At 39.4% G+C, this 72,089-nt stretch overlaps 1 protein-coding gene and 1 non-coding gene across 2 annotated transcripts; one reads left to right on the top strand and one right to left on the bottom strand.

The window, feature by feature from the left end:
• Positions 1-12,412: 12,412 nt before the first annotated feature.
• Positions 12,413-12,516, top strand: LOC148568167 (small nucleolar RNA R71). Its single transcript, XR_015882798.1, has one exon. It is a non-coding gene; the product is annotated as a small nucleolar RNA R71 (small nucleolar RNA).
• A 25,164-nt stretch (positions 12,517-37,680) lies between these two features.
• HINT3 (histidine triad nucleotide-binding 3) lies at positions 37,681-46,396 on the bottom strand. The gene is given in 8 exon segments (XM_016342819.3): positions 37,681-37,958; positions 37,960-38,043; positions 39,317-39,370; positions 39,489-39,544; positions 42,815-42,881; positions 43,204-43,261; positions 43,927-43,982; positions 45,995-46,396. Coding segments are annotated over 8 exon segments (636 nt in total). The 5' UTR covers positions 46,211-46,396; the 3' UTR covers positions 37,681-37,913.
• Positions 46,397-72,089: the final 25,693 nt, after the last annotated feature.

Below are 72,089 nucleotides of genomic sequence, written 5' to 3'. Positions count from 1 at the left end.
TTCTTAAGCCACGCTTTTCTTATTTTCTTCTTTCTTCACCTACAATTAATCAAAACAACCAATCAAAGTATCACCAAATTCACAAGGTTTATAAATCGTTAAAAATCAATTAAATTTAGCTTAAACCTCATGATTTAGCATCAATTACATGGTGGTTGTTTGATTCAAAGAAGTCATGCATTTTTAATCCAAATTACTTACTTAGAATGTAAGAAAGTGCATAAAACCTAATAAAAATAAAGAAAAAGGCTAGTGAAACTAGGCTAAGATGACTTGTCATCAGGCCCTTTGGATCTTGAGTTTGAAGCAGTTATACTCTTCAGTGGGCTTAGCTTTACTTGCGGAGAGAAAGTGTGAAGTAGGCAGGGTGTTTAGCTCAGGACGTTAGTGGCGTTAACGTTAAGTGAGAGTGTGGGTTCGAGAATGTTAGTGACAATCACCTTTTTCACTAACGTTCCTCACCCAGGGATGATCCACGTTAACTTCAACGTTAGTGGCACTAACGTGACCACTAACGTTGCCTCTTGGTCCTTCGCACACGTTATTGGGACTCACCTTTCCCAATAACGTTGAGAGTCTTCCCTTCCCCCTACGTTAGAGTCCACGTTAACTACGTTAACGTGTCTCTTAACGTAAGCTTGCCAATCCTTCGAGAATGTTAGTGACACTTACCTTTGTCACTAACGTTCCAATGTGCCCCTACTTCCCACGTTAGAGTCCACGTTAACTAGGTTAACGTGGCTTCTAACGTAGCAATGATAGCCATTTCCAACGTTAGTGACAAAGGTGAGTGTCACTAATGTTGGCTCATTATTCCCTTATCCACGTTAGCTTCCACGTTAACTAAGTTAACGTGGGAGTTAACGTTGCTCACATTGGCTCATTCCAACGTTAGTGACAAAGGTGAGTGTCACTAACGTTGGCGATTCTTGCTCCCTCCACGTTAGCTTCCACGTTAACTAAGTTAACGTGGGAGTTAACGTGGCTCATTGTGGCTTAGCTCAACGTTAGTGACAAAGGTAAGTGTCACTAATGTTGGCTTCTCTTTTGCTTCTCAACGTTAAAGTCCACGTTAACTAAGTTAACGTGGCTCTTAACGTGGCCAATTGTGAGCTTGGTCCAACGTTAGTGACAAAGGTAAGTGTCACTAACGTTGGCTTCATTTCTTTCTTCCACGTTAGAGTTCACGTTAACTTAGTTAACGTGACTCTTAACGTGGGCTATTATGGCTTCGAGGGCGTTATTGGCGATTACTTTTCTCATTAACTTTGCAAGTTAGCTCCCATTCCACGTTAGAGGTCACGTTAGTTAGACTAACGTGGCTGCTAACGTGGTTCTTCCTTGCTTCCTTTGTCCTGAAATCAAGCAATAAAGTGCATCAAAGCTCTAGTCCAAGTCATGGGAAATGCATCATCCAATTTGTCATTCAATTCATGCAAAATCCTCATGAAATCATGTAAAGTGCACAATGTATGCTTGAATCAAGATGTAAGTGAAATTCTACCCAAAACTTGCTTATTCCCTAGGAAAATGCATGAAACTACCCTAAAAACAATAAAGAAAAGGTCAGTGAAACTGGCCAAATTGCCCTGGCATCACAACACCAAACTTAAAGCTTGCTTGTCCCTAAGCAAGTACTGGAACAAGAGAATGATGAATGGAATGCCAAGAGAAATGAGTCATTATTGTGGAAGTCATGTCCTTGGTTTTATGGTGGTTTCATGTATAGCAACTTAGGTTCATTTCTTCACTGGCTTTCAGATCTTTATCATGTCCTAGAAATCTCACTTGATTGCATCCCATGAGACTTTTATTCATTGATCCTTTTTGTTATTTCAGGGCTTGTTTGTGTTCTTAGACTAGGTGCTCTGTGAGGGGGCGACTCTTTAAGAAAAGCTTTCAGCCAGCACTCCCGAACCAGTTGGTTCAAGGTGCTAGGTGTTGAGACACCCCTAAGGACTTACTCCCTCAAGTCTCTTTCCCCCATACATACACACCACAGGCACATGGTTTGTTTATTTTCTTTCTTGAGACCTTGGTGTCCAGCACCTCTTTGGGTTACTAAATGTTCTGTAGCAAGGTTGCTCTTGATAGTGGATTTTCAGTTGATAATCCCGGGTTAGTTAACCCAAGTTACCAAGTGATGAAGCACTCCTATGAACTTATTCATCCAAGCAGAACCTTGGTACAGGAGCACCACAGACACATCTCTTCAAGTTTCAAACCTTTGGTGCCTAGCCTTATTCTTTATTAACTTTTCTTTCTTTTTCAACTCTTATTGTTCTTTTCCCCTTTTTCTTATTAGGATCTTGTTATTTAGCTAGTCTCATGGGGTGTGTTTCAAGCATATGATTCAGGCCAGATAGTTATCTTCCCACCTTGTGGTTGAACCAACTTAGCTAACTTATGACCACATCTCAAACTAAGGAATTTACTCCACAATATGAACTCCACTCTGGTCTTTGATAACACACATTCTCTTTTTATTTGATTAGAAAGGACAAGCATACAAGTAAGCAAAGTAAGGATGCCGTGACATCTAGACAGCACACATATGACCTAAGCAGTGAAAAACTTAAAGACAGAATTGAAAATTTCTAACAATCATGGAAGCATGTTCTATTTCATACATGATCTTCCTTATTTAAAGCATTAAAACAGATGGAACAAGGAGGGAACTCCACCACCTTTTACTCATGGGATTGCCCATGCTCTTCCTCTTGCTTGTCCTCTTTGTGTCTACTTGTGCTTCCTTGCATCCGTGCTAGTCTGCCTCTTTTCCAGTCTTCAAGTGCCTTCTTTACTGATTCATGACTCTTCTCCACCCTTACTCTTTCTTCTCGTGCTAACTCATCCTTCACTTCATCATATTTTGTGATTCCCGGATGTACATTAGGTAGCTGTCCAACTAAGTATCCAAGCCTTGCTAGCATGTTTACATGATTTCCACTTTCACTCATGTAAACCCCTTCAGAGAATGCCCTATGCTCGTCAAAGAGTTCTGCTTGTTCTATTTGTTTTCGGTGCATCTCATGTATGTGTGCACCTTGATGTGCTTAGATGTTGACTAGCTTCTGGAGAGATTCTTGTTGTTCAATTTGCCTTTGTTCTATCCTGTGGAAAGATTCACCCCATTGTTTTCCTTGTTCCAATTGCCGCTCCATCCTTTGCTTCTCCCACTCCCCTTGTTGATTCGTCCATCTAGCAAATGATTCTTCTTGGCGGTTCATCATTTGTAGCTGGAGCTCCTTCTGTGCCTCTTGATTTGCCCAATATTGCTTAGATAAGCCATCAATGGCTTCTTGTAATTGGTGCATGTTCAAGGTGGCTGGGGCTTGCTCTTCTAGGTCTTGTCCTTCTACTACTTGATGGGCTGGCCTCTTCCTTGGCTTTCGTTGAGGTAAGGGGGATGCAACAGCATTCATCCTTCGGACTGTAATAGGAATACCCTCTTTGATCGACTCGGAGTCTTCATCTTCAAACACCACCCCAGCCTTGTCACAGAGTCTGAAAATAGTGCTGGGGTAGCCTAACTTTCCTCTAGAATCGCTATTCTCGGCCCTCTTCCTAATGCCTTGGGCTATGAGTTCATGAACCTTGATCTCTCCTCCTTTGAGTATACAGTGTACTATTGTGGCTCTTTTGAGATTCACCTCTGAGTTGTTTGATGCGCATAAACGTGTTATGCTACGATTTAGGAAATTGCACGATCGGCAAAATTCCTTCCGGCAAGTGCACCGGTTATCGTCGTCAAGTAAAAACTCACAATAGAGTGAGGTCGAATCCCACAAGGATTGGTTGAGTGAGCAATTCGGATTAGAAGTGTGTTCTAGTTGAGCGGAATCAAGATTTGAGATGAGAATTGCGGAATGTAAAATTGGCGGGAAAAGTAAATGACAAGAAAATTAAATGGCTGAATCTTAAATTGCATGAATTAAAGAGCAGAATGTAAATTGCTGAAATTAAAAGGGAATGGGGATGATTGCAAGAATTGAATTGCAGAATGTAAAGAGAAAGTGGAAATCAGAAATGGGGAATTCATTGGGTTTAGGAGATATTGAAATCTCCGAATCAAAACATGTAAATCTCTTCCTCAACCAATGCATTCATTGAATTTTGCTTGGCAATCTTATATGATTGGATCCCAATTCCTTGGCTCACCAATGCTCTCTAAAAACAAACAAATTCCCAATCCCTTGGTTTAAATGTTCATAAGAAGAGATGATGCTTGATCACTGATTATACCACACAATTTCATGAACCACAATTTGGTAGGATTACATGTCACAATATCCATCCAAACCCCAATCCAATCCACTGTGAGAAAACTTCTCTAGCATGAATCCTCCATTCCTTTCCCAAGGCTCCGAAGGATTCCAAGTATGAGTAGTCTCTTTCCCAAGACAACTACTCAATGGAATTAGATCGAGAAGCTTTCTAACAAAATTCAAGAGAAAAGATTGAAGAAGAAGATACACTATTATTGATTCATTGAATTACAATAGAGCTCCCTAACCCAATGAAAGGGGGTTTAGTGAATCATAGCTCTGAATTCAATTACAAAGAAAAAGAAACTAGCTAAAAATCAAAGTAAAAGTCCTCTTCTAACTTAACTTCTATCCTATTTATACACTTTCTATATTGAGCTTCAGTTGTGCTTCTTGGGCTTTGAGGCCTCTCCTTGCTTTCCTTTTGTCTTGGGTTTATGATCCATAATCTTGATGAGGTTGTTGATCCAAATCCTGTAACATTTATTGAGCCAACTTAGTGATAATCAAATAATGGCACATGACTCAATAAATGAGATTTCAAACTCATCAATCCCTCAGGCCCAATCCCATAAACCATGATATTCAATTGGGTTTCATACCAAAGTAAGTTTAAGTTAATAATTGTGCTCAAAGACTAACTTAAATCACAATATTTTTGGCCCAGAAACCTTTTTTCAAGAGTGGCGTTTAAGTTGTAGTTTAAGCTTAAACTGCAACTTAAACGCCAGACACTTCCAGTGATGCCATTTGTAGAAGCACGTTTAAGCTTCAGTTAAGGTTAAACTGAAGCTTAAACGTGGAAATGGAAGAAGGTAGCCCTGGAGAGTCATGTAGTCGAACACGTTTAAGCTTCAGTTTAAGGTTAAACTGAAGCTTAAACGTGGAGATAGGAAGGGCAGCCCTGGAGGTCGAACACGTTTAACCTCCAGTTTGAGGTCAAACTGGAGGTTAAACGTGGAAAAGGGTGGAGGCATACTGGAGGTCGAACACGTTTAACCTCCAGTTTGAGGTCAAACTGGAGGTTAAACGTGGAAGCTTGGAATGGTGGCCCTGGAGGTGTCGAACACGTTTAACCTCCAGTTTGGGGTCAAACTGGAGGTTAAACGTGGAGATGGAGAGAGCAACCCTGGAGTGAAAAAACTATCGAACACGTTTAAGCTCCAGTTTGAGTCAAACTGGAGCTTAAACGTGGAATGGCCCCTGGTACTCTTCCTGGTTCTGGCGTTTAACCTCCAGTTTGAGGTCAAACTGGAGGTTAAACGTGGAACTCCTCCCTGGGTGGCATACTCATTCTGGCGTTTAACCTCCAGTTTGAGGTCAAACTGGAGGTTAAACGTGGAATGCTCCTTAAGTGAGGCTTTTCATTCTGGCGTTTAACCTCCAGTTTGAGGTCAAACTGGAGGTTAAACTTCAATCCCAGCATTTCTTATCCTTCATGATTTTGGCGTTTAAGCTCCAGTTTAGGCTTAAACTGGAACTTAAACTCCACATGTGATATTCAAGCTTCCTTTATTGATTTTGTTGCTTCCTTGCTTAGCCTCTTCTTCCCTGAAATCATCCAAACAATTGCATCAAAGTCTTGCAAAACTTCATGAGAAATCTTTCATTCATAGCATTTAAGTAATATAACTAAAACTCATGGAATTTGCATCGAAATCATATTGTTTGGATGGTTCATTACTTTGTTCTTCATTTAACCATTTTTGGTTACTTTAAGCTCAAGAAAATGCATAAAACAACTAAAACTAACAGAAAAATGCTAGTGAAACTAGCCTATGATGCCTTGGCATCACAACACCAAACTTAATACTTGCTTGTCCCTAAGCAAGTCCTGAGTTATTTGAGAAGACAGTATGAACAGAAAGTAATTACATTGGCTATATTAGCAAGCATTTGAAGTTCATCAGAAGGGTTCTATGCAGAAAGTTGCAGCATCACTTTTTCATACTTATCAGGTAGGATTATCACTTTTTCATTGCATCCATCAAAAATTGCTATGGCCTCCTGTTATTCTTATGTCTTTGGCACTTTTCTTTTGTTTTTTTCTTTTCTTTTTCTTAGAGCTTCTTTTGCTCCTTGTTTGCTTAGTGTCATGTGTTGCACAAGCCTTTGGCCTTTTCTTTTTCTTATCAGTGCACTACACATATCCACTTTAGGCATTTTAGTTCACATTCCTTCTTGAGACATTGGTGCCCAGCACCTCTTTGTGTGACTAAATGTTTTGTATTGAGGTTGCTCTTGATAATGGACTTTTGGTTGATAATCCCGGGTTAGTTAACCCAAGTTACCAAGTGTTGAAACACTCCTCAGAACCTAGTCATCCAAGCATATCCTTAATACATAAACACCACAGGCATTTGTCTCAGAAGTTCAAACCATTGGTGCCTAGCTTATTTTCTCAATTTTTTTTGCTTTTTGGTTGCCTTTTTCCGTGGCTTTTTCTTTTCCTTTTTCTTTCTTTTTCATGGCCAAAGACATTTATTCATCAAGATCCATAGACAATTTTTACTTCTACATAAAAAATGATAATTCTACACTCTAATTTTAGTGATGTGACTAAACAATCAAGCATGCATACCACCACTTAATTCTACTTGATTTGTCACTAATTTAGCCAAGTTACTTTTGTTCAAGCTTTTCTTTTATTTTTGGAAACAGAACAAGCATGGCAGGCACTTGTTTAAGAAGGTGAAGTTATATCCAAACATCTAAGCATTCACTTTATTCAAAGCAATTAACAAAAAAAAAACTACACATTCCAGAAAGAGTCAACATTTACAGTTTAAACCAGAACACGCATGCTTTTGTTTAACCTTTTTAAAGAATTATCAAGGAATAATACCACCTTGTGAAATTCCTTGTTTTCTCTTTGTTGTCAGGAAACACTTTGATTTCTCCTTCTTCTTCCTAAATGTTGCTTCATGCTTTAAGGTTCTTGTTTCCTTTCCTGCAAAGAGTAATGAAGTTGCTTGCTCCTCAAGCACTTAAGTGGTTAGCTCAACTATGTGTGGGTAAGTATCGGATTCTTAAGTTGGTGTGTGAACATCAAACTTAGTCTCCCACTTACTTCTCTGTGTTCTTTGAATCCTTGAGTTATCTTGGAATGATGTTGCTACTAAGGGTTTTAAGCATTTCTGTGACTGCTTAGAATAGTTGTTCCTTTCACATAATTCAAAGGTTGTTGTATTCAGTTGATCTTTATGGTGGAACACCAAACTTAGAGTCACACATTCCCCTTTGACTTATGGATCCATGAATTCATTGTTTGGTGTGAAACACCAAACTTAATTCTTTGCAATGCACAGAAACTACTTTACCCCTTTTATTGAAACAAATAAAAGAAACAGCAAAAAGGTATTACCTCAGGTTGGGTTGCCTCCCAACAAGCGCTTGTTTAACGTCATTAGCTTGACGGTCAGCTTCCTCAGTTGAGGTGATATTTAACTTTGTCCTTCTCCTCCACATCTCCCAAGTAATGTTTGAGTCTTTGACCGTTAACAATGAAGGTTCGTTGCGACTTTTCTTCCATGATTTCTACTTGTCCATAGTTGGAGACCTTGGTGACAAGGAATGGTCCAGACCACCTTGATTTTAACTTTCCTGGAAATAGCTTTAGCCTAGAATTGTAGAGCAATACTTTTTGCCCTTCTTTAAATTTCCTTGGGGCTATGTTGCTGTCATGCTTCTTCTTTGCTCTTTCTTTGTAAATTTTGGCATTCTCATAAGCTTCCGCTCTGAATTCTTCCAATTCTTGAATTTGCAACATCCTTCTTTCTCCAGCGGCTTTATTGTCCAAGTTCAGAAGTTTCAAGGCCCAGTATGCCTTGTGCTCCAACTCCAGTGGCAGATGGCAAGCTTTTCCATATACTAGTTGGTAAGGAGACATTCCAATTGGTGTTTTGAAAGCTGTCCTATATGCCCAAAGAGCATCATCTAGCTTAATCGACCAGTCCTTTCTTGAAGTTCCCACAGTTTTTTCCAGGATTCTTTTGAGTTCTCTGTTAGATATTTCGGCTTGCCCACTTGTCTGTGGATGGTATGGTGTGGCTACCCTGTGTTTGACTCCATATTTTAGGAGCAATGCCTCTAATGGTTTGTTGCAAAAGTGGCTTCCTCCATCACTGATGATTGCTCTTGGAACCCCAAAACGGCAAAAAATGTGTTTTCTGAGGAAGTTCATGACTACCTTATTATCATTGGTTGGAGTTGCTATTGCTTCAACCCATTTGGAGACATAATCTACTGCCACAAGAATGTAATTATTCGAGTATGAGGAGGGAAATGGTCCCATGAAATCTATCCCCCATACATCAAACAATTCTAGTTCCAGAATGAATTGTTGTGGCATTTCATTTCTTCTTGGCAGGTTCCCAGCTTTCTGGCATTCAGGGCAGTGCTTCACTAATTCTTTTGCATCTTTGAAAATAGTAGGCCAATAAAAACCACACTGCAACACCTTAGCTGCTGTTCTTTCCCCTGCAAAGTGCCCTCCATAAGTGGAGCCATGGCAGTCCCATAAAACTTCCCTTCCTTCTTCCTCAGATATGCATCTTCTGAGTATGCCATCGGAACATTTTTTGAACAAGTATGGTTCGTCCCAGATGAAGTATTTGGCATCATTTACCAATTTCTTCTTTTGATGTTTGTTAAATTCCAAAGGTAAACTCCCAGTGGCCTTGAAGTTTGCTATGTCTGCAAACCAGGGTGCTTTGTGAATTAGCATGAGTTGTTCATCAGGAAAGCACTCATTTACATGTGTGCTTTGTGTGCTTCCTTCTTCACATGGTATCCTTGATAAATGATCTGCCACCTTGTTCTCTACACCCTTCTTGTCTTTGATTTCAATGTCAAATTCCTGCAACAAAAGAACCCATCTAATAAGTCTCGGTTTAGATTCTTGTTTGGCAAGTAAATATTTTAACGCTGAATGATCAGTGAAAACAATGACTTTAGATCCAATGAGATAAGTTCTAAATTTTTCAAATGCAAAGACTATTGCCAAGAGTTCTTTTTCAGTGGTTGTGTAATTCCTTTGGTTAGCATTCAAGACTTTACTGGCATAATAAATCACATGTACCAAATTGTCTTTCCTTTGTCCTAACACTGCCCCAATAGCAAGGTCTGATGCATCACACATCAGTTCAAACGGTAAGTTCCAATCAGGTGGGGCAATGATAGGTGCAGAGGAAAGTTTTTGCTTCAAAAGTTCAAAGGCTAGCATGCAATTTCCATCAAATACAAAGGGTGTATCAGAGACAAGCAAGTTACTCAAAGGTTTGGCTATTTTAGAAAAGTCTCTAATAAACCTTCTGTAAAAACCAGCGTGGCCCAAAAAGCTCCTAACTGCCTTGACATTACTTGGTGGAGGTAGTTTTTCAATGATTTCCACCTTAGCTCTGTCCACCTCCATGCCTCTATTAGAGATTTTGTGGCCAAGGACTATTCCTTCTGTGACCATGAAATGACACTTTTCCCAGTTTAATACTAGATTAGTCTCTTGGCACCTCTTAAGCACCAAGGCAAGGTGGTGTAGGCAGCTGGGAAAAGAATCCCCAAACACAGAAAAATCGTCCATGAAGACCTCAATAAATTTTTCAATCATGTCCGAAAAGATGGACAGCATGCATCTTTGGAAAGTGGCAGGTGCATTGCACAATCCAAAGGGCATGCGTCTATAAGCAAAAACTCCATATGGACAAACAAATGATGTTTTCTCTTGATCACTAGGATCAACTACTATTTGGTTGTAGCCTGAATATCCATCCAAGAAACAATAGTAAGCATGTCCGGCAAGCCTTTCAAGCATCTGATCCATGAATGGGAGTGGGAAATGATCTTTTCTGGTGGCTTCATTGAGCTTCCTGTAGTCTATGCACATCCTCCACCCAGTAACGGTTCTTGTGGGTATGAGTTCGTTCTTCTCATTTGGCACCACCGTTATGCCACCTTTCTTGGGAACTACATGGATGGGACTAACCCATGGGCTATCAGAAATGGGGTAGATTACCCCTGCCTGCCATAACTTCCTCACTTCCTTTTGTACCACTTCTTTCATGACGGGATTCAATCTTCTTTGAGCTTGAATGGAGGGTCTAGCATCTTTTTCTAACAAGATTTTATGCATGCATATGGATGAACTTATCCCCTTCAAATCAGCTAGAGTCCATCCAATGGCATCTTGATGAGTTTGCAGCACCTTGATCAATTCTTCTTCTTGTTCTTGGCTCAAGGCCGAGCTAATGATAACAGGGTGACTCTCATCACTACCCAAGTATGCATACTTGAGATTAGGGGGCAATGCTTTGAGCTCAGGTTTTGGTGCTTCCTTTTCTTCTTTCACTTTCTCTGGCCTGCTTAGCATAGTTGTGTCATCATCCTTGATATCACTAACTTCAATATCCTTGGTGAACTCCTCCTCTGCCACTTCCTTTATTGTTTCCTCAAAAGTTTCTTGTACTGCAATGTCCACTACATCAACCCTCATGCATTCCCTTAGTGATTCTGATGGATAGCTCATTGCCTTGAATACATTAAACACCAATTTCTCATCATGGAGTCTAAGAGTGAGTTCACCCTTTTGTACATCTATGATGGCTCCAGCAGTAGCTAGGAAGGGTCTTCCCAGAATTATTGAAGCTTTGGCTTCTTCCTCCATATCTAACACCACAAAATCAGCAGGAAATATAAATTCTCCCACCTTCACCAACAAATCCTCAACTATCCCATGAGGGAATTTAAAAGTTCGATCTGCCAATTGGAGGGCCATTCTTGTTGGTTTGGCCTCTTCAATCTTCATTCTTTTCATCATTGTTAGCGACATCAAATTGATGCTGGCCCCTAAATCACACAAGGCCTTCTCCACCATGACTTCTCCTATAATACAGGGGATTTGGAAACTGCCTGGGTCCTTCAATTTTTGAGGCAATTTGTGCTGAATGATGGCACTGCATTCTTCAGTTAACAACACAGTTTCCTCATTTCTCCAGCTCCTCTTCTTGGTCATCAATTCTTTTAAGAATTTTGCATAGAGTGGCATTTGCTCTATTGCTTCAGCAAAGGGAATGTTGATTTGAAGCTTCTTGAAAATCTCCAAGAACCTGGAGAATTGGCCATCCTTTTCACTTTTCATCAAACGTTGAGGATAAGGTGCTTTAGGTGTGTAAGGCTTCAAGACCTCTTTTTCTTTTTCTTTTGTTGCAAACGGTGTAACAGATTGTCCTTGTTCTTTGTCTTTCACATTTTCCTTTACTTCATCCTCTGTGGTTTCCTTTGAAATCTCCTTTAGATTCTTTCCACTTCTGAGGGTTATGGCCTTACATTCCTCCCTTGCAATAGCCTTAACAGTATGAGAACTGCTTGTCCCAGGGGCTTGCTTAGTCAAATACAAAATTTGATTTTCTAGCTTCTGGATGGCAGCTCCTTGGTTTTGCAAGTTAGAATTTACTTCTTCCTTAAAAGCCTTCAATTCAATTATGTCTTGGCTCATGGTTGCAAGCATTCCTTCCATCCGGTTTAATTGATCTTGAAATTGTTGGTTCGGATTAGGTTGGGTATGTTGATTATTTTGGCCATGATATGATGATTGGGGGTAAGTGTTTTGTGTGGCTTGGTATGATCTTTGGTTGGAGTTTTGGTATGTGGAATTGTTTTGTTGGTTGTGGTTGTAAGGTTTGTGGTTTTGTGGTTGGGTTTGTTGGTTTCCCCACCCAAAGTTTGGGTGGTTTCTCCAGCCTGGGTTGTAAGTGTTGGAGTGTGGATCATATGATTGCCTTTGTTGGTTTCCCACATAGTTAACCTCATCCCAATCACCTCCTTCAATGCCTACTTCCTCTTGATCTTGTGTGTGTATTGCAGCCACTTGCTTTGTTTCTAATTGCCTGGTAAGCTCTGCTAGTTGCTTGGCAAACACCTTGTTTTGGGCTAGAATTGTATCGACATGGTTCAGCTCCATGACTCCCTTAGTGTTGTGCCTTTCTGATGCATAGTAGTACTCATTCTCAGCCACTGTCTCGATCACTTCAATGGCTTCTTCCACGGTCTTTTTCTTGTTCAATGAACCTCCTGATGAATGGTCTACAGCCTTCCTTGATTCATAAGAGAGCCCATCATAGAAGATGTGCAATTGCACCCAATCATGGAACATGTTTGGTGGGCATTTCCTTGTCAAGTCCTTGAATCTCTCCCATGCCTCGTAGAGAGTTTCACCATCTTGTTGTCTAAAAGTCTGGACCTCAGATCGAAGCCTATTGACCTTTTGTGGAGGGTAGAAACGTGCCAGAAACTTGCCTTCCACCTCATCCCATGTGGTTAGACTCCCCCTTGGGAATGATTCCAGCCACTTAGCTGCCTTGTCCCTAAGTGAAAATGGGAACAAGAGCAGTTTATAGGCATCTTCCTGGACTCCATTGGACTTCACAGTGTCACAAATTCTCAGGAATTTTGTGAGATGTTGGTTTGGGTCTTCATTAGCACTTCCTCCAAAGGAACAATGATTTTTCACCAATGATATTAGCTGTGGCTTGAGCTCAAAATTGTTGGCCTGAATGGGTGGTTTCTGGATGCTACTACCACAATTCCCAGAGGTTGGGTTTATGTATGAACTAAGAACCCTCCTCTCAGGAATGGCATTGTTTCCATCAGCTCTCTCATGGTTGTGAACTTCTCTATCCATGTTGAGATCTAGAGCTTCCTCAAAATTGTCCTCAGATTCTCCTTCAGATTCCTCTTCTCCCACTACTCTCTTCCCTCTTGCTTCCCTTCTAAGTCTATGAAGGGTCCTTTCCGGTTCGGTATATGGAGGAGTTGATGTCTCTCCTCTCCTACCTGTCATACAAGAACACAGCTCAAACACAAACAGGTAAAATACTCTTGGTTAATGGAAGAGTATGGTCAGCTCAATTGAGGAATTAATTCAAACAGTTAGTGAGTCAGTGAGTTAGTTGCATGAATTTAAAGGCATAAAGAAGGAAAGCATGTAACCAAGTGCAGAAATTAAAATTCAACAAGTATTTAGAACAGAATTAACAAAGCAAGAGAAAATTGCTCAATCTAGTTAGCTTCCAATTTGAGAATTGTCAATCGAAAACCAATCCCCGGCAACGGCGCCATAAACTTGATGCGCATAAACGTGTTATGCTACGATTTAGGAAATTGCACGATCGGCAAAATTCCTTCCGGCAAGTGCACCGGTTATCGTCGTCAAGTAAAAACTCACAATAGAGTGAGGTCGAATCCCACAAGGATTGGTTGAGTGAGCAATTCGGATTAGAAGTGTGTTCTAGTTGAGCGGAATCAAGATTTGAGATGAGAATTGCGGAATGTAAAATTGGCGGGAAAAGTAAATGACAAGAAAATTAAATGGCTGAATCTTAAATTGCATGAATTAAAGAGCAGAATGTAAATTGCTGAAATTAAAAGGGAATGGGGATGATTGCAAGAATTGAATTGCAGAATGTAAAGAGAAAGTGGAAATCAGAAATGGGGAATTCATTGGGTTTAGGAGATATTGAAATCTCCGAATCAAAACATGTAAATCTCTTCCTCAACCAATGCATTCATTGAATTTTGCTTGGCAATCTTATATGATTGGATCCCAATTCCTTGGCTCACCAATGCTCTCTAAAAACAAACAAATTCCCAATCCCTTGGTTTAAATGTTCATAAGAAGAGATGATGCTTGATCACTGATTATACCACACAATTTCATGAACCACAATTTGGTAGGATTACATGTCACAATATCCATCCAAACCCCAATCCAATCCACTGTGAGAAAACTTCTCTAGCATGAATCCTCCATTCCTTTCCCAAGGCTCCGAAGGATTCCAAGTATGAGTAGTCTCTTTCCCAAGACAACTACTCAATGGAATTAGATCGAGAAGCTTTCTAACAAAATTCAAGAGAAAAGATTGAAGAAGAAGATACACTATTATTGATTCATTGAATTACAATAGAGCTCCCTAACCCAATGAAAGGGGGTTTAGTGAATCATAGCTCTGAATTCAATTACAAAGAAAAAGAAACTAGCTAAAAATCAAAGTAAAAGTCCTCTTCTAACTTAACTTCTATCCTATTTATACACTTTCTATATTGAGCTTCAGTTGTGCTTCTTGGGCTTTGAGGCCTCTCCTTGCTTTCCTTTTGTCTTGGGTTTATGATCCATAATCTTGATGAGGTTGTTGATCCAAATCCTGTAACATTTATTGAGCCAACTTAGTGATAATCAAATAATGGCACATGACTCAATAAATGAGATTTCAAACTCATCAATCCCTCAGGCCCAATCCCATAAACCATGATATTCAATTGGGTTTCATACCAAAGTAAGTTTAAGTTAATAATTGTGCTCAAAGACTAACTTAAATCACAATATTTTTGGCCCAGAAACCTTTTTTCAAGAGTGGCGTTTAAGTTGTAGTTTAAGCTTAAACTGCAACTTAAACGCCAGACACTTCCAGTGATGCCATTTGTAGAAGCACGTTTAAGCTTCAGTTAAGGTTAAACTGAAGCTTAAACGTGGAAATGGAAGAAGGTAGCCCTGGAGAGTCATGTAGTCGAACACGTTTAAGCTTCAGTTTAAGGTTAAACTGAAGCTTAAACGTGGAGATAGGAAGGGCAGCCCTGGAGGTCGAACACGTTTAACCTCCAGTTTGAGGTCAAACTGGAGGTTAAACGTGGAAAAGGGTGGAGGCATACTGGAGGTCGAACACGTTTAACCTCCAGTTTGAGGTCAAACTGGAGGTTAAACGTGGAAGCTTGGAATGGTGGCCCTGGAGGTGTCGAACACGTTTAACCTCCAGTTTGGGGTCAAACTGGAGGTTAAACGTGGAGATGGAGAGAGCAACCCTGGAGTGAAAAAACTATCGAACACGTTTAAGCTCCAGTTTGAGTCAAACTGGAGCTTAAACGTGGAATGGCCCCTGGTACTCTTCCTGGTTCTGGCGTTTAACCTCCAGTTTGAGGTCAAACTGGAGGTTAAACGTGGAACTCCTCCCTGGGTGGCATACTCATTCTGGCGTTTAACCTCCAGTTTGAGGTCAAACTGGAGGTTAAACGTGGAATGCTCCTTAAGTGAGGCTTTTCATTCTGGCGTTTAACCTCCAGTTTGAGGTCAAACTGGAGGTTAAACTTCAATCCCAGCATTTCTTATCCTTCATGATTTTGGCGTTTAAGCTCCAGTTTAGGCTTAAACTGGAACTTAAACTCCACATGTGATATTCAAGCTTCCTTTATTGATTTTGTTGCTTCCTTGCTTAGCCTCTTCTTCCCTGAAATCATCCAAACAATTGCATCAAAGTCTTGCAAAACTTCATGAGAAATCTTTCATTCATAGCATTTAAGTAATATAACTAAAACTCATGGAATTTGCATCGAAATCATATTGTTTGGATGGTTCATTACTTTGTTCTTCATTTAACCATTTTTGGTTACTTTAAGCTCAAGAAAATGCATAAAACAACTAAAACTAACAGAAAAATGCTAGTGAAACTAGCCTATGATGCCTTGGCATCATTGTTCCCTGCGGGGAGGATGGATCTCCTTACAATTTCAAACCACCCCTTTGCTTCAGGAGTGAGGTCCCCTCTCTTAATGAACTTGGGTTTCCGTTTGGAATCTCGCACCCAGTCAGCACCTGGTACACATATATCTTGCACAATCTGGTCATAATTGGGGTTGTTATCAATTCTTGAATGATAGATCTCCTCCTCAAATGGTATAGACCGTAATTTTAATGCTCTCATGACACTCATGGGACTGAAATCTATGGTCTTTCCTCTTACGAAACTTGTATAAGACTCATCTGCCTTATCATACCGAACAGCATTTGCATAAAATTTTCTTACAAGATTTGTGTTTACTCTAGTGACCGGATCAGTGAGGAGCTCTCATCTTCTCTTTTCCACCTTCTTTGTGATTTCGGGACACTCAGTCTTTCTGACTTGAAAGCCCAGCTCGTAGACAATCTCCTTATCAGCCATCCATCCATACTGTAATGCATGATAATAAGTTCTAAACTTCTTTTCATCAAAAGGACATTGCTCCATAGGCTCCTTTCCCTTTCTTCTTTTAGAGCTTGATGATGCCATGAGTGACTTTTGAAAAGAAAGGGTGTGGAGAATGGGCTTCAGTTGATTAGGATTCGGTGGAATGAAGGGAGTTAGTGAGAGTGTTTGTAACGGGTAGGAAATGCTTGGTTCCGAAAAAGAGAAGTGTGAAGAGTGGGAGTGAAATGTGAAGGTGGGGTACGGAATAAGGGTTACTTATATAGAAAGGTGGTGAGTGAATAGAAGGTGTGGATTGATGGAGTTGTTGTGTGATGGACGGATGGGGTTTATCAATGGAAGAGGACAAGGATCATCAACTTTGTGAAGAGGATTGGTTCGGTCTCCAAGAATATCCCCCTTCCAATGTTGCATGGCCACATTTTCCAATGTATGCCTTTTGAAGACAAATGTGTATTCTCCCTTCATGAAGTGGCCGAATCTTTCTTTCAATTGTTCATCCATAATCCTACAAAACAAAAGAAAAAGTGGTTAAAATTAATCTTGTAGAAAGTGGCGGCAACAATAAAAATGCTTACTACCTTTTTAAAGTTTTTGTTTTATCTAACTAAGTGCCGTTCATTAGTGCAAACCAACTGACTAACTCAACATCCATGTGTGCAACATTTGCAACACCAAACTTAGTTTAGTGCCGTGTGGTGTAAAAAAATTTGTTCAAGGCCCCTAAGAGTGACATGATATGGGTTTCATTGATGTTCTCTTAGTGCGCCTTGAACACCAAACTTGTTCTTCACTATATCTTGCACACAATGATTCATTCAAGTCCATGTCAAGTTGATTTGAAATCCCTGAACCTTGCATTATTAACTACTTTTAAAAGCATGTAAAACATGGGTTGCCTCCCATGAAGCGCTTCTTTAGCGTCACTAGCTTGACGTTTTGCCTTTGTCATGGTGGTTGGTAATGCTTCAGATCTTCCCCTCTTGCAGTAGACCTATATCCATTGGCTTCATCAAGGATCTCTACATGTTCTAAGGAAAGAACTCTGTTGATGGTGAAGACCTTAGGTAACTGAGATGGGATAGTGGGGAGATCGGGGGGAATAGCTGGGAAGTAGGCTGAGATTACTTTATCCCCTGGAGAGAAGTCCTCTGTAGGGATCTTCATGTTCCTCCACCCCCTTGGTGCCTTCTTCTTTGTCCCATTTGATGTTGCCTTGCTCTTTGTGACCTCTTCTTCTAAGGAAATTTTGTTACTGGTCTCATATGACTCTGGTGGTTTAGGTTCCTCCTTATTTTCCTTGAGCTGTGGCAGCTGCTGATTGCCTTGTTCATCAACTAAAGGGTTTCCCAGAGGTGTTGGTTGTGCTTCAGTGCTTGCTTCCTCTTTCTGTATCTCATTATAATCTTTGCTTGGTTTCTTGTTCTCTTGGTCTATTTCTTGTGAGAGTTTGAAGACATTGAAGCTGAGTTGTTCATTATGGATCCTCAAAATTAGCTCCCCTCACTCCACATCTATGAGTGCTCTGGCTGTTGCTAGGAATGGTCTTTCCAATATGATTGGGTGAGTGTGACTCTCTTCCATGTCTAAGATGACAAAGTCTGTGGGAAGAAAGTATTTCCCAACCTTTATTAACACGTTTTCCACCACTCCTATTGCTTGTTTTTGAGTTTTATCAGCTAGCCTGATGACTACATCTGTGGGCATTATCTCATTGATCTGCAGCCTCTTCATAAGGGATAAAGGCATTAAGTTGATGCTTGCTCCCAAATCGTAGAGTGCTTTATCAAATATTGTTTCTCCTATGGCACAGGGGATGTGAAAACTCCCTGGGTCCTTCCTTTTTATAGGCAACTCTGGTTGAATGAGAGCACTGCATTCCTTATTCATCACTATTGTTTGCCCTCCCTTGAGTGAGCTTTTCCTGGTCAGCATCTCCTTCATATACTTGATGTATGAGGGCATTTGTTGGAGGGCCTTGATGAATGGTATGTTTACATGGAGGGATGTAAACAGGTCAAGAAACCTTGAGTATATTCTCTTCTCTACAGCACTATTGAGTAATTAGGGAAAAGGTGCATAGAGTTTCAGCAGCTCCTTCTGTGTCAGCTCCTTTTGTGAAGTTTTGGGTTCTTGGCAATCTTTTTCCTGTTTCTCTGCTGATGTCTCTCCAAGTTGCTCTAATGTCTTGTTTTGCTTTTCCTCAGTCTCCTTATTACTTGTAGTAACCATCTTGCAATCTTCCCATCTGACTTTCTTTGCTTCACCTCTCGGATTTTTCTGTGTCACTTGGAAAGCTATCAGTAGGTTTGGAAATCTTTTCAGATAAGTATCCCACTTGAAATTCCAGCCTCTTGATGGTGTCTCCCTGGTTCTTGATGCTAGCTCGCACCTCCTCTTTGAATACCTTATTATCTTGAATCTCTTTGCATATGCCCTCAAGCATAGTCTCAATTTTGGAGAGTCTATCTTCAGATGAGGGTGAGTTGAGAGTGGAGGGGTGAGTTGGGTTATTCTGGTTTTGGTATGGATGTGGAGAGGTGTTGTTAGGGTGGTGTTGATATGATCTTTGTGTGGAATATTGGTGAGCTGCATGGTTGTTGGGGTTGTGACGTCTCTGATCTTAGTTTTGATCTTGTTGATTTCCCCACCCAAAGTTTGGGTGATTCCTCCATCCAGGGTTGTAGGTTTTGGAGTATGGATCATGGGTTTGTCTGGGTGAGTTTCCAATGTAGTTGGCTTGTTCTTGCTCCTCCTCTGCCTCAGCATTCACTCCCTCTTGGGTTGCTGATGAGGTGGTGATTGCTGCCACTTGGTTCCTCTCCATCTTCTTGGTGAGGTCAGCCAGCTGCTTGGTAATAAGCTTGTTTTGGGCCAGCAGTGCATCCACATTGTTCAGCTCCATCACTCCTCTAGTGTTGCCTCTTTCTGAAGCATAGAAGTAGTCATTCTCAGCTACAGTTTCAATGACATCTATGGCTTCTTCAATGGTCTTCTTCTTGTTCAGAGATCCCCCGGATGAATGGTCTACTGCCTTCTTTGATTCATAAGAAAGGCCTTCATAGAAAATATGTAGCTGCACCCATTCATTGAACATATCTGGTAGACACCTTCTTGTCAGGTCCTTAAACCTCTCCCATGCTTCATATAGAGTCTCACTATCTTGCTGCCTGAGTGTTTGCACCTCAGCTCTCAGCCTGTTAATCTGTTGAGGAGGATAGAATCTTGCCAAGAATTTATTTACCACATCTTCTCAGGTTGCTAAACTCTCCTTTGGGAAGGATTCCAGCCATTTAGATGCCTTGTCCTTGAGTGAGAAAGGGAACAGAAGTAGTCTATAGGTGTCAGGATGAACACCATTAGACTTCACAGTATCACATATCCTCAGGAAGGTGGTTAGATGTTGATTGGGGTCTTCTTGGACACTCCCTCCGAATGAACAGTTGTTCTGAACAAGGGTGATGAGCTGTGGCTTTAGTTCAAAGTTGTTGGCATGTATGGTTGGCCTTTGGATGCTACTCCCACAGTTTCCTGGGTTTGGGTTGATGTAAGAACCCAGAACTCTTCTCTCTTGCCCAGCATGATTTGCTAGACCCTCTCTGCCCTGGTTGTGAGCCTCTTCTTCATGATGGTTCTCAATGTTTTCATCCATGTCTGGTTCAAAATACTCTTCCTCTTCCTCAGCACCAACTACTCTCTTTCCTCTTGCTTCCCTCCTTAATCTAAGGAAGTTGAAGCCCCGCTTCTTCTCCCTGTCATACAGCCAACAAGGCACAAGCAAGGAACTATAGGCAGAGACTATTCTTGTTAGAAATGCTGTTAGTGTGAGTGATGCAATATATCAAACAGTTAGTGGGTTAGTGGACTGAATCGTAAACAACTAAGAAAATAGGTAGTGGGAAGGGAAGAAAATAACTGAACAGAAAGTAAATTACTCAAATGAACTTAAATCAAACAAAAGAAAAATGCTCAATCTAGTTATCCTCCAATTTAATCATTGTTGATACAAAATCAATCCCCGACAACGGCGCCATAAACTTGATGCACACGGAAACTTGTCTCTCAACAAATCTCTCTCGGCAAGTGTACCGAATTATCGTCAAGTAAAAACTCACAATAGAGTGAGGTCGAATCCCACAGGGATTGATTGGTCAAGCAACTTTAATTAGAGGAATGTTCTAGTTGAGCGTAGCAGAATTTGATTTGAGTGTTGCAGGAAATTAAATGGCGGGAAAGTAAATAGCAGAAAATCTAAATGCAGAAAGTAAAGAGCTCAAAGTAAATGACAGAAAGTAAATTGCAAAATTGTAAATGGGAATGGGGAAGATGCTCATAAAAGTAAATTGCAGAAATTAAAGAGAATGGGTAAGATCAGAAATGGGGATTCATTGGGCATAGGAGATGTTGCATTCTCCGGATCAAGTTCATTTCCATCTCTTCCTCAATCAATGCATTCATTGATCTCCTTGGCAATCTTAAGTGATCGAATTCCAATTCCTTGGCAATTCAATCTCTCAAATCTTGATCAATAGCCAATTCCTTGGTCAATTGCTCATGAGAAGAGATGAAGTATGGTCACTGATTATACCACATGCATTCCCAAATCAAGTGTTGGTAGGATTATAGTCACCATATCCAACCAAACCCAATTTGGTCCAATATGAGAAAGCATTTCTAGCATGATCTCTTCATTCCTCTTCCAAGGTTCAGAAGAGATCCAAGTATGAATAGCTTCTTTTCCAAGATAACTACCCAATTGGATGAAGATCGAAAGCTTTCTAGTAAAATCAAGAGAAAAGATAGAAGAAGAGTAATGAAAACTAGTATTGATCCATCAAATTACAACAGAGCTCCCTAACCCAATGAAAGGGGTTTAGTTGTTTATAGCTCTGGAAATAGAAAACAAAGATGGAGAATACATCATGAAAACTAGAACTAGAAGTGCAGAGAAAGTAAATTATACAGAGAGTAGTTCTCAATTTCCAATCCCCCAAAAAGCTCCTTCCTAATTCAAAACTACCCCTATATATACTACTCTTCTGATCTTCTAGTTGGTTCTTCAAGTCTTGGATATGGGCCCTTTGGATCTTGAGTTTGAAGCAGTTATACTCTTCAGTGGGCTTAGCTTTACTTGCGGAGAGAAAGTGTGAAGTAGGCAGGGTGTTTAGCTCAGGACTTTAGTGGCGTTAACGTTAAGTGAGAGTGTGGGTTCGAGAACGTTAGTGACAATCACCTTTTTCACTAACGTTCCTCACCCAGGGATGATCCACGTTAACTTCAACGTTAGTGGCACTAACATGACCACTAACGTTGCCTCTTGGTCCTTCGCACACGTTATTGGGACTCACCTTTTCCAATAACGTTGAGAGTCTTCCCTTCCCCCTACGTTAGAGTCCATGTTAACTAGGTTAACGTGGCTCTTAACGTAAGCTTGCCAATCCTTCGAGAACGTTAGTGACACTTACCTTTGTCACTAACGTTCCAATGTGCCCCTACTTCCCACGTTAGAGTCCACGTTAACTAGGTTAACATGGCTTCTAACGTAGCAATGATAGCCATTTCCAACGTTAGTGACAAAGGTGAGTGTCACTAATGTTGGCTCATTATTCCCTTATCCACGTTAGCTTCCACGTTAACTAAGTTAACGTGGGAGTTAACATTGCTCACATTGGCTCATTCCAATGTTAGTGACAAAGGTAAGTGTCACTAACGTTGGCAATTTTTGCTCCCTCCACGTTAGCTTGGACGTTAACTAAGTTAGCGTGGGAGTTAACGTGGCTCATTGTGGCTTAGCTCAACGTTAGTGACAAAGGTAAGTGTCACTAACGTTGGTTTCTCTTTTGCTTCTCAACGTTAGTGTCCACGTTAACTGAGTTAACGTGGCCAATTATGAGCTTGGTCTAACGTTAGTGACAAAGGTAAGTGTCACTAACGTTGGCTTCATTTCTTTCTTCCACGTTAGAGTTCACGTTAACTTAGTTAACGTGACTCTTAACGTGGGCTATTATGGCTTCGAGGGCGTTATTGGCGATTACTTTTCTCATTAACTTTGCAAGTTATCTCCCATTCCACGTTAGAGGTCACGTTAGTTACACTAACGTGGCTGCTAACGTGATTCTTCCTTGCTTCCTTTGTCCTGAAATCAAGCAATAAAGTGCATCAAAGCTCTAATCCAAGTCATGGGAAATGCATCATCCAATTTGTCATTCAATTCATGCAAAATCCTCATGAAATCATGTAAAGTGCACAATGTATGCTTGAATCAAGATGTAAGTGAAATTCTAGCCAAAACTTGCTTATTCCCTAGGAAAATGCATGAAACTACCCTAAAAACAATAAAGAAAAGATCAGTGAAACTGGCCAAAATGCCCTGGCATCACATACGCGTCGCTGCCAGCTTCTCTAAACTTCATTTTCTCGCGTTCCTTCCACTTTTGCATGTTTCCTTTCCATCCTTTAAGCCATTCCTGCCCTATAAAGCTTGAAAATACTTAACACACATATCACAGCATCGAATGGTAATAAGAGAGAAATTAAACATAGCAAATTTAAGGCCAAAGAAGCATGTTTTCAATCATAGCACAAAATTAGGAAGAAAAATGTAAAACATGCGAATTCAATGAATAAGTGTGAGAATCATTGATAAAATCCACTAAATTAAGTACAAGATAAACCGTAAAATAGCGGTTTATCAATATTGTAGCTACAATATATGAATCAAACCCACAATTCATTTAGGCAATCAAACAAAGACTCAATTCTTAGTGCTCATATTCATAAAAAATTAAACCAAAATTTAAGCAAGAAGCAACCCAATTAACATCAAGCAAACACTTGCAACTTATTTAATTAACAAACAACTAAACCAAATCTAATATAACTACTAAAATAAAAATGAAATGCAATTAAAACTAGCTAGGATAAGTAGAGAAAATAAAGCAAAAGCAAGAGAAGAGAGGGGTGGAGGGGGTGGAAGTGTGTTAAGGCTTCACTCAAAGTGCAATAAATATTTCGTCCAAAACAGCACTTGTGCGTACGCACAGGCATGTGTGCGTACGCACACTAGGTGAAACAGGGAAGGTGTGCACTTGCACAAGATGTGCGAACGCTCTGGACAGAGAGGGAGTTGAGATGTGTGCATGCGCACAAGGGTGTGCATGTGCACAGAACACTTTTTTTTCTTAATGAAAGATGATGTGTGCGTGCGCACATAGGTCCATGCACACGCACAGGAACAAAATTGGGCAGGGGTTCATGTGTACAGGGCATGCCAGCGCTCCCAACAGAGGCTGCAAAGGCTGGTGTGCGTACGCACAGCTGGGTGCATACGCACAAGACGCTAAATTTTGTTGTTGCGTGCGTGCACACAAGGGTGTGCGCACGCACATGCTCTATTTTTTCCAAAAAAATTTCTTCAAAATCTAAGGCTTTAAGCCTTAACTCAACCAAAATTCAACCTCAAAACATGCAAAAATCCATAAATTCATGATCCAAACCAAAATTAACCTATCTAACAATATTCACAATATTCACAATATTCACAATATGCACAATAGCCAACAATATAACACCATTGCAACTCCCCGGCAATGGCGCCAAAAACATGATAATAAGAATTATTGTTGATCTAGAATTTCACAAAAATATAATCTCTTCATTGTAAGCATAGTCTAGACCAAAAATTAACTCTCATTCAAAGTTTAATTCAAAAGATATGTCATAATGCACACAAAATATAAACCGAGAGTACTTAGACTCCTGGGTCGTCTTCCCTAGGAGTTACAATTAGGTGATCAATTATTGGCTATGGGAAAATGGGGGTTTGATTGCATGAGACAAGGAATGTAAATAGCAAGGAATGAAACAAGCATGCAAGGAATTAAATGAAAAGCAATTAAAGTAACAAAAATGGAAATTAAATGGCAAAAAGGACTCTTGGTGGGAATTGAGAAATTGAGGATTCCTATCCTAGTTATGGACCACAAACATGGTAATTGTGTGGAATTAATCCAAATTAGTCAATCCTAACATCGAGAATTAGTCAAAAGGGCATAATTGATCCCAATCCACAAGTTCTTACCAACTCTATTAATGGAAGGCTTAGTGTTAGTGGAAACCAAATCAATTAACAATCCTCACACAATGTGGAATGGACATCCACCACTCAAGTTCACCCAGTCAACCAAATTCCCAACCAAGAGTGTGAAAAATTAGGCAAAAATCCAACCAAGCATTTTATCAAACACTTGGAAGGCTTATGCATGAAAATCTGTCTCTCAACAAATTTCCCTCGACAAGTATACCAAATTGTCGTCAAGTAAAAACTCACAATAAAGTGAGGTCGAATCCCACAGGGATTGATTGGTTGAGAAACTTTAATTAGAGGAGTGTTCTAGTTGAACTGAGCAAAATTTGGATTGAGAATTGCATAATTTAAATTGGCGGGAAAAGTAAATAACAGGAATGTAAATAGCAGAATATAAATGACAGAAATTAAATTGCAGAAAGTAAATTGCAGGAAATTAAATGGGAGTGGGGTTGGTTGAGCATAATTGTAAACAGCAGAAAGTTAAAGAAAGGGAAAGATCAGAATGGGGAAGTTCATTGGGCTTAGGAGATGTTACATTTTCCGGATCAAGTTCATTTTCATCTCTTCCTCAATCAATGCATTCATTGATCTTCTTGGCAATCTTAGGTGATTGAATCCTAATTCCTTGTGAATCCAATCTCTCTAAGCATGAACAATTACCCAATTCCTTGATCTAATTGCTCATGGGAAGAGATGAAGTTTGGTCACTGATTATACCACACACTTTCATAAATCAAAGTATTGGTAGGATTACATGTCACTATATCCATCCAACCCCAACCTAATCCGATGTGAAAATGCATTTCTAGCATGATTTTCTCATTCCTCTTCCAAGGTTCAAAGGAAATCCAATGATGAACAATTTCTCTTCCAAGAAAATTGTTCAATTGGATGAAGACCGAAAGCTTTCAAGCAAAATCAAGAGAAAAAAAAGAAGAAGAAGAATGAAAACTACAATTGATCCATTGAATTGCAACAGAGCTCCCTAACCCAATGAAATGGGGATTAGTTCATCATAGCTCAATTCAAATCAAAAAGAAAGAAAGTGCAGGAAAAATAAAGAAAGTACAAAAGAAGATGATTACAGAGTTCCCAATTTGGGTCCCTGGCTTCCCACCCATTTGAACTCCCAGAGCCTCCCTCAAGGCCTCCAGAGAGCTCTATTTTCATCTTCAAAAATTCTTCTATTTATACTCTACTTCTCATCTTCAAAATGGATCATCAAGTACTTGGATGTGGGCCTTGACCTTGGTTGAAGCAAGCGTGGAGTGGCTGTTAGTCAAATTAACAAGGACGTTGGCTAGCTAATGTTCAAACTTGCATGGGAGCCAATTTGTATTGAAGTTGGCCTTAACGTTGGTGGTCTACATTTGTATGGAAATGTTGGGTCAAACGTTGCCAAATAACACTTGGGCTAGCGTTTGACCCAACATTGGTGCACCAACATTTGTTCGCCACGCGTGGGCGTAGCCCACGCGTACGCGTCAAAACAGCGTTTTACGCGTGCGCGTCGCTCATGCGTGTGCGAAACGGGTTAAAATTGCTCGTTCACCCGTACATGTCATCGACGCGTACGCGTCACTACAAATTTTCCAACTCCAAAAATTGAAAGTTATCAAGAACGTTGGGGGTAACGTTGGATCACCAACGTTCCCTCCAATGTTGGCACCCTTGTAGCTTGGAATGTTGCCAGCAACGTTGGTGAGCCAACTTTGGCCACCAATGTTGCTTTCTTTCTCTTCTTGTCAACGTTGCTAATTTCGTGCCCCACTATAGACTATTATACATGGTTATTAAGCTCTGAATGTCAGCTTTCTAACTCAACTAGAAGCACCTCAATTGGCTATCTGTAACTCAAGTTAGGCTCCTTTGAAAGGGAGAGCGTCACTGGCGTTGGTGTGCAACGTTTGAGGCAACGTTGGCACACCAATGTTTACACCGTTTGTAACAACGCCAGATTCTGAAGCTCAAATTTATTGTGCACCCCATACTATTATATATTGTTGGAAAGTCCTGAATTTCTACTTTCCACCACTATTGGAAGCGCATCTTTTGGAGCTCTACAGCTTGCGTTATTCTCCATGGAATGTGAAGAGGTCAGCTGGCCTTACTATAGTTTGATACTATGTTCATCTTTGCACTTTCGGGGCAAGTTTTCTCCCTCAAATTTAGTATCCATCATGCAATGCCATGTATGCTTCGAAAGCTATAGATTCCTACTTTCCATTGCCTTTGAAATTACCTCATTTGGAGCTTTGTAGCTCAAGTTATTCTTGTTTGGAGAAGGCACAGTCAAGCTGCCAGGAGCAACATTTGAGGCAACATTGGTGAGCTAACTTTGGCCACCAACGTTGCTTGCTCTACTTCTTCTCTGTCCTTCCTTTGCTTCTTCTTACCTATCATCAATCAAACAAATACATCAAATCCTTGCCATAATCACAAGATTTTGCATCATTCATAGCATTAGAAAATTCTTGCATAAATCTCATGAAAATCCACAAAATTAACAATGTTTGATTGAATCAAGGCATGCATGAAATTCTCATCCAAATACTTACTTATTACCTAAGAAATGCATGAAACTACCCTAAAAAAATAAAAATGGCTTGTGAAACTAGCCAAGATGCCCTGGAATCACAATACCAAACTTAAATCTTGCTTATCCTCAAGCAAGTGATAGAACATAAGAAAAATGAAATGAAAATACAAGAGATACAAGTCCTTATTCAGAGAATTCAAATCCCTGGTTCATGGAGTTTCATGCATGGGAATTTAGGTTCATGTTCTTGTTGGTTTCTAGGCTCTCATATACTCTTGAATTCTCACTCTATTGTCTTCTATGAGACTCTTATTCTTGATCCTTAACTTAGTTCTGTTTTTGATTTCTTTCCCTCTTTAGAGTTTATTGCTTTCTGTAGCTAAGTGTTCTGTGTTGAGACAACTCTTTAGGATAGGCTTTCAGTCAACACTCCCGAACCAGTTGGTTCAAGGTGCTAGGTGTTGAAACACCCCTAAAGACTTAATCACCCAAGTCTCTCCTCATCACATACACACCACAGGCACATGGTTTATTATTCATTCTGGAGACCTTGGTGTCTAGCACCTCTTTGGGTTGCTAAATGTTTTGTGACAAGGTTGCTCTTGATAGTGGACTTTCAGTTGACAGTCCCGGATTAGTTAACCCAAGTTGTTAAGTGATGAAGCACTTCTAAGAACTCATCCAAGCAGATCCTTGCACAAAAACACCATAGACACATGGCTCAAGGTTTAAACTATTGGTGCCTAGCTTTATTTTTTGCTATTTTCTTTCTTTTTCATTCTCTTTTTCTCTTTTTAGGATCTTATTAATTCATTTAAGTCTCATAGAATGCACTTCAAGCTCATAATTCAAGAGGTAGCTTAGCCTTGTACCTTATTGATAAACCAACTTAGCTAGCAAATACCACCACAACACTAGGACTATATTCTGCACATTGGATTTCACTCTTGTCTTTCACAACAAGCTCTCATAAATTCTTTTATTGAGCTCAAGGACACAGCATACAATTCAAGCAAGATGAAAATGAAGCAGGCACTTAGACTAGCAGCCCAAAATGACAATAATGAAAGACACACAGAATGCAAAGGTTCATGCAAACAGGGCACAATCATACTTCCAATTAAAGTACTACAAACCAAAAACAGTTGAGTAACAATACAACCTCTTGGTGTCTTCTTGTTTCTTCCTTGTCATCATCATCCATAGCTTTTGTATCCTTCTTTGTATCCTTGGATGATGGTGCATAGTTCTTCCAAGAGATTGATTGAATTCCTGCAAAGTTATTGAAAGTCACTTGTTCCCCAAGTACTTGAGAGATGGTTAGCATGCATGTATGTTTGTAGGCTTCTAAACTTAGATTGGTGTGTGAATACCAAACTTAGTTCCTTGCCTTATGCAGCAATTTGAATATATGCAGAAATCCTCATGTGCTTTTATTAAGAATACAAACTATAAACTAGAAGCTAAAGAAATATTAAGTAGCTTCTCTGATTGTTTGGAGTCAGTGACTAGTCATTGAAGGGTTGCAATATTTTTTTAAATGAAATCTATGGTGAAACACCAAATTTAGCATCACACATTCACCTTTGAATTACCTTGGTGTGCAACACCAAACTTAGCTCCTTGCAATACAGAGAAATCTACTTAACTCTTTTATTGAAATAACTAAGAAAAGAAAGTTACCTCTGGTTGGGTTACCTCCTAACAAGCGCTCTTTTAATGTCATTAGCTTGACATTTTGTTCATGAATTTCTTCCTCTTGTTCCAGTTTGTTAAGAGGAATGACCTCAAGTGGAAAGAGGGACCAGTTATTGCCCCTTGTTTTGAGTGTCTCTTTCCAGCAAGCTTTCTTTTATAATTGGCTTGAGTGAACTTGCTTGTTGGATCAGGGGTTGGATTGTTCTTTGACCTTCTCTTTTTTATGGATATGGTCCTTTATTTCTCGGTTACAATACTCCTTTTGGTGCTTGTCTTTACTGTCTTCACATCTTTGATGTCAAGATTTGGGTGTTGTGGGATGATTGGAGTATCATCTTCATCAAGAGCTTCTTGAATTGATGGTTCAATGAACTCACCCTCTATGCAACTCTCTGTTTCAATTGAGTGTGGACACCCTTAATTGACTTCCTCCCTTTCTTCTACATGATGTTGCATTCAGTCTTTTGGGAGTGAGTTTGCATGTTCCTTTGTCACCCCTAGTAGCCTCTGTGGGTATGGAGCCCTAGGCTTATATACTCTCACAACCTCCTCCTTCTTCATATGAATCTCACTTGGTATGGGTGCCTCTTTTTCTTGTTCTTCTGATTCTTCCCTTGTACCCACCATTTGGTCCTCATCCTCCTTGCTAAGCACCACTCCAAAGTATTTTGCTATATGGTTTAAATGTACTTCAATGTTTCTAAAGGTGATGTCTTGTTCTTCCCTCCATGCTCTGGACCATTGAATGAACTCCTCAGTTTTCGGAGAGAGTGAAGTGGTCTCTCTAGATGATCTCAACTCTTCAATGAATTGTTCTTCAGAATAGGGTTGTGCTTTCTGTCTCAATTTTTTTTCATGCTTCTGTTTTTCTATTTTCTCTTCTTCATTTATCTTTATCATTTTTTCAAGGAGGAGTTCTATCCTAGAAAGTCTATCTAAGGGAGGTTGTGAAGGTTGGGATGGTTGGTTGGGGTTGGCTTGTGAATGGAATTGGTTGTTTTGTGGTTGTGTGTTCTGAGAGTGGTATGATTCTTGTGGGTAATGGAATGAGTTTTGTGGAATGTGAAGAGAATTTTGTGTTTAGTGGAATGAATTTTGTGAATGGTGAAGTGAATTATATGGATTTGGGAAGGAATTTTGTGCTGAGACATACTCAAGTAATGAAGAATTTGGACATGAAAAACTTTGAGGTGAAGTTGAATAATTAAGAGGTGATGGCTCTTGATGAATGGGGTATGAATGAGTGAAATCTCTTTGATTTTGATCTTCCCAACCACAACTTGAGTAGTGATCAATTTCATCAAAATATGGACCATTTTGTGGCTCTGGAAAGTACCCCATTTCATGTTCTTGATACTCCCACCCACCATGAGCATAATAACGTGAATCATTTTGTGGTGGTGAAAAGTTTTTCATGAAATTTGATTGACCAAAATATGATGGATACTCCTTTCTTTCTTGCAAAAAGTTATGTCTCAAATAATAATCACCAAATGAAATTAGAATCTCCATTCTCATAAATGAGGGATTCTTAGTGAGGCAATATCACAAACAATTAGTGGATAGATAAACAAGGAAAAACCACTCAAATTACAGAGAATAAAAATAAACAACTGAAATAAAACTAATCAACAAAAGAAAAGAAAAGTGTTCAATCTAGATATCCTCTAATTTAATCATTGTCAATGCAAAATCAATCCCCGGCAACGGCGCCATAAACTTGATGCTCCAAAAATCTGTCTCTCAACAAATTTTCCTCGGCAAGTATACCGAATTGTCGTCAAGTAAAAACTCACAATAGAGTGAGGTCGAATCCCACAGGGATTGATTGGTTGAGCAACTTTAATTAGAGGGGTGTTCTAGTTGAACTGAGCAAAATTTGGATTGAGAATTGCATAATTTAAATTGGCGGGAAAAGTAAATAACAAGAATGTAAATAGCAGAATGTAAATGGCAGAAATTAAATTGCAGAAAGTAAATTACAGAAAATTAAATGGGAGGGGGTTGTTGAGCATAAATGTAAACAGCAGAAAGTTAAAGAAAGGGAAAGATCAGAATGGGGAAGTTTATTGGGCTTAAGAGATGTTAGATTCTCCAGATCAAGTTCATTTTCATCTCTTCCTCAATCAATGCATTCATTGATCTTCTTGGCAATTTTAGGTGATTGAATCCCAATTTTTTGGCAATTCAATCCCCCTAAGCATGAACAATTGTCCAATTCCTTGATCTAATTGCTCATGGGAAGAGATGAAGTTTGGTCACTGATTATACCACACACTTTCATAGATCAAAGTATTGGTAGGATTACATGTCACTATATCCATCCAACCCCCAACCTAATCCGATGTGAGAAAGCATTTCTAGCATGATTTTCTCATTCCTTTTCCAAGGTTTAGAGGAAATCCAAGTATAAACAATTTCTCTTCTAAGACAATTGTTCAATTGGATGAAGACTGAAAGCTTTCAAGCAAAATCAAGAGAAAAGAAAGAAGAAGAAGAATGAAAACTACAATTGATCCATTGAATTGCAACAGAGCTCCCTAACCCAATGAAATGGGGTTTATTTCATCATAGCTCAATTCAAATCAAAAAGAAAGAAAGTGCAGAAAAAATAAAAAAAGTATAAAAGAAGATGATTACAGAGTTCCCAATTTGGGTCCCTGGCTTCCCACCCTTCTAAACTCCCAGAGCCCCCCTCAGGGCCTCCAGAGAGCTCCCTTTTCATCTTCAAAAATTCTTCTATCTATACTCTACTTCTCATCTTCAAAATGGATCTTCAAGTACTTGGATGTGGGCCTTGGCCTTGGTTGAAGCAAGCTTGGAGTGGCTGTTAGTAACGTTGACAAGGATGTTGGCTAGCTAACATTCATACTTGCATGGGTGCCAATTTGTATTGAAGTTGGCCTTAACGTTGCTGATCTACGTTTGTCTGGAAATGTTGGGTCAAACGTTGCAAAATAATACTTGGGCTAGCGTTTGACCAAACGTTGGTGCACCAACGTTTGTTCGCCCATGCGTACGCGTCAAAACAGCGTTTTTCGCGTGCGCGTTGCTCATGCGTGTGCGAAACTGGCTAAAAGTGCTCGTTCACGCGTACCCGTCATCGACGCGTACCCGTCATCGACGCGTACGCGTCACTGCAAATTTTTCAACTCCAAAAATTGAAAGTTATCGAGAACGTTGGGGGTAATGTTGGATCACCAACGTTCCCTCCAATGTTGGCACCCTTGTAGCTTGGAATGTTGCCAGCAATGTTGGTGAGCCAACTTTGGCCACCAATGTTGCTTTGTTGCTTGGCACATTGATGGGCAATGTTGGTGAGCCAACTTGGGCCACCAACGTTGCTTCCTTTCTCTTCTTGTCAACATTACCAATTTCGTGCCCCACTATAGACTATTATACATGGTTGGAAAGCTCTGAATGTCAACTTTCTAACCCAACTGAAAGCATCTCAATTGACTATCTGTAACTCAAGTTATGCTCCTTTGAAAGGGACAGGTCGCTGTCGTTGGTAACAATGCCAGATTCTGAAGCTCAAACTTATTGTCCACCCCATACTATTATATATTGTTGAAAATCTCCGAATGTCTACTTTCCAACGCCGTTGGAAGCGCATCATTTGGAGCTCTACAGTTCGAGTTATACTCCATGGAAGGTGAAGAGGTTAGCTGGCCTTACTACAGGTTGATACTATGTTCATCTTTGCACTTTCGAGGCAATTTTTCTCCCTCAAATTTAGTGTCCACCATGCAGTGCCATTTATGCTTCGAAAGCTCTAGATCCCTACTTTCGAATGCCTTTGGAATTACCTCATTTAGAGCCTTGTAGCTCAAGTTATTCTTGTTTGAAGAAGGCACAGTCAGGCTGTCAGGAGCAACGTTTGAGGCAACGTTGGTGAGCCAACTTTGGCCACCAACGTTTCTTGCTCTGCTTCTTCTCTGTCCTTCCTTTGCTTCTTCTTACCTATCATCAATTAAACAAATACATCAAAGCCTTGCCATAATCTCAAGATTTTGCATCATTCATAGCATTAGATAATTGTTGCATAAATCTCTTGAAAATGTACAAAATTAACAATGTTTGATTGAATCAATGCATGCATAAAATTCTCATCCAAATACTTATTACCTAAGAAATGCATGAAATTACCCTAAAACAAACTAAAAATGGCAGGTGAAACTAGCCTAGATGCCCTGGCATCGAAGGCATGAAAAGAAAGCATGATAAAATAACAAGAAATAATAATTCTACAACTACCAAAAGTAAGAAAATCATAATAACAACTCAATTAAACAAGAAGAACCTAAAAACATAAATTGCATTAAATGTGAATTAAAATAACAAGAGTGTGCATAAACATAAAAGTGACAAAATAGGGAAACTAAGAAGATAAACTAAGGAAATTAAGACAAGAGAACAAAGAAATGTAGAAGAAACTTAATGAAAACAAGAATTAAAAGTAGAAATTACAAAGAAATTAAACTAAAAACCCTAGGTTCTAGAGAGAAGGGGGAGCTTCTCTCTCTAGAAAATAACCTACATGATGCTAAACTAACCCTAATTCCCCCCCTTCACATGGAATGAGGCCTCCTTTGACAAAGCAAGAATCGGCTTCAGAGAGTCTCAAAATTGGGCTCTAGAGGCCCAGAAATCGCCCCCAACGATTTGCATTAATGAGGTCACGTGCTGGGACGTGTGCGTACACATGCTGATTTTCTTGTGCGCACGCACAAGAGGATGTGCATACGCACACATGGCTTTGTGGTTCTTGTGCATACGCACATTGGTTTGTGCGCACGCACACTCTAATGTGTGCTTCCCCTTTGTTTTCTTCATGTTTTCTCCCTCTTGCATGCTCTGCTGCCATCTTTACTAAGCCATTCCTACCTTTTACATCTAAAACCACTCACAAACAACATCAAGGTATCGAATGGAATGTAAATGGAATAAAATTGATTAAATTAAGCACAAAAGAGCATGTTTTCACAATTAGGCTTAATTAAGGGGGAGAACACAAAAGTATGCTATTTGGATGAATAAATGTGGGTTTAAGTGATGAAATCCACTCAAATCAAACCAAAATATATCGTAAAATATGGATTCATCAGGGCTTCCTTGGCCTTTGATCAAGTTAGTGGTGTTAACTTCACCACTAACTTCCCATGCTCTCCAAACTCCACGTTAATGCCCACGTTAGTGGCACTAACGTGGCCACTAACGTGGGCTTCCTTGGCCATTGCTCACATTAATGGTGTTAACTTCACCATTAACTTCCCAAGCTCTTCCTTCTTCCACGTTAGTGACTAACGTGGGCTTCTTTGGCCATCGAACACGTTAATGCTGTTAACTTCACCATTAACGTTCCAAGCTATCCTTTCTTCCACGTTAATAGCCAATTTAGTGGTACTAATGTGGCTCTTCTCTGCTTCTTCTTACCTGAAATCAATCAAAGAAATTGCATCAAAGCCTTGCTCTAATCATGAGATAATGCATCACTCATTACATCAATCAATCCTTGCCTTATTCTCATGAAAATGTTTAGAATTCACAATGTTTGATTGAATCAAGATATGAATGCATACTCAACTAAATACTTGTTTATTGTCTAAGAAATTGTATGAAACTAACCTAAAACATGCTCAAAATGGCTTGTGAAACTAGCCAAGATGCCCTGGCATCAATATTCAAGCTTATAAAACAGATAAATAAATCCTTAAATAGGTCATCTAACTTAGAGAATTCTAATCTGACACTTACACTGCTGTCCCACAGCTTTTGCCAACCTAACCGCCATGCGATTTCATCGCCACCGCCTTCAGAACCTCCACAATCCCAGTAGAAAACACAAGTAATAGCAATACAAGTAAAACACAAGTATAATCATGTATATCAAGTAATTCAAGAAGCAATTAAGCATGTTATACAATTAGGCAAACAATGCAAGTCAGCAAAGCAAGCAAACATATAGAATATGCACATGATGAATGTCTGTCCTATTTGGCTGTGATATCACATTGTTGGTTCAACTGCCAACCCAACACATTCCCATGGAAATGTCGTCTTTCGGTCACGAATATAAATGGAAACCCCCCAGGGATATAGTGCCCGACTCACTTTCCTAGGAATATAGTGCCCGACTCACACTTATGACTCGAAAGGAAGCGAGCGGGATACTTAGCCATAGACCTCACATCTCAACGTAAACGGGATTAACCACCGTCCTTATGCCGCCGCCGCTACCACGACAAGCGGTATTAACCACCGTTCTTGCTAGGTTCATGGCGTCTCAACAATATCAGTACCTTTTCAGAAATCATTCTTATTACTCAGAAAAGTCATTATTCAATCTCGAGTCCTAGACTCGTCTCAAACATCATCAGCCCGTAACTCCACAACTCATCATATTAATCATTGTTATAGTACTCTGCCATTTCACTCAACTGATCCATCCTCAACACTCCAGAAACCTAAGTCTCCGTCTTCTAAATTCATATAGAATTTCTCTAAATTAAGTTACTCACTCATCTTTAGTAGTATTAAGACCTAAGCACTAGATGGTATTCTTAAACGGCACTTAAAGAATGTTTGAAAAGTTAGAGAACCTTTGAAAACGAAGAAAAACGATTTTTTAGCAAAACAGGGGGTCTCGTGTATGTAAGCCCATGTCTCGTGTACGCAGCTGCTAAAAATGGGTGCTCGCGTACGCAACCCCCTGTTCACGTATGTGAGATGCCCAACTCGAATGGGATGCTCGCGCCACGTGTTGTAGCTCGCATACACAAGGGTCAAAATTTTGGTAGTTCGCGTACACATGCAGTGCCCGTGTACGCGAGATGTCCAACCCGAATAGAATGCTCGCGTCGCGTGTACTGTGTCGTGTACACAACTCTCACCAGACTTTGAAAATTTTCAAATCTGCAGAATTTCAGTTTTAAACACCAAACTTTAAACATTCATAACTTTTTCTACAAAACTCTATTTTCACAAACTTTATATCAATTTAAATATCTTTAAATGAACTTCAAATTAAGACAAATTTCAATCAATTTCGAAAACTGAGACTCAAGTTATGATCCGCCAAAGTTCGGTAAAAATCAAGTTTCACAAAATTCAAAAAAGTTCTCTAATTTTCAAAACTTTGAACCAAACCAACTCCAAGCCACAACACACATCAATTCACATTAGAACTTACCATTTTGTCTCAAATCACCACTCTTACCAAATTTTCACTTACAATAATACACTATCCTCATAATTCTCAACCCCAAGCATCAAATTTCTCATACTAAAACTATTTCTCAACCAACACACTCATCAAATAACATTCTATCATTACCAATCATCATAATTAGCATCATTCAATCTCAATCTCAATATTCAACACCATTTACCAATAACAAAAACATAGTTCATCAAAATTTATCAAAATTCATCAATTCATCATACATTGTCATTTCAACAAATTTCAACAACCAATTCAATCCTATCCTAAGGTCCACTAGTGCAAGTGTCTAGAAATATTACATATTACATAGAGGAAATCGAAACCACACCTTGGCCGATTCACAATATGTACAATACCCAAATTTGAGTCCAAATAAGCTTTCAACCAAAATCAAGCCACCAATTCCAATCCAAATTCTTTCAAATAGCCAAGACAACTCCAAGCAGCACCACTGCTCAAACTTATCCACCGAAATTAGGGATAGAACCCAAATTAACTTGATCAAAAAATCAAAAAATCAGCAACAACATTATGGCAAAAAATAGCAACTTAGAATCACAGTAATAACCACTAATAATCAAAACTAACAAAAACTCAGAATCACAGTAGCAACTCACAAAATAGCAACTTAGAATTTATAATCTAATAATCAAAACTAACAAACAAATTAGTAATAATCGCTAACCGCTGAATTTGCAAACAGAATCACAATGCTAACTATTGAATTTACAAACAAACAGACTATGAAAATCAAACTACAGTAACAAATTAATAACAGAACAAAAACATAATTTAAAACTTACAAAAATAAAATTACAAAATCTAATTAATTCATATAATTAACAAAATAAAAAAAAAACTAAAAAGTAGAAGGCAACAATCAATAGAAATTAAATCCAGAAGACAACAATAAGAAAAGAACAATTAACCCCAAAAAAAAGCAACAATCAACATAATTAAATCCAAAAAAACAGCAATTAACTCCCAAAAATAAAACTGAAACCGTGCAGGGATTAAGGCTTACAAACTTAGAAATTTAGTAACTCAAATTAAGCAAAAATTAACAAACTTAGAATCAGAAATCAGAAAACCAAATAAAAGTACAAAACAAGCAAAATTATATTGAAGACCAGCGGCGAAGGAGGAAGCCAAGTGACGGCGACGGAAGAGGGGAAGTAAGCTTGGGCACAGAGGGAATTGAAGACAGAAGCTTGAAGCACGTGACAGAGACAGATCGACGAAGAGGACAAAGACGATTTCAGGGTGGCCGACGACGACGAGAACAGGCGGCGACGCCAACAGCAGCTCCAAGCATACCTGGCAACGTAAAGTGAAGGGATCCAGGAGAAGAGGATCGCGACAGTGGGACTCAACACTGGCAGAGAAGAGTTCGTCAGACGGCGACACCGGCCGCTAGCTGCTGCTGGTGGATGTCTAGGAGAGAGGGGATGCTAGGGTTTCGTTTTCTGTGAAGCTCAGAGAGAGAGAGAGAGAGAGAAGCTAGGTCGTGTGTGAGAGAGAAGAGAGAGGGTTTATGTATTTTTTATTTTATTTTTTTAAATTGAAAATCAGAAAAAAAATCATCTAATTCATGCGGTTCACTAATTAACAGTTGGTTTGATCGGTTTTTTCACCAATTTTTTGTCAAGACAGTTTTTCACTTCAACAGAATTGGCTAAGGGACCGGTTCTCAATTAATCCGGTTGAACCAACTAGTCCAATCTTCAGAATATTGGTTAAAAAGGACGTTTATGGCGTGTGTATGGGAAGGGCCGCCGAATTGCTCTTGACCAAATTCAATAAACATAAAATTTGACTGAACAGTACTACAGTTTAGTAGTTTACACATTGGCACATAAAATGAAGAAAAATTATGCACACATATAGAATCTTATATAATGCTGGTGTTCACTGAATGAATAATTGAGATGTTCTGGGTTGAGTTGAAATGCAAATAAGCAATGATTATAAAACTCAACCACTCATTCACTGAAAATGATGGTTGCTTATGAAAATTATTTTGTGCACGTATCATTCATTCTGTACATGAAAATATGAAGTACCAAATTATGACAGATTCATAACACATCTAACTTTTACTTGAACGAAAATCTTCATTCTTGCTGTCTTGGCAAAACTTCTGATGGCAACTGTTCCTGAATACGAGCTGCAAGCTGCGATACTTTGTCATCTAGTTTAAGGGGACGCCTTCGCAAACTCTATAAACATGAAGTTTTATTACTCTTTTGAGCTCTTGCCACATAATCATTATGGCCATAACGTATCAAACTTGAAAGAATAACTAGGGTACATGCCCGTACGTTGCACGAGATATAATATAAAAGGATAGTGCAAAATTAAGATATTATCATCATTAAATTTGTGAATAAAAGAATGAGAAAGTAAAGGAAATTAATTTTTAATTAGCCAACGTTAACCAACTTTTCTTTAAAGTTTATAATCTAGGATCTAGAATTTAAGATAAACAAAATAATTTAAGAAAAAAAAATAGTGATGTTAACTGAAAAAAATTAACTCCCTAACGTTAATCTAAATGAATATATTAAAAGTGATAATTATCCAATGTGTGAAATTGTATAGAATGAAATATGTAGAATTATAAATAAAAAAATACATAAGTAACATACATTGATGTATTGGTTTTCTATTAAAATTTTAGTGACATCAAATATCCAGGAATACTTAGTTTTATACAACATTTATTTGTAGAATTATGCATGTACTGTTCTATGAGGGTATTGTTATCATTTAAAATTAATGCTAAAAAGGTATTTTTATCTCTTAAAATATACTCCACTGGTATTTCAGATTTTTTTTTAAAAAAAAAAATTAACTTCTAATACAATAAATGCTCTTCATTAATTTGATAAAGATATTTCTGCCATTTTGAAATTACTATTAAAAGAGCATTTTAGTCTCTTAAAATAAACTCTAACTATTTTAGCCTTTTAGAATCAAATTCAAATTTTAATTTCTAATTTAATTAAATAACCTTAAATCTAAAGAGATATTTTTGTCATTTTAAAACAATCTTAAACATTGATTTTGTATTTAATCCTTATTTATATATATTATATGTTGTGCTTGCAAAATATCAAGTTATTTCAAATATGTTTTGTAACTTTATAGTACTCAAATATTTTAATAAATTTTTTTTTGAAAAATATTGACACCTAGCATACGTAATAATATCAATACCTTGGCTCTATTATTTATAGAATATACTATTAAAATAATAGACTCGATAATATATTTAATAATAAATTTCAATAAGCAAATACATATTTTGAAAGCCAATGAGCTATAATTCAAATGGCATAGTCTCCCGAGGTTGCGGGTTCGAGTCTCTCTATCTTTGATGAAAAAAAATACATTTTTGAAGAAAATTTAGTTATCAAAACATGACACCTAACATGAATAGCATTATAGCAATAAGACTTTTGTCCCATAAAAAGTATATGATGACATTACCTCAGAAGCCCATAAACAATCATATGCTTTCCGAGGAATTATGTGGATATGTGTCTGCAATGCACGATATATAGTAAAATTAACGACCTTTCATAAATTCAAACATGTAGAGAGCAAAGAATATGACTGATTCCACAAAATTACGAGTAACTACGTAGATGTAGTATCTTACATGAAATATTACTTGCCCAGCAGCTTCTCCATTGTTAATCAACAGATTGAATGAATCTGCAGAATTCCAAGCATTAAACAAAACTCTATGGGGTGATATGTAAGGTCAAACGATGATCAACAGACTGAAGAAACAAGTGTGGATATTGGACAAAGACACAAAAAACCATCAAGAATCTTGTTATTAATATGGAGGTCCTACATCTGCACCAATGGCCGCTCAAGCCCTAGATTTTGCAGCAACCGCCATTCCCCTACTCATCGCAGCATGGCCCTTGTCTCAAGGGCCGAGTATAGGTCAAGCGCTTTAGTATCATCTATTTTTGGAGCTATTTGATTCAACAAGTGAGTTATCACACACAGCAAATTTCGACCACGATGACCATCATCTTATTGTCTTAATCACCCAACACCCCTTTGGGGTCTCGGTTAGTAAGTAGTTGAGCCCTGTAACCCGACTTTCGGTTCATCCCGCATCGTCAATTCTGCTTGCCAAAAGTTGCCTACTTAGAGCTCTCAATTCTGTGGCACCGCTCAACAAAGTATCCGCGTCATCCTACCTAATAAGTCAGCAGTGGTGTGCCCCTGATGCCTCTAATCATTGTCTTCACTTAATAGAACTCATACTCAAGCTCCAGCTATCCTGAGGGAAACTTTAGCAGGCACCAGCTATTAAACAGTTCGATTAGTCTTCACCCTTATACATAGGTGAGACAAACGATTTGCATGTCAGTATCGCCACAGGCCTCCACCAGAGTTCCCTCTGGCTTTGCGCTGTTTAGGTATAGTTCACCATCTTTCGAGTCCTTACGGGCATGCTCTCACTTGAACGCTTAACAGAAGATCTGGGTCGGTCGACGGAGCAACCTCTGGAGATTCCACCAATTAGCATCCTTACGCCTTACAAGTTTACTCATAAGTTGACTAATACATGTCAAACTACTTGAAAATCACAGAAGATTACCATTGCTTTTCCCTCCACTCAATTTTCTTATGTATTCCATTACTGCTCTGCTTCCATATACGCTATCCACAGACAAGGAACTCTAGGCCTTAGTAAGGGTATCACAGAAGAACACCCCACAGCCATGGTGGACGCAGCACAAACAAAGACCCCATAGATGAGAACTCCTTGCAGCCTCAAATAGGCCACTTCAGGTGCAAGACTCCAAAACAACTGTATGTAGGGGCCTTTGGCCAGCTCAAATCCTCAAGAAGAACCCTATGCAAGCAAGAATTGGGTGGTCAATTAATCTGACATTCCCCTGCAGCACATTACTAACCACCCAGATGTTGCTTGCCATTGAAAAAGGCCTCAATGGCCTCATGTTGACAGTTCTGGTTTTGCTTTGTTGGGACCTCCAAGGGTTAAGCCTCTGTGGTCACCGTGGGTCAGAACTTTTTTGGTTAAGCTATTGCATCATGAGCGTTGTGGATGTTTAACAGTCTCATAGGTCATCATGGAGCAAGGATTGATCTTACCATGCAAAGTGTTTGCACAAGATAAAGAATAGGACTTGAGGTGTGTCATGTCACTTTGGTTTGTCAAACAAACTTGGAATTGGCCTGCTCCAATCTGCAGGCAATAAACCAAGCTATTCTGCATGTGCATAAGCAAAGACATTGGCTGGGCCAAGGAGACACAAAATAGATATAAGATTCACAGTACTTCCATATGTTGGCGAACGTCAAACAACCAATGTTCATTACTACTAAACCCATCCCAGAAAACAGAGTACTCGTGCTTTATGTTGTCCTATGCATTTCCTATTTAAGCATTTCATAAATCATGTGACATCTCAAAGAAAAGGAAAAAATGGGAAAAAGAAAGTTTCTGAGAAAATGGGTATCTTCCTTTTACTTTATGTTTTGGGTTAAAGAGTTCATTAGTCTTGGTCTATCAAGCAAAGGGTTCAATATTTTCCGTGTTTTAATCATGTTATTCATGTCAGCCATGCATCAATGTCCCACGTTTGTGAGACACATGAGCAAAATTGATCTGTGACTCCTAGGTGTTGGCATGACTACTTGAATCAAAAGTGCGGCTGAAAAGACATTGGTAGATGGTTGGGGCATAGGAGAGGATTTCCTTCTTTGCAAGCAACCTATGCAACCTAGCTCTGATTTTGTTTGGTAAGAACTAATGTTCTCAATCATTTAACTCATATAGTATTGTACTTGATGCGACCAACCATATGCCCTTTAAATCCGGACATATTCCCTCTTGTTCCTCTCAAGTAAACATATAACGATAGCTAATTGCTCCTGTATCACAACTGCAGGTTTTGGAACTATTTCCCTCCATCATTTCTTTTACCTAAACTCCATTTGCATAGTCAATTCAAAATCACAAAATATCTCGAAGCATCTCTTCTGAAGGATGGGTATTCCCATCAAGTTCTCTTTGAGAAGAGAGATCAGAATTGAGATTCTACTTCCCATATGAAATGTGCATCATGCTCCCCAATTCTCCAGTAACCTTATTCATAAGCTAATATACAATAGCTAGCACGGCTCATAATCCTATTCAACATGGCATGATTAAGTAAATTGAGATTGATTCACATTTCAAGTAAAATTTGGACAGGGGATAAACAGCCACAAAACATGTTTCTTTAGGACTGCGGTTCGCAAATCTGTTAACTAAAGCCATACCCTGGATCCCACAGGTGACCTAGAAGTTCGATCTACGTTGGATCTCACCTGAATTGCCCCATCTATCCTACCAGGGATAAGTTTCATTTCAAACACTTTTTAAGAACTTATAACCAAGCTGGGAAAGATATTCATTTACCAGTCTAATAGGGATTACTGAGATATGTTTAGATATCCATTTACCATTTACCAGAGCAATTATATTCAGGTTTTCATTCTCTCTTTTCAAATCCGACTGCTTTTCCCTTCACTTAGCCTTCCTAGTACTCTTGTAACAGTTTTGTGATTTATTATTCAGGTACAATCCGAGCCGAGGCTTAAGCAGGACCAGACTCCCTTATCTCAGTGCTAAATATAGACCTGGTGTGCCACTGGACTTCTTTGAAGCTGATTTGAAATTGACAGTTGCAAGACAATTTATAATTTTCGTACACAAGCAACCACTATGAAAAAACGTTTGAAGTATGAAAGATTCATAAAGACCACATCACTCAACAAGAACCGAGATATTTACAGAAGTTAATGACTTTCCCTCATTGTTTCCGGATGAGTAATAGCGATGTATCTACTGCTATCCATAAACAGAATTGCTTAAAATGAGCAAAATGTATTGAAATGCATAACTAAAGGAAACAAAAGCTCAAATAGAAATACAAGTGTTCAACTACATACCACTGCCAGTAGCCTTCATGATTGCATTGCTAATAAACGGTACTTTCGAACACATTGCAGCTATCACCTGTACCATAAGCCAATTAGGATAATTGTCTCACATTACAGAAGTACAGAATACATAAACTTATTAAACACAAGCACGCCATTTATTCTATATTTCGGTTGCATGTTACTTAGCAACTTTTCATGCTGGGTAAAATGCTAGGTTGAAACTAAGCAGTAGACACATTATCTTTAAATGTTAACAATAGCAGTATCATATATAATAAGAATCCTAAATACTATTTTTTTTCCCTTATGGAGAGACGATTTATCATCAACCTAAAATTAAACAGGGTGAAGACAGAAAAATTGTCATAATTTCAATCTTATGAGTAGTTACTCACTGATGGAGGAGTAGCATCCAGTGAAGGAAAATGAGATTTTGGGATAATAAGAGAGTGCCTGGTAAACAAAGTGCATGTTAGAAGTTGACAAAACAATGATATGCAGAATAGTTGAAAAGGTAAATTTATTGGATCATGAATTTCACGTACAAATGATTACCGAATCCAACAATAAGCTATTGAAAATTTATGAAATTTTTAAACATTCATAATAATTAACTAAGGCATTAAAAAAATAAAGATTTTTCAGAATTAGAATTCTTCTCGGAACAAAATTCTCATCACTTTCTTTTCTGTTCACATCCAAATTAGCATTTTAACTATTACGAATAAACTTTGAGAACATCTTGTCTCGAAGGAAGTAAAAGGGGAAGCAATCATATTTTATCATCACGAAGGGTACAATTTCAGGATCACGATATACAAAACTGCATAGAATGTGTAAGGAACTTGGGTATTATGTGGTGCCCAAAGTCCCAAAAAGAGTAGTATGGAATGCTTGATGTTATATTTAGGAAAAGTGATTCTTCCCCTTAATAGCTAACTTTTAAGGTGTGGTTCTCCACTTTAATTAGGTGCTTAAAAAAATTCTTCAATTTTAATATACTTATGACAATGTGTGAATGTGCATAAAGGTATGAAATAACGCAAAACACAGCTGCACCTCACAACTATATACCTATGAAAAATATAAAATTGCACCATGGACATATGATACCTTACCCATGACTCAATGGATATATATCCAATATGCAAAGGCACATGTCATCTTCATATAGCTGTTAATTGACACCAAAAAAAGGGTAAAAAAACAAAAACGAAAGTCACGATAGGGTAATGAGAGAACATGATTAGACTATATATAAAAAGTTGGAAATGATAAAAACAGTTGTTACATCTAATGATTGAAAATATACAAATATTTGGAAGAATTTCAAAGGACATGATTCACAATTTCAGAAACTACCTTATGTCTAAACTCTAAATGTTATTAAGGGCAATTTAGTGCTAAGATCTACTATCACTGCAGAATGGTTGGACACTTGGACTCATTATTCAAATCTATAGGAAGCAACCTTAGTTTGCATTTGCATGAGACCAATTCCACTACTCAACCCTGTGGATGGATCACATGGTGGCATGAGAAGCTCACATAAAACCAACAAAGCTAACAACGGGAAAATCTAGTTGAATATTTAGTGCTCACAATTCATAAAATAGTAAAATACATACCTGAACATCAATATTGTGCCTGTTTGTAGTTTACAAATAAAAAGTTCCACCTCTAAATCATCTCCTAACTCATTCACTCACCCATTCCATCTCTAAATTTCGAATAAGTTCCATCCAAAGTGATAAATTTTCAGTTTATTGAAAGCATCGAGAGTTTCCAAAGTGTACTTTCTCCCATGAAAACTTATCACTTTTGAAACCTTAATAACTTACCTTAGCAAAACATTTTAATAAATGCTCTATTGTTATATCCATGGTGAAACTTCAACAATGCACATAAATAAATTGCTAAGGTCTAGAAGTCTAGAACTGCTAATGGTTATGGTTTTCATATTAAATAATATTGTAATTATGGTTCCAGACTTTTATTTAAGTCAATGTAATATAGTATATTGAGAATAAAAGTTGAGAGATCAAAATTCGTGAATTTATTAGATTCCAGTGAAGTTGTCCCACACAACTGCTTTTATCCCTCACACCTAACCACCTACACTTCAATAATTTCCCTACTCAAAACTAATCCTAAATATAGTCCTGGGTAGAATGATCAGTTCAAACCAAAGAACATTTTCAATAACCCCCTTCTATATAAATAATTAAATACACATTCTTCCAATTTAGAAGCAGACTATTTCATTTCATGGGAGCAGCACAGTCTGATTTCTCAGCATCTATTTTAACTATGTAGCCGACCCCATCAAACAGGTCGATTCTTAATTATTACTTTATAGGCTTACTTTATCCAGAAGTCATTATTACCTAGTCCAGCAAGATATAGCAGAAACTATTTAACTTGAGTCTTTTGACAACCAAATCAACCTGCACACTCATTTAGTGACTGTTAATGTATGTCAACCAACTTAGTGAGACGAGGTAAAATCGGGAGAATTAGAGGAGAATTCTTGTTAAAAGCTCCATTATTTTGCAAATTAGGGGAGAATTCCAAAGGTAAAATGAACAAAAGCTATCAGAATCACGGGCAGTTGGGCAATGATAGTTTGATGAACCAGGACATGTAACGGCAATTGCTGACCGATAAGTTGTATGACTGACTAACTGCTCAACATTAAGCAGTTTTCCTCAAGTTCAAGTTCAACATTTGGTCTTGGCTTCAATATTCAAGAGTTTACCCTTAAAACCAAATGACCCAGCAAGTTCTATCAAACTACATCAGTTTCTCCATGCTTCAACTTTTTGGAAAAATTTCAGTTTGAAACAGGACAAATAGATATAAATCACCCTTCAACAACTAATAAACATCACAAATTCAGTAACAAAAGCCAAAGAAAAGAAGTTGTTACAAAAAAAATTATGAACAATCCATCTTCCAAGGAAGGTACTTCCTTGAACTAAAATTGCTCTAAAACCATACGAACTACTAGCTCGAAGTACTTTCATTCTCTATTTCATTATATTATATAGGAATATAAAAGACTCTAGAACATTCTATTCTTAAGTCCCCAGTTTAAAACATAGTAATCATATGACAACTAATATCCTCTATATAATAATATTCTTTTATTCATTAATATCCCTAACTGATGAGAAGCATGCATACCTTCCAAGCAGGTGATTCCCCATGGACAATCTTGCAGAAAACGCAATCATTTTGCAAATTCTGATTTTCGGTATGAGCCACTTGCGTCTCGGCATCAGAAGAAGAAAAAGCACAGACCAAGCCCGAAACGGCGGTCAGAGTGGGATCGGGAGAAAAGGGGGAGGGGCTAAGATGGGAGCACAAGATGGCGAGCCTCTTTCTAGCTGAGTCGTCCATGGTCAAATCGAAGAGCTAATGTGGGTTTTGGGGTTGAGGAGAGAGAAGGAAGAGCATTGCATGGTGGAGGTGAACTGGTTGTGACTCGTTGTTGCGACTGGATAGGAAGAGATGGAGTGAGAGGGACAGCAAGCAAGAAAAAAAGACAGGACAATGCAACGACCAGTCGACCACGCTTCCCCCTCTCCGAGGTTTGTCTTCACGTGATTTTACGGTAAAAATAATGGGTAATGCAAAAAAAAAAAAAAAAAAAAAAAAACTTATTTTATTTAGCATTAATTAATTATCGTAATAATTAATAAATGTTAAATAAGATAAGTTATGGTTATTTTTAGTTGATTTTCTTTGCTTACTAAATATTTTTGAAAAATAATACTCATAAATTTATTTATAAATAAATGAAATTAGTTTGTATACAATAAAAATGAATAAATTATTATCCGTAAAATTAATATTTGGATATATTTCTTTCGCACTAGCCACTAGAGCTACTTTTCGTAAGTGAAAATTATTTTTATTCATTAATGTTACGGATCTTACGCCTGGAATGGTCCCCGAACCTGGTTACTCGGCTCCGACCCGCTTCGCCCTTCTAGAAAGTCCGGAACCGGCCTATTAGAACTCCTAACCAACTTTCGAATTCAAACGTCTCTCTTATCTTAGCGAAACGAGATAAGATAAGATAGCTACCATCACCTATAAATAGAAGACCCAGATCCCTCCAGGTATTCATTCATTCCTCACACCTTCTACCTCTTAGATCCATTCTGACTTGAGCGTCGGAGTGTCTTTGCAGGTACCACCCCCATTGCTCCAGTCAAATAATTCGGCATCCGCCTCGACCTGCAAGTTCGCGATCCATCTCTCAACCTGTATCGGTGGCATCCAGTATATTGGCACCGTCTGTGGGAAATTTGCAACGTCGTGGCGGCATGGCGGATAACCTAAAAGAGCAATCCTCAAATTCACTCACTTGATTTCTTGTTTGTAACTGAGAGCAAAAAGAATAATGTTTCATCACCTTTGCAGTGATAACACACCTTCGCCCTATTCCAACGGTGAAATCCCAAAGGAACAATGTTACTTGCAATCACCTTCTTAGTGATAACACTCTTTATGCACCTTCGCCCTTCTCCAACGGTGAAATTCCAAATCCTCTGAGCCCAAAGTCTCGCCTCCCTTTAGTGGGACACCTCCACCTCTTGGACCCTCTCATTCACCACTCCCTCATCCGTCTCTCCAAGCGTCATGGCCCCATTTTTTTCCTCTACTTCGACTCCATGCCCACCATGGTTGCTTCTTCTTTTGAACTCTTCAAGCTCTCCCTCCAAACCCACGAGGTCACCTCCTTCAACACCAGGTTCCAAACCTGTGCCATCCGCCACCTCACCTTTGACAACTCTGTCGCCATGATCCCCCCATCGGACCTTGCTGAAAATTCATAAGGAAGCTCATTGTGAACGACCTCCTTAACGCCACCACCGTGGCCAAGCTCAGACCTCTCAGGAGCCAAGATATCAAGAAAGTTCTCAAGGTTCTTGCAGAGATGCGGGGGATTGCCAAATCGTTGCGGCATGACGGAGAACCTTGAGGAGCAATCCTCTAGCCAACACCCCAACTCAAACCCATGAAGCCCAACTTTCGAACTCCAAGATAACACTCCTCCCACCCACGGGAGGATAACAAGCGGGGCACATCGCCAACCAACCCCAACCTAGCAATAACCAAGAGAAGACAACCGTTCTCCCACTAAAGCCTGGCCACCCGACGGCCTGGGAGAGAAGGCGATCTAGATAATCTAAGAGCTGTACCTTAGGGTGCAAAACCTCAAAGGCCGAGTTACACCCAAAGAATGGTACCACCCGGAGCACGCAAGCCAAGCGACCTCCAGGACCTGATCTCACTGCAATACCAAGAACACCAGGCCGCTTGAGCAACGACACAGCAAACAGCACGACCGCAGTGTTTTTCTAGACCCGAAACACCGACGCAGAGAAGATGACCGACGGCACCATCGGGAGGCCAAACAAGCAGGAAACATGCACGTGATAATGGAAGCCATCCCGTTCACAGAAAAATCCTTGGGAGCCAAACTCTTGAAGGACTTCAACAAGCCCACTGACATAAAATACAACGGGACCTAAGATCCCCAAGAACACCTAACGGCCTTCGAGGGCAGGATGACCTTGGAAGGAGCCACCGACATGGTTCGGTGTAAGGCCTTCTCGATAACCTTAGCCAGCCCCACAATCAAATGGTTCAATGCCCTTCTAAACGGCTCCATAGCCAGCTTTCATGACATCTCCAGAAAATTCATGGCCTAGTGCACCACCAGGATCACCAAAGAAAAACACCCCATCATGTTGCTCGAAATCACCCAAACAGAAGTGGAATCCACAAGAAAATACCTCGATAGGTTTAACGATGAGTGCCTAACGGCCGACAAACTCATGGACTCAGTCGTCAGTCTCTGTCTAACCAACGGCCTCATAAATGAAGACTTCCAGAAATACCTCACCACCAAATCAGTTTGGACCACGCACGAAATTCAAAGCATCACAAGGGAATACATAAATGACGAAGACGTAAGCCAAGTCGTGGCCGCCAACAAATGGCAGCATGATAACACAGCACCTCGTAGTAACCCACCACCAAGAGATACACCAAAAGAGCACCTCAAACCCGTGAACACCAACCGATCACCCAGGGTTGGAAAGTTCTTGAACTACACCCCCTACCCGCGCCCATCACTGACATTTGCCACCAAATAGCAGAACGAGGCATCCTTACAAAAGTGCGACAGCTAAAGTAACGGACAGGTGGCAACAAGCTGCAACTACCACTGATAATATGTGCATAAAATCTAAGATTGCTTCAACCTAAAAGACACCCTCGAATAAGAAAATCGAACGGCAAACTCCCTGAGTTTGTCAAAATTATTTGAGAACCTCGGAGAACTGAAAGAGAAAGATCACAAGAACGTGAAGGACGCAACTCGAAGACGATACGATAGGCATCCCAAGAAAGTCCGAAAACCGACCCCACCATAATCGTAAATGTCATCATTGGAAAGGACGCACTGAAAAAGTCAAAATTAGCAATAAAAAAGGATCTCAAAGTCCTAGCCGTAAGAAACCAAGCACCAATCTCCTTCGTTCTAGCAGCAATCACATTTTTTCCCGATGACTGCCAACACGGCACTTCGGCGAAAGACACCCCATTCGTCATCTCGGCAAAAGTCAGAACCAGACTTGTGAAAAGAATACTGGTCGACACCAAAGCTGATTCCAACATCCTCTTTAGAGTAGCCTTCGACAAGGTGGGTCTCTGAAACGAAAATTTGCAAACCCACCACAACCGGGTTACCGGACTCGGAGACAAGTTTCTCAAACCGGATGATTCCATAGTGTTACCACTAAACATCGGAACCAGAAGCCAGAGGAAGACCATCCTCTCCGAGTCTATGGTCCTCAACGATTTCATTGCCTACAACATCATCCTCGGAAAAAAGATGATCAACAACCTATCCGCCGTTATCTTCACCAAGATCCTAATCATGAAGTCTCAGGCCGATAATGGCACTATCGAAACAATACACGGGGACCGGGAAGTCGCAGTAGAGTGTGAGAACACTGGCTCGGCCCTCCGCAAGAGATCCCAAGACGCCACATGCATCTTCCTCGCCGACTGGTGCGAGGGCAGATGTTAGACCAATTAAGAGAGTCTTAATAAGAGAGATGTGTTGCAAGTATATCTCTCAACCAGCTAAAGTCTGCCTCACCAATTTAAAAAGGGTTTGTCACAAATTCTAGAAATAAAAATACTAGGAGTATGAGCCCCAGGTCGTCTCCCAACGAGTTGCAGGAAAGGGTGCTATTTTATTAACTAGAAGTTTTCCAGAAAAGTTGAGTTTTGATATGAGTAAAGATAATTGTAAATTAAAGCAATAGAACTAAGAATTATTATTAATATTAAAAGGTCTTGACTGGGAGAATGATTAATTGGAAGTTCTATCCTTGTTGGAATCTTCTCAAGTGTAGTGTAAAGAGGTTATTGTTTTCACTTAGTTAACCCTTACTAAATAAAGGAAAGTCAAGTGATTGAGCTAACTCTTACCCGCAAATCCTAGTCCTCTCCCTTGGGAAGGTCTAGCGTTAGTAGGTACAGAATCAGCCAACAACGTCCAATTTAACTAAGCACTTGAGCATTCCAACTCAAGTGTCTCCTCTTAATCAACCCCCATGTCAAGTAGGAAATCTACTCCATTGACATGGAATTAATACTCATAAAAATATAAGAAGACATAATAAATTAAAACAAAATAAAATAGAGAATTAATAATTAATTAAAAATAAAAGTAACTCTGTATATTAATAAATTCAAAATGCAACATACTTAATTGAATAGGGTCAATGAGCAACTAATAAGAGTAAAGGAATAAGGAAACAAACTAAAGTAATGTCTTCACGGAGGTAATGACTCTTCAGCATCCAAAATACAAAGCAAATCATAAACTACTAATGTGAAGCTAATCTAGATTCAGATCTGAAACTGAAAGCAATCCTAATATCGATATATCTGAATGTATATGGATGCGTATTGAGTCTCTTCATGTTCCCTAGCTTTAATCTGTGTTTCTAGGCCGAAAACTAGGTCAAAACGCGGCCCAAAATCGCCCCCAGCGTATTCTGTTATATCTACAGAGCGCGCAGGTCACGCGTACGCGTCATTTACGCGTTCGCGTCATTCGGCAATTTTCCTTGTCACGCGTTCGCGTCATCCATGCATTCGCGTCATTCGTGCAGACTCCACTCCACGCGTTTGCATCAGGCACGCGTTCGCGTCGCTGCGGTTTCTTTATTTCGCGCGCTCGCGTGAGCCATGCGATCGCGTCAGTGTTCGCTGGTCATCTCCTTAGTTTCTTGTGTTCCTTCCATTTTTGCAAGCTTCCTCTCCATTCTCCAAGCCATTCCTGCCCTATGAAGTCTGAAACACTTAACACACGGATCACGGCATCGAGTGGTATAAAGAATAGTTAAAATGTACTAATTAAAGGTTTCTAGGAAGCAAGTTTTCAACCATAAACAATACTAGGAAGGAATTATAAAATTCATGCAATCTATATGAATAAGTAGGTAAAGACTTGATAAACCACTCAATTAAACACAATATAAATCATAAAATAATGTTTTATCAACCTCCCCATACTTAAACATTAGCATGTCCTCATGCTTAGCTTAAGGAGATAAAATAAATGAGTAGAAAAATATAAAGACTCATGCAATGCAATGCAACCTATATATATGAATGCAACTATATGATTCTTGTTTACTTGGTTAAAAATTAAATAAGCTCTTCAAGACAAATGTAAATAAAATTCCACTAATTCAATTTATATAGTAAAAACAGGTAACATGTAAGAAGATAGCTCATGAAAGCAGGGAACATAGAGTCAAGCATTGAACCGTCACTGATGTTGTATATGCACTCTAATCTCTCAAGTGTATAGGGTTATCACTCTATTCTTCTCTAATCATGCTTTCTAAATTTTGTTCTTCACCTAACCAATCAACAATATTTAATGTACTAATGCAAACATCATGAGGTCTTTTCAAAGTTGTAATGGGGCTAAGGTAAGGGTAAGGGTATATATATGGCTAAGTGAGCTAGAATATGAATCTTTGACTAACCTAAGCTCTTATCTAACATACATATACTCTATATAATTCTAATTTATGCCTAGCTACCCATAATTTCCCACTTTTACCTTACATACTCATGCATTAACTTTTTCTTTTAATTTTCTTATCACATATGCATTGGAGCTTTACTTAACTTAGAATTGGGGTAATTTTGTCCCCTTATTTATTTAAATATTTATTGAATATTTTTGGATTTTTTTTTAGAAATAACATACCAATGCACATGGAATTTTAATTTTTTCTATTTTACATGAGTAGGTATCCAAATTTCCATCATGATACATTCCCTTATTAACCCATGTTTCCTCAATTTTCCCATACTCAATTAACACACTTTCTATCTTAAGCTAACCAAAGATTCATTTTGGGATATTTAATTATTTTTCTTCTTAAGGCTAGTGATGTGGTAAAGTATAGAACAAATGGGATTTAAAAGGCTCAAAGTGGTTGACAAGGGTGATTTAAAGGGTAGGCTTAATTGGGATACGTGAGCTAAACAAGTAATGGCCTCAATCATATACATGCATATAGATACATTAAACATTGGACATACAGGATGAAACAAAATAAAGATTACAATCATAAAGAAGTAAACACACAAGAATAAAATTTATGGTTAAATAATGTAACCATGTAATTAGGCTCAAAATCTCACGGGTTGTGTGTTCTTAGCTTTTTAACTATGTTCCAATTACAACTTCAAACAAATTTAACACAAAAGTTTTGATTTAAATTAGTGAAATTTTTCAAAAATAGGGTCTTAAAAAGAAACTCATTATTTTTCAATCAACTAGAACATGCATGCAATTAACCTATTACTATGCAATTTATCCTATTCTGAATAAAAGAAAAACTAACAAAATATCCTATTGATTGGTGTTTAAGGAAAAAGAAATTACCTCCGGAAGTCAGGTACTGACCGACCTCCCCACACTTAAAGCTTTGCATCGTCCTCGGTGCCATCTGTCAGAAACAAAGGGAGGCTGGTAGCAACATCTCCATCATCAAGACTGTCATGGCTCCCTGTGCTGGTAAATGAGGTAGAGTCCAGGGTGTCTGGGTCTTCTCTAGGTGGGTGGTTACCAACAAGTAGCTCTTTGAGGTATGTAAATATGTGCTTGTTACGGTGCTCTCTTTGCTTTCCTTTCTGTTCAAGCCGTTCTAGCCTCTCAAGTATCTGATTGAGCAGTTGGTTTGTAGAAGGTGCTTGTGGTGTGGAAGAAGAAGGAATATCTTCTGCTGGTTCCGTGCTCCGGTTGATAGTTGCTGCTGGAGGTCTGATATACTTCCCGTTAGGGACGCATTGATCATCTCGTGGAATCATGGCCTTGGTGTCCCCAGCTCTGTAGGAGACTCCGACTGCTGAGACTAGATCTGAAACCAAGGCGGGGAAAGGTATGTTGCCCGCAATTTGTACGTGTCCCATAGCATGCCGAATGTGTCTTGGTAAATTGAGGTGCTGGTCAGTAAGGATACACCAGAGTAAAACAGCCATGTCTGTAGTGAAGGAGGACTCATAAGTGCTCGGAAAGACGTAATGGGACATGATCTGTGCCCATACTCGAGCCTCTAAGGTGAGTGCGGAAGCCAATATGCCCTTAGGTCGGGAACGATGGTATCCGTAGATCCATCTGCTGCCAGGTTGTGCGATAACTCTAAGAACGGCGTCCCAGTCAAATTGGTATGTCTGGCGCTTGAACGAGGCTTCTTGGAATGCGTCCAATTCCTCTGGAGCAGGGGGAAGATCTAAAGCTTGTTGAATGGCCTCTTCAGTTATGGGAACTTGCTTCTGACGGACATAGACAGACTACATGGTTGGCATGTGAAAATTGGAGTAGAATTCAACTACCTATGATAGATTAACCTGCCATGGCTGTCTCCGTAGGAATCCCCATTGTCTTCGCTCAATGCGGGGCTCAACAATTTCGGCAATGATGGTTGGGAGGATGAGAAGGTGCTCATTGTTATAGCTCCTTGCTGCCAGGATGGGGAACATATGCTCACAGTAGCGGTTAGTGAACCGCGCAGTGTCCTTTGCTGGGAAGGCTTTTTCTTTATCATCGACCTTGAGGATCCTCTTGATTCGTTTTGTTGAAGGTTTCACCGCTGTTGAAGATGGTTCTGCCATTAATGTTCTTTTTGTTCCTCTCCTTGCTGGTGGTTTGGGAGTAGCTTTCTCTTTACTTTTCTTGGTGGCCATCCTGAAAAAGAATAAAGAAAGTAATATGTAAAGCTAAGGGTTCGAGCAAGGGAGCGAACAGTAAGGGTGATAATCAGTGCACGATAAAGAAGGATGTCATTAACACATGGTCTAGACTACATGTGAAAAGTTCATCAAAGGTAATATAGCAAGTGCATGTGATGGCAATTAAATGCAAGATGTTTATTGGCATGCCGGCAAAGGCATGAGTAGCATAGATCAAGCATTCAGTGTCCAAGTTAGATTACCAAGCCTTTCAAACTAATAATCTCTTTGTATTGACAATTATATTTAATTAATAAAATATAAAAGGGGTTTTGTGAAAACAGGCATTAGAAAAAAAAGTAGAATAGAAAGATGTAAAATAATGCGTAATGCCATACGGGCTTTTTCACAAACACATAGCATGCATGGTAAATATGTTACTGGAAGTAGGAAATCGAACATGCAAGAAACCCTTATGAAAAGTAATATATAATTATCAAACAATTCCACAATAACTCACAAGCAAACTATAGGAGTAAATAATCACCTAATTAAATTTCTAACACCAATCAAAGGAATAAAAAGAAAGAAAAGAAAATATAGATAGTAAAAGTGAGAAGAAAAAGAAAACATAAATAAAAATAATAAAGGAAAAGTAAAAAGTAAAGAAAGAAAGAAAAGAACCTTGATAATGGATGTGAAAAATAAGGGAGGAGAAGGTAAAAAAATGAGAATGAATAGAGAAGGAAGAAGGGAGAAGAAAGAAATAAGAATGAAAAAGAAAAATTAGGATTTGGGGAAGAAAAGATAAGATATTTTGGCTGATGTGGAATATGTGCGTCGTATGTGACGCAGACGCGTGGGTCACACGGTCGCGTGGTGTGTGATTTTTGTCAAGTGACGCAGACGCGTGACTTGCTGCCATACACCTCTTTTACGTCGATTTTTAGGGGCACGCGTTCGCGTGGAAGGCTATTTCTAAAAATGACGCGGACGCGTGGATGACGAGGTCGCGTGGGCATGTTTGTGCCTAAGGCACGCCTCCAGCCACGCTTTCGCGTGACTTTCTGTTTAATTATCTTTTCTTCAGAATGCACATATGACACGGGCGCCTCAGCAACGCTGACGCGTCGCGTGCGTGTTTTTTTTTTTAATATATGCAATATGCAAATGTAAATGCATGCTATATGCAGAAATTATAAGAAGAGTCCTTAACACCATAAAAATAAAAATAAAAATAAAGTAAGATAAATATAAGACTGAAACGGAACGATCATACCATGGTGGGTTGTCTCTCACCTAGCACTTTGCTTTTACGTCCTTAAGTTGGACGCTCTTCAGACTCATTCTGCTTCTGTTGGTGGGTCTTCCAAAAGGAAGACCTCTAGTTCCTTTTGATCCTTTGTCTTTTCACCATGATAAAGCTTCAGGCGATGTCCATTCACCTTTAGAAATTTGGAGCTAGAAGGATGACGCAGGTGGAAAACTCCATATGGCTCTGCCTTTTCTACTCTGTATGGACCTTCCCATCTTGATCTCAGTTTACCTGACATAAGCCTCAGTCTGGAGTTATAAAGAAGAACTAACTCCCCTGGTCTGAATTCTCTCCTTTTTATGTGCTTGTCATGGACGGCCTTCATCTTTTCTTTGTATCTTCTGGAGTTGTCATATGCTTCTAGGCGAAGGTTCTCCAGTTCTGCTAGTTGCAGCTTCCTTTCAGCACCAGCTTCTTCATAGTTCATGTTGCACTCCCTCACAGCCCAGAAAGCCTTGTGTTCCACCTCTACTGGGAGGTGGCAAGCCTTTCCGTATACCAAGCGAAAGGGGCTCATCCCAATGGGTGTCTTGTACGCTGTTCTATATGCCCAGAGTGCATCTTGTAGCCTGGCACTCCAGTCCTTCCTATGAGGTTTTACTTTCTTTTCTAGAATACGCTTTATTTCTCTGTTAGAGACTTCTGCTTGCCCATTGGTCTGGGGATGGTAAGCTGTTGATACTTTATGAACTATCCCATGCCTTTTCAGTAATCCTATTAGTCTCCTGTTACAAAAGTGAGTGCCTTGATTGCTCACGATTGCTCGTGGTGATCCAAAGCGACAAATAATATGGTTTCTAAAAAAGGAAACAACCGTGTTAGCATCATCAGTATGGGTGGGAATTGCTTCCACCCATTTAGAAACATAATCTACGGCTAACAGTATATAAAAGTAACCATTAGAATTTGGAAAGGGACCCATGAAGTCAATGCCCCAAACATAAAAAATTTCACAGAAAAGCATAATCTGTTGAGGCATCTCATCCCTCTTAGATATATTACCAAACCTTTGGCATGGGGAACAGGATTTACAAAATTCAGCAGCGTCTTTAAAAAGAGTAGGCCACCAGAATCCACAGTCTAGAATTTTTCTAGCTGTTCTTTGAGGGCCAAAATGTCCTCCACTCTCAGATGAGTGGCAGGCCTCTAAAATGGACTGTAATTCTGATTGAGGCACACACTGTCTAATTACCTGGTCAGCACCACACCTCCATAAATATGGATCATCCCCTATAAAATATTTAGACTCACTTTTTAGCTTGTCTCTTTGATGCTTAGTAAAATTTGGAGAAAAAGTGTGGCCAACTAGATAATTAGCTACAGGTGCATACCAAGGAGCTACTTCAAATACTGCATGTAGCTATCAAAAGGAAAATTATCATTTATAGGAGTGGAGTTATCCTTAATGTGCTTAAGGCGACTCAAGTAAATTTTAGTTACCACTCCTATCCTTAATTTCTAAATTAAATTCTTGCAGCAGTAGTATCCAACGTATTAGCCTTGGTTTGGACTCCTTTTTTGCTAATAAATATTTTAGAGCTGCATGGTCCGAGTACATTACTACCTTAGTACCAAGTAAATAGGCTCGAAATTTATCCAGAGCAAAAACAATAGCTAGAAGCTCTTTTTCAGTAGTAGTATAATTAGATTGAGCAGCATCTAAAGTCTTAGATGCATGAGCAATTACAAAAGGATTTTTACCTTCGCGCTGAGCCAGCGCTGCTCCTACTGCATGATTGGAAGCATCATACATAATTTCAAATGACTGGCTCCAGTATGGTCCTCTCATAATTGGGGCTTGAGTCAGGGTGATCTTCAGCTAATCAAACGCTCGCATACAATCCTCACTGAACTCAAACTCAATATCTTTGTGCAGCAATCTGGATAAAGGTAGCGCTACCTTACTGAAGTCCTTAATGAATCTCCTGTAAAAACCTGCGTGGCCAAGGAACGAACGGACTTCCCTCACGGAGGAGGGGTAAGGTAAACTAGAAATAACATCCACCTTTACTAGATCTATAGAAATGCCAGTATTGGACACAACATGTCCTAGTACAATTTCTTGTTTTACCATAAAGTGACATTTTTTAAAATTTAATACAAGGTTGGTACTAAGACACCTGTCTAATACTTTAGATAAACTATCCAAGCAAAAGGCTAAATGAATCACCATATACACTAAAATCATTCATAAAAACCTCCATACAGTTCTCAATGAGATCAGAGAAAAGACTCATCATGCATCTTTGGAAAGTAGCTAGTGCATTGCATAAACCAAAAGGCATTCTTTTATAAGCATATGTTCCAAAGGGACATGTAAAAGTAGTCTTTTCCTGATCTTCAGGAGCTATATGAATCTGAAAATATCCTGTATAACCATCTAAAAAACAATAATGAGATTTACCTGACAGGCGATCAAGCATTTGATCAATGAATTGCAAGGGGTAATGATCCTTGCAAGTGGCTTAGTTGAGACGCCTATAGTCAATGTAAACTCTCCATGAATTCTGTACTCTAGTTGTCAGGAGCTCTCCATGCTCATTTCTTATTGTTGTGACTCTAGACTTCTTGGGCACCACTTGTACTGGACTTACCCATTCATTATCTGAGATGGGGTAAATGATATCTGCTTCAAGTAGTCTAGTTACTTCTTTCTTGACAACTTCTAAGATGGTAGGATTCAATCTTCTTTGAGGTTGACGGACAGGCTTTGCTCCCTCTTCTAAGAATATTCTGTGTTCACAAACTTGGGGACTGATGCCTACTATATCCGCCAAGCTCCATCCAATTGCTTTCTTATGCTTTCTCAGCACATTAAGCAGTTGCTCTTCTTGTTGAGAAGTGAGTTCCCTTGCAATGATAACTGGAAACTTCTGCTTATCCTTAAGGTAAGCATACTTGAGGTGTGGAGGAAGAGGCTTTAATTCTGATTTCTGCTCGTAGCTAGGCTCTGGATCATATGGGACTGGTGATAATGGTAAAGGGTCTTTATTGTTTTCAGAAAGTGTCCCCACACTTGGACCTTGCTCCATGTGCTTCTCTTCCATTTCTTCTTGGTGAACTTCAGCTACAGTTTCATCAATAATGTCGCACTGGAAGATAGAATGATCTTTTGAAGGGTGCTTCATAGCTTCATTTAAACTGAATTTCACTATTCTGCCATCTATCTCAAAGGAGTAAGTTCCTAAGAATGCATCCAGCTTGAACTTTGAAGTCTTCAGGAATGGTCTTCCAAGAAGGATTGATGATGGTCTTCCTGAGTCATTAGGGGACATTTCCAGGATATAAAAGTTAATAGGAAATGTGAGCCCCTTAATGCTCACTTACATCTTCAGCAATTCCAACTACTGTAAAAATGCTTTTATCTGCTAACACAAAACGAGCTGCCGACCTTTTTAAGGGAGGAAGCCTCAAGGTATCATATATAGACAATGGCATTATACTAACACATGCTCCTAAATCACACATGCAGTCAGAAAAAATTACACCTCCAATGGTACAGTTAACCATACATGGACCTGGGTCACTACATTTTTCAGGTATACCTCCCATTAAAGCAGATATAGAACTACCTAAAGGAATAGTTTCTAATTCATTAATCTTATCCTTATGTATGCATAAATCTTTTAGAAACTTTGCGTATTTAGGTACCTGCTAAATAACATCAAAAAGGGGAACAGTTACCTCAACCTATTTGAATATTTCTACCATTTTGGGATCAAGTTCCATCTGCTTCCTGGATTTCTTTGCCAGGTGTGAAAATAGGATAGGAATGGCGTCCTGTACAGCCTCTGCATCCTTTGGGGTTTCGTTCTGTGGTTGAGCTGCTTCTTCTTAAACTATGTCTTGTACGTCCTCTTCCTCTTCAGCATCTTCCACTTCTACTACATCCTCAGTTGGGGCATGTTCTGGTAGGCTTGGCTCATCCTGATTCCTCTCCTGAAATGTAGTTCCAGACCTTAAAGTGATAGCATTGATGCCACCTTTGGGATTAGGTAGGGGTTGAGAAGGAATTCCACTGGAGCTTGAAGGTTGATTTGTGGGATTAGTTGATGAATCTAACCGGGAGACGAGAGCTTGTAAAATGGCAGTCATACCATTTAAAGTAGAGTTCAGCTACGTCTGCATGTCTTGTTGCCCTTGTGCAAGAGAACGGAGCATCTCGTCATTTGATGAAGAATTAGAGTAAGTGATATGAGGAACCTGCTGTTGGTTTTGCTGGAATCCTTGAGATTGTCTTAGGTGAGGTGCTCTGTAAGGCTGGTTCTGATTCTGCTATCTGTTGTTAATGTTGTTATTCCACCTGTGATTTCCATTGTTATCTCTGCCTCCCCTGTTATAGTTGTCCCTCTAATTATGGTTAGAATTATCTCTCCAACCTTGGTTGGAGTTATCCTGCCATCCTTGGTTATGGTTTCCACCTTGGTTGTAATTACTACCTTGTTGGTTGTATCCTTAATTCGGGCGGTCATAGAAGTTATGAGTAGCTGCCACAGTATTGTCTTCCTGTTGGAGCTGCTGACATTCATCAGTGTAATGACTATAATCAGCATAGATTCCACATACTCTTTGGGGAACTAACTGTTGGCTCTGTTGTGGTGGGTGAGGCTGAGCTTGTTGTTGTTCGTTCAATTGCATCTGTTTCAGTAGGTTAGTCATTTCACATATACTCTGTGTAAGAGCAGTAGTCTCAATGCTAGAGGAAACCTCTGCAATAGCTTTTGAGTGGCTACACCTCGGCCTGTGATTCCTAGTGGACTCAGCTAAGTCGCTGATCAGTTGCCATGCTTCATCTGCGGTTCTATACTTTTTCATAGAACCATTACTCGCACCATCCAGTGTAGTCTTATCCTGGGAATTCATGCCTTGAGTGAAGTAGTTGATCAACACTAGTCTGTCAATCATGTGATGGGGGCATGCGTCTAGAAGGTTCTTAAAACACTCCTAGTACTCATAGAGAGTCTCTGAGTCAGCTTGAACAATGCAGGAGATCTCTTTTTTCAGTCTATCTGTGACTTCTACTGGAAAGTATTTTTCCAAAAATTCTATCCTGAGTGTATCCCAGTTGGTAACAGTTGCTTCAGGTTGGGAGTAGTACCACTCCCTTGCCTTTCCCTCAAGAGAAAATGGGAAGACAGTTAACAGAATAGAAGTTTCATCTGTACCATTATGCCTAACAGTAGAACAGGCTGTCTGGAAATCCCTAAGGTACTTAATAGGCTCTTGAGCAGGTAAGCCATGAAACTTGGGCATCAAGTTGATTAGTGCAGTCTTCAATTCAAAATCTGCAACCAGATTTGGATGATGCACTTGATAAGGTTGCAGTGTAAAATCTGGGGCTCCAACTTCCTGGAGAGTAATTCTCCTAGGTTCTGCCATGTCACCTGCATGTGAATCAACTGGATCAGTAGTAAAGGAGCTTGTCTCGTCCTCAGATGGCGGTTCAGATTCGCCCTCAGATGAGACTGGTGAATTGATAACAATCACTTCACCACCCTCAGAGGCTAACCGATGTCGTGCTCGCCTAATACGTGAAAGAGTTCTTTCAATTTCAGGATCAAAAGCGGCTAAGCTCGGATCAGGCAATGAACGCGTCATTCAATGAGAAAGACATATAGCTCATGGTAACAGAAATAAAAATAAAATATGCAAATAAAATAAAATATGTAGACTAATTAATAATCTAGCACACTATTGTAACTCTCCGGCAATGGCGCCAAAAATTGGTGCGAGGGCAGAGGTTAAACCAATTAAGAGAGTCTTAATAAGAGAGATACGTTGCAAGTATAGCTCTCAACCAGCTAAAGTCTGCCTCACCAATTTAAAAAGGGGTTGTCACAAATTCTAGAAATAAAAATACTGGGAGTATGAGTCCCAGGTCGTCTCCCAACGAGTTGCAGGAAAGGGTGCTATTTTATTAACTAGAAGTTTTCCAGAAAAGTTGAGTTTTGATAATGAGTAAAGATAATTGTAAATTAAAGCAATAGAACTAAGAATTATTATTAATATTAAAAGGTCTTGACTGGGGGAACGATTAATTGGAAGTTCTATCCTTGTTGGAATCTTCTCAAGTGTAGTGTAAAGAGGTTATTGTTTTCACTTAGTTAACCCTTACTAAATAAAGGAAAGTCAAGTGATTGAGCTAACTCTTACCCGTAAATCCTAGTCCTCTTCCTTGGGAAGGTCTAGCGTTAGTAGGTACAGAATTAGCCAACGTCCAATTTAACTAAGCACTTGAGCATTCCAACTCAAGTGTCTCCTCTTAATCAACCCCCATGTCAAGTAGGAAATCTACTCCATTGACATGGAATTAATACTCATAAAAATATAAGAAGACATAATAAATTAAAAAAAATAAAATATAGAATTAATAATTAATTAAAAATAAAAGTAACTCTGTATATTAATAAATTCAAAATGCAACATACTTAATTGAATAGGGTCAATGAGCAACTAATAAGAGTAAAGGAATAAGGAAACAAACTAAAGTAATGTCTTCACGGAGGTAATGACTCTTCAGCATCCAAAATACAAAGAAAATCATAAACTACTAATGAAAAGCTAATCTAGATTCAGATCTGAAACTGAAAGTAATCCTAATATCGATATATCTGAATGTATATGGATGCGTATTGAGTCTCTTCATGTTCCCTAGCTTTAATCTGTGTTTTTAGGCCGAAAACTAGGTCAAAACGCGGCCCAAAATCGCCCCCAGCGTATTCTGTTATATCTACAGAGCGCGCAGGTCACGCGTACGCGTCATTTACGCGTTCGTGTCATTCGGCAATTTTCCTTGTCACGCGTTCGCGTCATCCACGCGTTCGCGTCATTCGTGCAGACTCCACTCCACGCGTTTGCATCAGGCACGCGTTCGCATCGCTGCGGTTTCTTTATTTCGCGCGCTCGCGTGAGCCATGCGATCGCGTCAGTGTTCGCTGGTCATCCCCTTAGTTTCTTGTGTTCCTTCCATTTTTGCAAGCTTCCTCTCCATTCTCCAAGCCATTCCTGCCCTATGAAGTCTGAAACACTTAACACACGGATCACGGTATCGTGTGGTATAAAGAATAGTTAAAATGTACTAATTAAAGGTTTCTAGGAAGCAAGTTTTCAACCATAAACAATACTAGGAAGGAATTATAAAATTCATGCAATCTATATGAATAAGTAGGTAAAGACTTGATAAAACCGCTTAATTAAACACAATATAAATCATAAAATAATGGTTTATCTACACGGGAATCAATTACCCCGAGGCCAACAAAATGGATATCCAAATAAGAAAATGGATATTGGTGCACGAAATTACAATCACACTTTTGCAACTCTGCACTACTAACCAGCAAGTGCACTGGGTCGTCCAAGTAATACCTTACGTGAGTAAGGGTCGATCCCACGGAGATTGTCGGCTTGAAGCAAGCTATGGTTATCTTGTAATGCAGTAATGAAGAACAGGTTGAGGCTTTGGAGATGCTTTGTCTTCTGAATCTCTGCTTCCTACTATATTCTTCTTCATGCATGCAAGGCTCCTTCCATGGCAAGCTTTATGTTGGGCATCACCGTTGTCAATGGCTACTTCCCGTCCTCTCAGTGAAAATGTTCCAAATGCGCTGTCACCGCACGGCTAATCAGCTGTTGGTTCTCGATCATGTTGGAATAGGATCCATTGATCCTTTTGCGTCTGTCACTACGCCCAACACTCGCGAGTTTGAAGCTCGTCACAGTCATCCCTTCCTGGATCCTACTCAGAATACCACAGACAAGGTTTAGACGTTCCGGATCTCAGGAATGGCCGCCAATAATTCTAGTCTATACCACGAAGGTTCCAATCTTATATTAGAAATCCAAGAGATACACATTCAAGCTTGATTGCATGTAGAACAGAGGTGGTTGTCAGGCACATGTTCATAGGTAAGAATGATGATGATTGTCACGAATCATCACATTCATCAGGTTGAAGTGCGAATGAATATCTTAGAGTAGAAGCAAGCATGATAGAATGGAAAACAGTAGTAATTGCATTAATTCATGAAGAACAGCAGAGCTCCTCACCCCCAACAATGGGGTTTAGAGACTCATGCCGTAGAAAATACAATAGGAAACGTGTAAAGTGTCATGAGGTACAAAATGAATCACTAAAAGTAGTTTTTATAGTAAACTAGTGACCTAGGGTTACAGAAAATGAGTAAGCTAGGGTGTTTAGTATAAAAATCCACTTCCTGGGCCCACTTGGTGTGTGCTTGGGCTGAGCATTGAAGCTTTTATGTGTAGAGACTTTTCTTGGAGTTAAACGCCAGCTTTTGTGCCAGTTTGGGCGTTTAACTCCAGTTTTTATGCTAGTTCTGGCGTTAAACGCCAGAATTCTTAAGCTGACTTGGAACCCCTGTTTGGGCCATCAAATATCGAGCAAATTATAAACTATTATATATTGCTGGAAAGACCAGGATGTATACTTTCCAACGCAATTGAGAGCGCGTCAATTGGGCTTCTGTAGCTCCAGAAAATCCACTTTGAGTGCAGGATGGTCAGAATCCAACAGCATCTGCAGTCCTTTTTCAGCCTTTGAATAAGATTTTTGCTCAGGCCCCTCAATTTCAGCCAGAAAATACATGAAATCCCAGAAAAATACACAAAATCATAGTAAAGTTCAGAAAAGTGAATTTTAAATAAAAACTAATAAAAATATAATAAAAACTAATTAAAATATACTAAAAACATACTAAAAATAATGCCAAAAAGCGTATAAATTATCCGCTCATCACAACACCAAACTTAAATTGTTGCTTGTCCCCAAGCAACTGAAAATCATATAGGATAAAAAGAATATAATATACAATGAATTCCAAAAACATATATGAAAATCAGTATTAATTAGATGAGTGGGGCTTTTAGCTTTTTGCTTCTGAACAGTTTTGGCATCCCCCTTTATCCTTTGAAGTTCAGAATGATTGGCTTCTATAGGAACTCAGAATCCAGATAGTGTTATTGATTCTCCTAGTTAAGTGTGTTGATTCTTGAACACAGCTACTTTATGAGTCTTGGCCGTGACCCAAAGCATTTTGTTTTCCAGTATTACCGCCGGATACATAAATGCCACAGACACATAACTGGGTGAACCTTTTCAGATTGTGACTCAGCTTTGCTAGAGTCCCCAATTAGAGGTGTCCAGAGCTCTTAAGTATAGTCTTTTTGCTTTTGGACCACGACTTTAACCGCTCAGTCTCAAGTCTTCACTTGACACCTTCACGCCACAAGCACATGGTTAGGGACAGCTGGGTTTAGCCGCTTAGGCCAGGATTTTATTCCTGTGGGCCCTCCTATCCACTGATGCTCAAAGCCTTTTTATTACCCTTGCCTTTTGGTTTAAAGGGCTATTGGCTTTTTCTGCTTGCTTTTTTTTTTTTTGCATATCATCCTCTCTTTTTTTCTATTCACTGCTTTTTCTTGCTTCAAGAATCAATTTTATGATTTTTCAGATTATCAATAACATTTCTCCTTTTCCATCATTCTTTCAAGAGCCAATAATTTTAACATTCATAAACATCAAATTCAAACATATGCACTGTTCAAGCATTCATTCAGAAAATATGAGTATTGCCACCACATCAAAATAATTAAACTGTTTTAAAATTTGAAATTCATGTACTTCTTTTTCTTTTTTCAATTAAAAACACTTTTTATTTAAGAAGGTGATGGATTCATGGGACATTCATAGCTTTAAGACATAAACTTTAAATTTTATTAATCATGGAATGACAATAAGACTCAAAAATAAATATAGGAGCAAACCAATAATAATAGAAGGCAGAAAACAAAAATACAAAAAAATAAATGACTCTTAAAATAGACTCTTAATAATAAAGGTTATCACAGAGTTAGGATTCAACAACCTTGATTTTGAGAAGTGGATGCTCCCTCAATCTGTGGGGTGCTTGGTCCTTCAAGGGAGAGCTTCTGGCGCTTCAGTTTCTTTAGCTCATGCCCCTACTTCTCCTGTTCCTTCAGCAGTTTGCAGAGCATGCAGTTTTGATTCTGCTGTTCTTCCTTAAGTTGTTCCATAGCTTCTTGCAGCTTGGTAACAGATGCTTCTAGGCGGGTCCAGTAGTCAATTTCGGAAATTTCTGGGAGGAACTCCTGCGCCCTCCTTTTTATGGAGTTGTCTTGAACTTGTCCTTCCATTGACTTCTTGGTGATTGGGTGTTCGATTGGGATGAATTCATCTACTCCCATCCTTACCCCAACATCTTTACATAGCAGAGAAATTAAGCTTGGGTAGGCCAGTTTGGCTTTAGTGGAGTTCTTATTTGTAATTGTGTAAATCTCACAAGAAATCAGATGATGAATCTCCACTTCTTTTTCAAGCATAATACAATGAATCATCACTGCTCTTTTAACAGTGACCTCAGAGCGGTTGCTAGTAGGCAATATAGAACGCCCAATGAAGTCCAACCAGCCTCTTGCAACTGGTTTGAGATCTCCCCGCTTGAGTTGGTTTGGGACACCTTTTGAATTGGTTATCCACTTAGTTCCAGGGAGGCACATGTCCTCTAAAACTTGATCCAACCCCCTATCTACTCTCACCATTCTCCTATTAAAGGATTCTGGGTCATCTTGTAGTTGAGACAATTTGAAGACCTCTCTTATTTTGTCCAGATGGAAGTAAATGAGCCTCCCTCTGACCATGGTTTGGTAGGTATGAAAGGCGGTTCCAGTTATTCTCTGCTTATCCGTTAGCCACAGATATGAGTAGAATTTCTGAACCATGTTTCTTCCAACCTTTGTTTTAGGATTAGCTAGAATTTTCCATCCTCTGTTTCGAATTTGCTCTTGGATCTCCGGATATTCATCTTCTTTTAGATTGAATTTAACTTCCGGGATCACTGACCTCAGACCCATTATTTTGTGGTAATGGTCTGCATGTTCTTTGGTTAGGAACCTCTCTTGATTCCAAAGACTCTTTGGAGTATTCTTTTTCTTGTCTCTTGATTTGGTTTATTTTCCCTTAGGTGCCATGATCTTGATGAGTCTTAGCTTAGTGATCACGAAAAAACACACCAAACTTAGAGGTTTGCTTGCCCTCAAGCAAAAGAAAGGAAATGGGAGAGAGAGGAGAAGAGGCAAATTCGAATAGTGGAGAGGAGGGGATGGCCGAATGTATATTTATAGGAGGAGGGGAGGGATTTCGAAAAATTTGAAAGAGATATGACATAGAGATATGATTGATGGAAGAAAATAAAATCATGATATGAAAAATATGAGATTTGTAATTGAAAAAGATATAAAGATGTTAAATCTGAAAATTTGGTTATGCATCTAAGAATTAAGAGATGATATGATGAGTTGAAAAAGATTTGGAAAGAAATTAAGAAGATAATTGAGTTTTTGAAGAAGATTTGGGAAGGATTTGAAAGAAAATTGAAAAGAGATTTAGAAAATGTTTGAATTTTTGAAAATTGAGGGTGAATGATGAAAGTTTGAAACATGTTTATGCAGAAAAGTATGAATCAAAACATGAAAATTTGAAAAAATTTGAAGTTGGAAACAAAATCTCCTCCCCCTGCCTTTCTGGCGTTTAACGCCCAATTGTTGGCCATTATGGGCGTTTAACGCCCAGCCAGGTACCCTACCTGGCGTTAAATGCCAGAAATCCCTTTATCACTGGGCGTTTTGCTGAACGCCCAGGATGCTGCAATTCTGGCGTTAAACGCCCAAAATGGTACCCATTCTGGTGTTTAACGCCCAAAATGCCCTTTACTGGCATTTTCTTGTCAGCAAGCTCATTTTCTCTGCTTTTTGCACTGAATCCTTCTGTAACTCTGTGAATTCCTTCAGTTTTGGTGATTAACCTTTGAAGAAAAATGTATATCAAACTTCTACAAGTATTAATTAAAACAAATAACTTGCTAATGGCTGGGTTGCCTCCCAGCAAGCGCTTCTTTATTGTCTTTAGCTGGACCTTTACTGAGCTTCATTCAAGCCTCAGTTTTGAGCATTCTTGCTCAAAATTGCTTTCAAGATAATGTTTGATTCTTTGTCCATTAACAATGAACTTTTTGTCAGAATCAATATCTTGAAGCTCAACATAACCATATGGTGACACTCCTGTGATCACATATGGTCCCCTCCACCGGGATTTTAATTTCCCAGGGAATAATATGAGCCTAGAGTTGAACAGCAAAACTTTTTGTCCTGGCTCAAAGACTCTGGATGACAATTTCTTGTCATGCCACTTTTTTGCTTTTTCCTTATAAATTTTTGCATTTTCAAAAGCATTGAGTCTGAACTCCTCTATCTCATTTAGCTGGAGCAATCTTTTCTCACCAGCTAACTTAGCATCCATGTTTAGGAATCTGGTTGCCCAGTAGGCTTTATGTTCCAGTTCCACGGGCAGATGACAGGCCTTGCCATACACAAGCTGGTATGGAGAGGTTCCTATAGGAGTCTTGAATGCTGTTCTGTATGCCCACAGAGCATCATCCAAGCTCTTTGCCCAATCCTTTCTACGAGCAATTACAGTCCGTTCCAGGATTCTCTTTAGTTCTCTGTTAGAGACTTCAGCCTGCCCATTTATCTGTGGATGATACGGAGTTACTACTTTGTGGCTAATTCCATATCGAACCATAGCAGAGTAAAGTTGTTTATTGCAGAAATGGGTGCCCCCATCACTGGTTAGTACTCTGGGAACACCAAATCTGCTGAAAATATGTTTCTGGAGGAACTTCAGCACAGTCTTGGTATCATTAGTGGGTGTGGCAATTGCCTCCACCCATTTAGATATGTAGTCTACTACCACCAGAATGTAAGTGTTTGAGTATGATGGTGGGAAAGGACCCATGAAGTCAATACCCCATACATCAAACAACTCAATCTCTAAGATCCCTTGTTGAGGCATGACATAACCATGAGGCAAGTTACCAGCTCTTTGGCAACTGTCACAGGTACGTGCAAACTCTCGGGCATCTCTATAGAGAATAGGCCAATAGAAGCCACATTGGAGGACTTTAGTGGTTGTTCGCTCACTTCCGAAATGTCCTCCATATTGTGATCCATGGGAATGTCACAGAATCTTCTGTGCCTCCTCTCTAGGAACGCATCTGTGGATCATTCTGTCTACGCATCTCTTAAAGAGATATGGTTCATCCCATAAGTAGTACTTTGCATCAGAAATTAGTTTTTTCTTTTGCACCCTGCTGTACTCCTGGGGTATGAACCTCACAGCTTTATAATTTGCAATGTCTGCAAACCATGGTGCTTCCTGGATGGCAAAGAGTTGCTCATTCGGAAAGGTTTCAGAGATCTCAGTAGAAGGGAGGGACGCCCCAGCTACTGGTTCTATCCGGGACAGGTGATCAGCTACCTGGTTCTCTGTCCCTTTTCTGTCTCTTATTTCTATATCAAACTCTTGCAGAAGCAACACCCATCTTATGAGCCTGGGTTTTGAATCCTGCTTTGTGAGTAGATATTTAAGAGCAGCATGGTCAGTGTACACAATCACTTTTGATCCTACTAAATAGGATCTAAATTTGTCAATGGCATAAACCACTGAACTCCTTTTCTGTGGTTGTGTAATTCTTTTGTGCATCATTTAGAACACGACTGGCATAGTAAATGACGTGCAAAAGCTTGTTGTGCCTTTGTCCCAACACTGCACCAATGGCATGGTCACTGGCATCACACATTAATTCGAATGGTAATATCCAGTCTGGTGCAGAGATGACTGGTGCTGTGACCAGCTTGGCTTTCAGGGTCTCAAACGCCTGCAGACACTCTGTGTCAAACACAAATGGAGTGTCAGCAGCTAGCAGGTTGCTTAGAGGTTTTGCAATTTTTGAAAAATCTTTTATGAACCTCCTATAGAATCCTGCATGCCCCAGAAAGCTTTTGATTGCCTTAACATTGGCAGGTGGTGGTAATTTCTCAATTACCTCTACCTTGGCTTGATCCACATCTATTCCATTGCTTGAAATTTTTTGCCCAAGGACAATTTCTTTAGTCACCATAAAGTGACATTTTTCCCAGTTTAAGACCAAGTTAGTCTCTTGGCACATTTTCAAGACAAGTGCTAGATGATCAAGACAGGAGCTGAATGAGTCTCCAAATACTGAGAAGTCATCCATGAAGACTTTCAGGAACTTCTCTACCATATCAGAGAAGATAGAGAGCATGCACCTCTGAAAGGTTGCAGGTGCATTGCACAGACCAAAAGGCATTCTTCTGTAAGCAAATACTCCAGATGGTCATGTGAATGCTGTTTTCTCTTGGTCTTGAGGATCCACTACAATTTGGTTGTAGCCTGAATAGCCATCCAAAAAGTAGTAGTATTCATGTCCTGCTAGTCTCTCTAGCATCTGGTCTATGAATGGTAAAGGAAAATGATCCTTTCTGGTGGCTGTATTGAGCCTTCTGTAGTCAATACACATACGCCACCCTGTAATTATTCTTGTGGGAACCAGTTCATTCTTTTCATTATGAACCACTGTCATGCCTCCTTTCTTGGGGACAACTTGGACAGGGATCACCCAGGGGCTATTAGAAATAGGATAAATAATCCCAACCACTAGTAACTTAGTGACCTCTTTCGGCACCACTTCCTTCATGGCTAGATTTAGCCGCCTCTGTGGTTGAATCACTGGCTTGGCATCATCCTCTAATAGGATTTTGTGCATGCATCTTGCTGGGCTAATGCCCTTAAGGTCACTTATGGACCACCCAAGAGCTGTCTTGTGTGTCCTTAGCACTTGAATTAGTGCTTTCTCTTCCTGTGGATTTAAAGCAGAGCTTATGATCACTGGAAAAGTGTCACCCTCTCCCAGAAATGCATATTTCAGGGATGGTGGTAGTGGTTTGAGCTTTGGTTTAGGAGGTTTTTCCTCTTCCTGAGGGATTTTTAGAGGTTCTTTTATTTCCTCTGGTTCCTCCAAATTAGGCTGAACATCTTTAAAGATGTCCTCTAGCTCTGACTCAAGACTCTCAGTCATATTGATCTCTTCCACCAAAGAGTCAATAATATCAGTGCTCATGCAGTCATTTGCTGTGTCTGGATGCTGCATAGCTTTGACAGCATTTAACTTGAACTCATCCTCATTGACTCTCAGGGTCACTTCCCCTTTTTGTACATCAATAAGAGTTCGTCCAGTTACTAGGAAAGGTCTTCCTAGAATGAGAGTTGCACTCTTGTGCTCCTTCATTTCCAGTACTACAAAGTCAGTGGGAAAGGAAAATGGCCCAACCTTGACAATCATGTCCTCAATGATGCCTGATGAATATTTAATGGAGCCATCAGCAAGTTGAAGACATATCCGGATTGGTTTGACTTCTTCAGTCAACCCAAGCTTTCTGATAGTGGATGCAGGTATTAGGTTGATACTTGTTCCAAGGTCACATAGAGCTGTCTTGGTGCAAGCACCCTCTAGTGTGCATGGTATCATAAAGCTTCCTGGATCTTGAAGCTTTTCTGGTAAGCTTTTTAGAATGATTGTACTGCATTCTTCAGTGAGAAACACTCTTTCAGTTTCTCTCCAATTCTTCTTATGACTTAAGATCTCTTTCATAAACTTAGCATAAGAGGATATTTGCTCAAGTGCCTCTGCAAACGGGATCTTTATTTCAAGAGTCCTGAGATAGTCTGCAAAATAGGCAAATTGTTTATCCTGTTCCGCTTGGCGGAGCTTCTGAGGATAAGGCATCTTGGCTTTATATTCTTCAACCTTAGTTGCTGCAGATTTATTCCCTACAGAAGTGGTTGGAGAAGCCTTCTTAGAGGGGTTACTATCAGCACTTGCAGGTGTCTGATTCCTCATTGGCGTTTGAACGCCAGGATTGGGTGCTGGATGGGCGTTTAACGCCAGCTTCCCACCCTTTTCTGGCGTTTGAACGCCGGAACTGGGCAAGGAATGGGCGTTTAACGCCAACTTTTCCCCCTTTTCTGGTGTTTGAACGCCAGAGTTATTCCTCTCTGGGCTCTTGATGTCCTCAGAGGGATCTTGGGTAGTGGTTTGGTCATCCTCTGTCATTTGTTCCTTTCTTTACTTTTTGCTATTTTGAGCTGAGTTATTCAATGTCTTCCCGCTCCTTAGTTGGACAGCTTGGCATTCTTCTGTTATCTGTTTAGATAGCTGCTGTCTTGTCTGATTCAATTGTGCTTCTATATTCTTGTTAGGATTTTTAGTGTCTTGGAGCATCTCTTTAAATTTTGCTAATTATTTTGTCATAAGGAGTAATTGCTGATTAAGTTCAACAATCTGTTCTTGAGGATTAGGATCAGTAGTTACTGCCATAGCCTCTTCTTTTATGGAGGACTCACTGTTTGAGTACAGATGTTGATTTCTAGCAACTGTATCTATGAGTTCTTGAGCCTCTTCAATTATTTTTCTCATGTGTATAGATCCACCAGCTGAGTGGTCTAGAGACATCTGAGCTTTTTCTATAAGTCCATAGTAGAAGATGTCTAACTATACCCACTCTGAAAACATTTCAGAGGGGCATTTTCTTAGCATCCCTCTGTACCTTTCCCAAGCATTGTAAAGAGATTCATGATCCTCTTGTTTAAAGTCTTGGATGTCCAGCCTTAGCTATGTCATCCTTTTTGGAGGGTAAAATTGATTCAGGAATTTGTCTGTTAATTGTCTCCATGTTTTTATGCTTGCTGTGGGTTGGTTATTTAACCACCTCTTAGCTTGA

The sequence above is a fragment of the Arachis ipaensis genome, chromosome B4 (assembly GCF_059453495.1).
Source record: "Arachis ipaensis isolate K30076 ecotype BB chromosome B4, ASM5945349v1, whole genome shotgun sequence".
NCBI classification, from domain to species: Eukaryota; Viridiplantae; Streptophyta; class Magnoliopsida; order Fabales; family Fabaceae; genus Arachis; species Arachis ipaensis.
Note: the sequence above shows the minus strand (reverse complement) of the source record. Positions and strands in the feature narration are given on the sequence as shown.